Here is a 72,089-nt window from a genome sequence, read left to right as displayed (position 1 = left end):
CTGGTTTTACTACATGTCCTGTACTTGTGTGCACGTTTCATCAGCTCTGGGGCACTGGAGAAATCGCCCCAGGAAGGCGGGTCTGTGGAGCAGCTTAACCAATCGCTGATTTAAAAAATAAATGTTTGACATAAACTGTAGCCAATCAGCGAGCTCAAATCTAGTCAGCTATGGGCGATTCTTTTAGCGACCGGCCGCGCCCGCGCCCATGTGCACCACTACTAAAGTCACGAGTCCTTGGGCGGCATTTTTACTGCATGACAATGGCGAACAAAATGACGACGAACTCTAACTCGGTACAATCTCTCCTCCAAGATCCATTTGAGAGGCGAATTTTGGCGAATAAACTGATTGTGAAAGAGCTGGGCCCAGATCAACCTGATATCTCCATCAGACAACAGGCTAATGATAAAGGGAAGCACTACGTGCGAGGTTTCTCTCATTGCTGGTATACTAGAAAGGCCTGGCTGGCTGGGTGTGGTCATGCTAATGCTTCATTTTGTTTTCCGTGCTTACTCTTTAAAACTACGGGGACAGATCCAGCATGGACAGTTACCGGAGTGAAAGATATGAAGCACCTGTCTGAGAAGGTAACGAAACACGAGAACACTAAGGTACACATGGATAATTGCGTTAAGCTAGCTATACTGGGAAGAGTTAACATCGCTACGCAGCTTGACGAAGGCCACAGGGTTGCGGTGAGGAAACACAATGAGGAGGTGGATAAAAATCGGCACATCTTGTCCAAAATAATCGACTGTGTGAAGTTTTGTGGGGCTTTTGAGCTGGCCTTGCGTGGACATGATGAGACCGACACCTCGAACAATCCCGGCATTTTCAGGGGACTGGTGGACTTCGTTGCCTCACTCGACAGCGTGCTGGAGGAGCACCTTAAAACAGCCACCGTTTTTAAAGGTACGTCAAAGACCATACAAAATGAGTTATTAGACTGCATGCTGTCAGTGCCGAAGGATTACATTTTGGAGGAAGTTAAGCGCGCGGATTTCATCGCCATACAAGCTGATGAGACGACTGACATTTCCACTCACTGCCAGCTGGTGCTTGTGCTACGTTACATCGACGGCAACAACAACATCCAAGAGAGGTTTTTCGAGTTCATTACAATACAGAACGCCACGGCAGACACCATCGCTACAGCGCTTCTGGAGAGGCTAAGCAACATAATTCCAGATGGACAAAAAGCCAAACTTATCGGCCAAGCTTATGACGGAGCTAATGTAAGTTAATGAGGGGAGCCACCGGGGGAGTGCAGCGCAAGGTGATGGATGTCCATGAAAATGCTCACTACGTCCACTGGTATGTGCATCAGCTGAATCTCATCATGCAGCAGGCTACGTCACACATCCCCAAAATCGGCAGATCTTTTCAGATCTTGCAGGATTTTCTGCTTTCTTCTCCAGGTCACCCAAGCGAACCACCGTGCTTGACCAAGTGGTTGCCCATAGACTTCCCAGAGCCTCTACAACACGGTGGAACTTCCACAGTCGCGCTGTGAACACAGTGTACGAACACCGGGATGACCTCCTAAAGTGTTTTCAGACCATCAGAGACGATGGAAACTTTGATCCCCTAACTGTCCGAGAGGCTGGGGGCTTTGTGAGTATGCTTAAAGACGAGGCTTTCTGTTTTTTTCTGGCACTGTTCCACAAGATTATGCCACACATGGACATGCTGTTCAGCCAGCAGCAGAAAAGGAACATCGACCCTGTCTTCATTAAAGCACTTGTCCAGAGGTTCACAGACAGCATGCAAACGATCAGGTAAATAACTGTATTTACTATTGGCTTATAAAACTTTTGTTGTTAGAAATGTGATTTGCTTATTTCCAGCTGTGTGTCTAAATGTGCCTAGTCATCCAAGTGGATGATTATTATAGAGCCCATTACAATTATGTGTTTTAGTATTTTAAAAGCAAAGAGACCATTAAATTTGGATAATAATGCAGGTAAAGTAGTTTCTAACTACAGGCTTATTCAGGTGTCCACCAGGTCAATTTTTAGAAGAGGCCTAGTTGTTATTAAAGATTAACTTTATTGTCATTTAGACTATAATTTACACTGGAAAAATGCATATCAGAATGCATCCAGCTCATAAATATAATAGAACAATGATAGACATTTAATTATGTACCTTACAGGTTACTAGCTGCTAGACATAGTCCTTGTATAATACGAGTCACCCTTATGAAAAAGAAGTATACTTAAGTAATTTTCAAGTATATTTTTAAGTAAACTTTATAGTTGTATAACTTTAAGTACACAACTAGGTATATCATTTGTAATGCATCTGTACTACAAGTGAACTTATAAGTATACTAGTTTACTATTTCAATACAAGTAGTACCTTTTTTTAGTTTATGAAAGTACACACTGAAGTGTACTCAGTAAATACTAGTTTAGTAGTTTATACTGCAAGTATACTTGTAAGTTTTTCTTTAAGTGAACATAACATTATACTAGTTTACTATATATATATTATTTTTGCAGTATACTACTATGTTCAAATGTAGATATTTTTATACTTGAAAAATATCTTTAACTGTAATTTTAAAAACATTTTATTAGATTCATGCATCCTTTTTGAAACAGCACTTGAATGTCGGAAAGTTTCATAAAGAAAGGCAACATTTGAAACAAAAAAGATGAGAAAATCACATTTAGGTCAAAGACTACGCCTTGATCAGATTCAGAACGATTATCAAAACACAGATGGAGCAGATCGAGTCCAACACCCCCAAAGCTTCACAGTCGTTTTCTCTTCATGGTTACGCTTCATTTCATTTGGTAACATTAAGCAGATTTGATTTACATGCTGTTTAATGTTTGATTATCACGTTATTTTACATTTAAGTGAGCAATCTTCTATCCATAGACCAGAGGTGTCAAAAGTATTCACATTCATTACTCAGGTAGAAGTATAGATACTAGGGGTTAAAAAGACTTCTGTAGAAGTTGAAGTATCAACTCAAGCTTTTTACTCAAGTTAAAGTATAAAAGTACTTGTTTCAAAACTACTTAAAGTATAAAAGTAAAAGTAATGTAAGGAAAAAAAATGCAATTCATTCTCTCTCTCTCTTTCTCTCTCTCTCTCTCTCTCTCTCTCTGAATCATTTGACGCGATTTCTCCCTCGCTAGGTTTCCTTCGGAGGAGTTTTGGCGCTTCGCACAACCAAATGTGACTACAGCCTCTCACAAGTTAGAAAGACACCACAACGCCAATCAGTTTAGCGATGTGTATTCAGGAGGCGGGACTCAGATCTAAACCGTTTGTGTAATTGGCCAATTTTTTTAACGACGACAAGCCGAAATAAAAAATAAATAAAAAAATTTAATAAAAGTAACGAGGCTATTTTTAAAATGTAAGGAGTAGAAAGTACAGATAATTGTGTGAAAATGTAAGGAGTAGAAGTAAAAAGTCGTCTGAAAAATAATTACTCCAGTAAAGTGCAACACTGCTGCATGGAGAGCTGTTCCCACAACACTGTGTGATGTTCCATGACACAGCGCTTGATACAACAGTGGAGGCATACCCCATGCTGAACAAGGCCAAGTTCAAAACAGAACTGTCCCTCATCTATGAGAATGATGAGTTCAAGGCTTGCAGTGGTTCTGTACCAGTTTTTCATGGAGAACAACCTTCAGAGCACTTTTACAGAGACTGTCAGTCTTCTCAAGATCCTCATCACCACACCCATGTGTAACCCCTCTCACCCGGGTCCTTCACACCCCACTCCGTGCGGGTCTCGAACCCGGGTCTCCGGCATGAGAGTCAGGCGCTCTAACAAGGAGGCTAAAGACTGCGTCTGTTGCTAGAACGCCTATTGAGATCAGAGGAGTGAGGTTTACTCGCACAACAACTACCAGCTGGCCTCCGTTACACATGACAACAGCTGAGTCTGAGAGGTGCTTCTCTACTTTAAAGAGGATTAAGACTTTCCTGAGAAACACCATAACACAGGATCGCCTGAATGCTCTGGCGATGCTCTCCATGGAGAAGAAACTTATCAGGGACATTCCTGACTTCAACAATAGGGTCATTGAGAGGTTTGCAAAATTCCTGTACAAATGATCACACACACACACACACACACACACACACACACACACACACACACATACAGCAGCCCGACCACATGTTTCTTTGTATATAGTAATTTTGTAAATAGAAATTTTGTCTTAAAGGGATAATTCACCCAAAAATGCAAATTAGCTTGCAATAAGCTTGGAAGAACCAGGACATTTTTTTAATATAACTCCGATTGAATGTGTCCTATACTATGTCATATCCACCTAGGATGGCTTGAGGGTGAGTAAATCATAGGCTAATTTTAATTTTTGGGTGAACTATCCCTTTAATACTATGTTTGCTATTTACTGTACATGTTGTGGAATATTTGCTTGAAAAATATTTTATTTGATTTAATCAGCTAATTAATTAATCACTAAGTATATTGTTTGAGTTCAAATGCATTTGGAAAGTTTGTGCAATATGTTTGTTTTTGTGCAAGAATGCCTACAACCTTTTAATACTGGCATTAAATAATTACTTGTTCACAGAGCACTGGTATCCTGCAGTTTGTTTTAAATTGTGTTTGGGTGGTTATTAATTATAATAAGAATTTTTATTTATATAGATTTTCCAACACCCAAGGTCGCTTTACAATATAGGTTAAGGAATTGAACAAAATAAACCTCAACATCAAAGATAGACATACCAAGGGCAGAAAGTAATATACAGAGGTCACTTACAAAGTTAGGTTAAAGATTCAAGCAAATAACAAGGTAGAATTTAAAGATTGTGAGCTAAAGGGTAATATTTAGATAAATGTGTTTTTGAAGGGTGGATGCTTTACGGATGACTTGAGGAAGAGTATTCCACAACTTATTCCACAACAAGTCCAAAAATTATAGACTGAAAATAACCGAATATGACAGCCCCACCTAAGATATTTTTCACCAGCCGTCAATGGTTCCTAGAAATAATGGCAGAAGTACCCGCTTTTTGGCGTGTTCGCACCGCAGGAATGATTTTAGTTCCAGGATTGCCTTTTGGGAGAACTAAATTAGCTCCTATCCTCATGTTGTTCCAAACCCGTAATACTTTAATTCTTCTTTGGGAACACAAATGAAGATTTTTTTAATAATATCTGAACGATTTCTGTACCTCCATTGACAGCTACTTTAAAGCTTCAAAAAGATCATCAAAAACAGATCGTAAAACTAATCCATATGAATTGAGCAGTTTAGTAAAAAAAATTCTGAAGAGACTCAATTGATTTATAATATATGATGAACAGATTGAATTTAGGCTTTTATTGACACAGAAGTGAGCTCAAGCATGTTCGCTTAAAGCAGCACTCAGTAGCTTCGGGATTTCTTCGCTGTATTCTCGCTTTTTGCTCGCAGGTTTCTCTCTAGAGCTCCCCCCACAGCTTCAGAATAGATATTTGACAACACTGTTGTAAAAACTCTTTAGTGATTCTCAGACACCAGAGGCTAGCAGATCAACGACATCAAAGCAGATGGGACATTCTTTAAAACGTCTTCTTCCTTCGGGTTCGGACAGTGTGAGGGAGCGCAATAATGACAGTATTTGAGCAGATTTCTTTTGGCCATAAAGCAATTGTTTACATCGCGAGACCTGATATCACGCGAGACTTCCTGACGCGGCGGCCGGCGGCCCGCCGTCTCAAAGTTGCAAGTGCGTATTTTCCGCTCACGGGCACCAGGGGGGTGCGAAACGACCACCATTCAACCCGAAATAAGTATTATAACCATTCCAATGACTCCGAAGCTGTTCAGTTAAGGTAAAAAAGTTACTTAGTTCACCTTTAATGTGCGAGAGCCATTGAGGTTCATTCTCGTGTTACACAACACATTTGATCTTCCGCAAGAACCAATGAGGTTCATTCTCGCGTGACACAACACGTTTGATCTTCCGCAAGAACCAATGAGGTTCATTCTCGTGTCACACAACACGTTTGACCTACCGCAAGAACCAATAAGCGTGTCAAGCAGGTTCGGTTGAGCTTCTGCTTATGTGTCGCTGATCAATGTTTAATTGTGAATAAAAGACAAAATCTAAACTTCATCATATAAAGCGATCGAGTCTCTTCAGAAAATTTGGACTAACGTTAAACCACTAAACCACATTTGAATAAAAAACAATATCCAGTCGATAAAATGCATCAAAACTCCACGAAGTACAACAAGCATATCGGTAAGAACACACGTTTAAACAGCATGATATTAACCGGGCGGGATCAGACTGCTCATCAATTTTTTTGCCATTATAAAAGGCTTACAATCAAAATGCAACGGACCGGGTCTATGGGACAAAGTCTTTGAATAAAAGGGTTATTGAGCTGTTTACACTGTTATATACAATAAAAGAGCCTGCACAGCCTCAGGAAATAAAAATAAGCACCAAAAAAAAAACCTCCCTACCTCACACCTTACACCGAAGGTGCACTTGCGGTCACAAGATGACGTCACACTCTGCAAGTATGTTTTAAAAACTGTGCAGCACCCCTACTGCCCGCGCCATAGCCTCATATATGTAAACAAACTGGGTTAAATATTTCAAGAGGTTTTCCAACGGATGTGTTTGTGGTTAGGGGTTGCTTATTACAGTATAAAGGTAAATAATTAAACAACTAAATCATTCATGAAAATGAATAACACAAATACAGAATCGAATAGTAAGTGCTCTAAAATCCTACAAACTGCTAGTATATTAAATAAATAAATAAATAAACCGAGGTTCCTAGAAATGCGGTCCTGAAACGGCAGCCTCCTGTCTTGCAGGAACTCTTCTATTCACTGTCCGTAACCGCAGTAACCGCGTCTCCATGGAAAGGCAATAACAAACTACCACTGTGGAGAGTCGGTTTTATTGCTAGTAGGCTAGCTGTGGTTAACACACGTGTTATTCTCTATTTATTTTATTTTAGCGCCATTTTTTAACACATAAATTAGAAATACTTGTGTGGCATCCCTTTTCACTTTGTCGTGACTCTGTTTGTATCTGTGTCATAACGTCTATCCTATGAGCTTTTTCACGTCAGCTCGATAGAAATGGTAAGTAACGTTACTTTTACACACCATATACACTATTATGGGCATGCAAATGATAAAATGTTCTGTTTTCTGGCTGTCAAAAGTTTGGAATGAGTAAGATTTTTAAATGTTTAACGTTAAGTGTCGTATGCTCACCAAGAATGTATTTATTTGATGAAAAATACAATACATCCTTCAAAAATCATTCTAATATGCTGATTTGCTGCTCAAGAAACATTTTTTTTTTATTATCAACGTTGAAAACTGTTTTGCTGCTTAACTTTTATTTATTTATTTTTGAAAACGAGAAAGTAGAAAATAGAAATAATTATTTATTATTAAAAATAATAACCAGTTTAAATTGATTTAATATTTATATTTAAAATAAATGCTGTTCTTTTTAACTTGATACTTTATAATAAAGAACCCTGAAAAAAAAATTCCACAAAAATATCAGTAAATCTTTTTTTTTTCTTTTTTTTTTTTTACACTGACAGCAATAAAAAACATTATTAACAAATGAGCACCAATTATAACTGATAAATTGAGCACTAAATCAGCATATTATAATGATTTCTGAAGGACCATGTGACACTGAAGACTGGAGTAATGATGCTGAAAATTCAGCTTTGATCACAGGAATAAATTACATTTTCAAATATATTTACATTGGAAACACTTGCATTAAATTTTAATAATATTTTAAATTTTTTACTGTATATTTGATCAAATAAATTCAGCCTTGGTGAGCAGAAGATACTTTCTAAAACATGGAAATTAATAAATAAATACAATTATTCCAAACTTTTAACCACCCGTGTATATCCAGCAGGAAGTGTAGTCCAATTCCAGAACAAATTAATGTTATGAGTCGGTTCTTTTATAATGAATAAAAAAATAACCAGAGACTAACTGTTTTGTTGTTGTATCAAAGACTCCTGAGACTTAAATCACATAGCGACTCACTAGTTGGTAATTTGACATATTTTTCAGCCTCAAAGTGCTGAGTCATCATCTGGGAAACTGTCAGGCAGCAGCGGTTTGACTCGCCGCTATCGCACACGGGCCCTCACCTCTCATGTGGACGAGAGCCTTTTTGGGACCCCCAAACAGGTAGAAAAAAGCTTACTTTATAGTCTTGGACATTAAATAAAAAAAGTAAAGGAAGATCCAACAGTCTATTGAATCTTTCTCAGCATTCTGCTGCTGATATGAAAGATGATGCTGAAGGCAGAAGCGTGAGGTCAAGGTCACTGTCACGCTCTGCTCCTGCAACCAAAAAGCCAGAGACAGTCCGCATCATCACTAAAGACCTCATCAGAGACCTCAGGCAAGTAGAAGCAAAAGGTTTTTACACTGTGGAGACATGTAGTTATCCTTATTGAGATATTTACATTATTTGTTAGAAATAATGACTTGAATAAAACCAGTAAATCTGTGTATCCCTGAACTGCATATATTGGCCATTTGTGTTTTCACTGTTTTTAAAGGGGTCATGAATTGAGAAATTAAATTATCCTTAATCTTTTGACATCATTGCACTATAAAAACATCTCGTAAGTTTCAGAACGCAAAACTTCCTTGTTAGTCCAAAAACAGTTTTTATTGAAACCAAGCTCTGAAGACAACTAGTTTCAGATTTTGTCATATTATGACGCAATAGTGCGACGAAAGACCGTCTTCTACATCATTGCATCTTTGGCCCCGCCCACTGGCATGTTAGTGAGATGAGAAGAGAAGAGAGATACAGAATCACTAGACTAAAAGTAACATTACCTTCCATGCTAGGAATGTGCATTATTTGTTTGTTCGGAAAATTTCACTGTGAGTTATTTGGGAAATCAGTCGCAATTTCGGCGCAGGCTTTGCAAACAGACTTTAACTGCAAGATATGAACCCGACAGTAATGCAACAACATGTAAGTAACCGTGTTCATTCTAATGCTTAATCAGTGATTTCTGATATGTAATGATTCATGTACAGTCAGACGTTCATTGTTTATTGCTGTTTATGCATCAGTAAATCAATCCAGTGACTAAACAGTCAACTTCACATCGTTTCTCTTACTAGCAATCTGTTATTTAAACTGTGATTAAATTATATACTGACAGCGATCAAAGAACGCTCCCTTTATAATTACTGGAGCTGCCAATCAAACAGCGTCCATTATAATCAATGACGCTGTCTTCACTGCACGATGAATCTCTCATTCACATTGTGTTTGCACTGTTAGTTATGATGAAAGCGTTCGTGAGAGTGCAGAAATCGAGTTGCATTGACAAGATCACCGCATTCATGTGTGTCATCGGCTTACAAGCTCATCGCTGCAACCTTTCATGCAACGGGAGTAGATTTAAATATAATGCTATAATCAACACTTTTCACAATGAGTTTATCTCGACAGCTGTAATAGTAAAAACGTAGTGAAAGTTTTCGAGAGAGTTCCACGTATAATACTTATCTAATATGCAAGCCAATTATAGCAGTTGGCGTTTACACTGAAGTGTCACAGTAGACATGCCCCTTTTATTTCTAAATTGACCATTTTTGGTGTAAAAATCCTACTAACATTTTAAGTGCTCCTCAGGAAACATTAAAAATGAAAAAAAACAATAACCACTTTAAGCTTGCTCTTTGCTCTTGTTTTTGTTGAACCAGAATCCCAAGTGAGGACCCATCAGGACAGTCTGTCATTCTGTCATCGGCTCAGTTCAGGCAGATCATGGATGAGTCTCATGTTCCTAGTGAAGAGGAGAAGGCAGCTGTGCTGGAGGCCCAACGCCAAGCCCGCGAGGAAGCCCTGGTGAGTCAACCATATCAAACTTTTAAACTCTGTCTTAAATTGTTTTAATTTCACACACATGCAGGAGCGGATCTACCGGGGTTGCATGGGGTGGGCCACCCTAAGAAAAAGCATAAGCCACCCAGAATGATCCCAGTATAAAATATAAATGTTTCCTGTATTGCTTTTTTTTAGTGCTCCAGTGTCAATAACAGAATATTCACTCATTCAGTCATTTCCTTTGAATCGCTACATCATGAGAAATTATTTTAAAAAGACCACAACAACGTTTGTTCTTTGTTCATGAATGCACATTTTTACAAGAATGAATTAAACAAACAATTCTGCATGAATGGAATTTAAGGATGTATTAAACTCAATGAAACAACAATGCTAATCCACCACATCATCTCTGTTTTATTTCCCAGGTCATATTATATTATATATAGTGAAAATTAGAAAATGCAACAATACTTTAATAATAATTATAATAATGTGTATGATGTGCCCTAAGTACAACATCAGTATTATAGTGCACATTTACACAGATATAAGCGTCCAGGGTGCGAACGTTCCTGCTTCTCAGTGAAGCAGCAGAGCAGGTCTGAGACGGGAGCTGACAGTCAGCTATGATTTCCCCAGCACATCGCGAAATGCATTTCATTTTTCACATGGAGCGTGAAATGCACATCTTAATTAATGAATGCACAACTTCATTATAAGTGGCATCATTTAGAAATAAATGAACTAGCATTTGTGACAGCCAGAAGCTGACTCAAAAATGTAATATGTTGCTGGGTCTTCATGAAATGTTCGTGCTTTAATAGAGTAAGCTCAATCATTTTCATAATTTTAAATTTGTGTAAAGACTTTGATTCCTGTACTTGTTCTTGTTTGGCACTGTGTGTGTGTGTGTGTGTGTGTGTGTGTGTGTGTGTGTAAGCATAAGCATTAGCGAGAATAAGCGAGTAAGCATTTCACATGGAACTTCACATTGATTAGTTGATTTGTGTGTGCAGCTGAAAAAACAAATGTCTCATGATACACTTTAGCGGGTCGTTCAAACAGAACTCTTTGTATTCCACATTGTTTTTCTAGGTAAACATGGGCTAGACAGATGTCTCTGACCATTCCCCTGCCCACATGTGTTCTGTATGAATGGCCTCCTTCACAATATTCTTTGGTTGTCTTCCAAGCACTGCTATATGCTTCAGGAATTGTAAATCTAGTTCAGTGCTCTGAAACGAGGATACGCAGTAGTGCTCTGAAATGAGGAGGCAAAGTCCTAATAAATCAATTGTAAATTCATGTCCCAGTTACACTTAATGTTGTCACATTACTCTGCATTACATCAAAAAAGAAACCAAATACAAATCCATTTTGTATTTTAGCAATGTAATTGTTGTTCTATTTATTAAAACCAAACGTAAATCTCATTAGGTTAAGAATTTTTACATTTATTTCAAAATAATAACTAAAGGCAGTAAACTATTTAAACAATATATTTTATTTGTGACCTGATGTTCAGCTGTTCTTTTTAATAGTCAACTTATTTTCGGATCATCAGTCATCAAGCTCGGTAAACACTGGTCACAGACATGAAGATGTACCTTTAATTTCACTGAGCAGATTGCTCATTAAACCAGTGTCATCATGTTTCCAGGCCATTTCAAGTTTGAATTTTGAAGTGACATAAAGCGGTGTTATCCAAGTGGCAGAGCTGTTTAATGACTTTTTAATTAGTCTTCCCATTAACGCATTCATTTTGTTCATTCAGACTGATTAGCGAACGTGGAATACGCATGTAAACAGGAGGCGGGATTTATCACACGAACCAATCATAGCGCGATAGAAGGAGGCAGTACCTCCTCTCAAATGACTTCCCCCCATTCTTTCTTAATTACCCCCCACTAAACCCACCGCACACTTTAGGGGGTCTGTTAACATTTTGAGATATTTGATCCTATTTTTTGAGGAGGCACTGCCTCTCTTGCCTCCTCTGAGGAAACGCCCCTGATCTGGTTGTTGTCATATCAGGATTCTGCAGAGCAGAGAAAAGCACAGATGCGTCAGGCGGACCTCTCTCGGCAGAAGAACCAGAACCTCAGTGAGCTTGAGATAGAGGCGAGGGACCGCGCTCAGTACCTGTTGGAACGAGCCAACGTCATGAGAATGGAACAAGAAGACGAAGTCAAGAAGCTCAATGAGGTAGATAGGACCACACTAACAAGCCAAACCATGATGCACTGGTTATTTCCGACATGCAAATGTTGTCTTTGTACTCCTGCAGTTGATTCAGAAAGTGCAGTGCCATGTTGTCCGGGATGCGCAGATTGAGGAGAAGAAACAGAACCGCACAAAGTGGCTGGAGGAGGAGAAAAGGCTGGATGCCATCATGGAGGCGGAGCGTCGCCGAGCCGTCGAAACTCAGGAAAAAATCGAACAACTGCGCAAAGAGCAGATGATTCAGTAAGGATGTTTGCACTCTGTATTCCATATACTCTACATACAATGTATTGCTCCCTGGTTAATGGGTGGGTGTTATTAAAGCGGGAAGCTGCGCGTCCTCGACCAGATCCAGATGCGTCTGGAGGAGAAAATGCTTCAGGATGAGATGAAGGACCAGGAGGGTCAGCAGTTGCTGGAAAACATGGAAAAGATGCAGATGGAGGAGCTCAAAGTACATGCAATGAATATTCAGATCAATTTGAATCAAAAGTACCGGTAGTTTTCAAACTCACTCCTTGTGTAATGTTATTTCAGGTCATTGAAAGGAAGAAGGAGGAGCAGAGGAATTTGCTTCATGATATTCAGAGGATTAATGAGGAGAACCTGCTTGCTAAAGAGCAGAAAAAGGAAGAAGAGAGATTAGCAGATCTGCGTGCTGTAGAGTATACAACCAAGAAGTTGGTAAGAAAAGTCTTTTTAATGGGTTTCTCACTATCGCCCCTCTTGACATCCACCACCACTGTAGTCTTAAAACACCAGACGAACTGTCTTGTTGCTGTCTGTCTGCACAGTGTTAATTGGCCGTATAATGTGAGATACAATTTTTCCCTGATCCCTTTTTGTATTAAGTACTACAGACTACTTTAAAGGGATAGTTTACCCAAAAATGAAAATTCTGTCCTCATTTACTCACCCTCATGTCGTTCCAAATCCGTAAAACTTTTGTTCATCTTCAAAACACAAATGAAACACAGAAATCTGAGAGCTTTCTGTCCCTCCATTGACAGTCTTCGCAACTAACACTTTGACCACTTTCTCATAAAGAGTTCGTAAAAGGAACTGAGTGGTTTAGTCCAAATTTTCTGAAGAGACTCGATTGGTCAGTTTTTCTGTCATTTGGCCAAAATCTCAAGTAACAAACTCTGAAGTGCTTTGCACAGGCAATTGGGCTTGTACAGGATTGGCTATGACTCGACGACACATGCTAGACGAAGACACTCTTCTCCGCTCCTCAAATACATACATACATAATTATAACCACCCATTTTACAGAAAAAGTGTTTAAATATGAATATTTCAGTGCAAAAATACTGGTAATTCTTGTGCTCATTGTTTTCATTAAGATCTGGCCGTGTGGTCACATAATATATATGGACCATATTATGGTCCAGTTGCAAAATTTCAAATTGAATCAGAACATTTATGCATATAAGTCAGACCTCTATGCAACTGGACCGTAATATTCTTCATTGGAAATGAATTATTTCCAGTCTGTCATTTGTCTGTCCATTGATTTTGCACAATATTAGAAGTGGACCACAAGTGAAAAAACATCTTTTTAAGTCTGACCTACTTTACTGTGATCAAAGGAAGGATCACATAATGGTAGATTAATCATAGGAAAATGTTGAGACAAGCTAAACAAAAAACTTCAAGGGCCTGGCGACATCAGCAGCTGCAGTTGGCTTTCCCACCAAGCCACATTGAATAGCCACATCAATCACATATGTGTTTAATTAACTCTAGGAACGAGAGGCAGAGTATGAAGCTGAGCAGATAAGAATCAAAAAAGAAAAAGAGAAGGAAGTGGCGCAACTGAGAGCTCTTCAAGAACGGGACAGAGACCATAAAGCTGAGCAGGTAAAAAGTTACAGTATGTCTTTATAAAAAATGACTAAATTCCTTTGTATGAGATGTATACCCATGATGGCGTAATACATTTTACATGCTGGATTCTGGATTTCAAATAAATTCGTTTTTCTCTGAACTGTAAGGATGAGATCAGGGCACGGAGGAACCAGGAAGCGGCTGCGAGGGAATGGAGAAGAAAAGAGAAAGAGCAGACTATGAAAAAACTGGAAGAGGAAGAGAAGCTAAAGGCTGCTCGTTCGGTGCAAATGACTCATAAGGATCACTTGCTGTCCATTGAAGCCAGACGAGAGAGAGCAGAGTTTGAGAGGGTCCTGAGGTACAAACACCATCACATGTATCAAGTACTATTAGCATGGCCGTACACAAGGTTTTAGAAATACAGAGATCCAAAAACTAAGCTTGCTAACATTTTCGGGGGCATACGGGGACATGATCTACATTTGTGCATTTTAAAGGGGTCATATGATGCTATTTTAAAAGTTCATTATTTTGTTTATTGGGTGTAATAGAATAGGTTAACTTGCTTTTATGTTAAAAAAAACACAGCATTTGTTTACATACTGTATATTATTGCATAGCCTCTATTCCCAGTCTGTCTGAAGCACAGATTGCTCTGATTGGCCTGCTGACCCAGTGCATTGTGATTGGCCAAAATCCTCAATGCACTTTCCATAATTGGAAACTCCAAGGCTTCTAAAGCAAATGTAAACACACAGTTAATAATGGCATTGCTATAACCGAATCAGTTAGAGCCCGAAATTATCAAGCAGATAGACCAGAACCAATTTCTGCAAGCATGTCTAGAGCAGGGCTGCGTTTCCCGAAACCTTCTTAACGCTACGTCGTTCTTAAGTTACACCTTAAGCTGTACCTTATCAATAATACGTGTTTCCCGAAATGTTCTTAGTTAAGTATACCTTCTGTAAGTCATCGGAAGGTTGGTCTGGACCACTCTTAGCTTTACCTTATCACTGTTGCAGGTCTATACGAATATAACTCTGAAGTTTTAATACACCCAGACAGTGTTCAATTAGGCTCATTCAAGTGTTTTCATGCAAAGAATAAAATTGTCATTACACTGATTGTTGTTAGATTTTTTATTATATTATTATATATATTATATTATTAATTTAATTAAAGAGCGCTTTTAAAGGCCAGTGAAAGCATAGGCTACTGTCAGTTAAGTCCTAGGCCTATTCGGACGCTAATTGTTTCTCATGGGCTCGTATTTTAAACATTTACAGGGGTAAGTCGGCGATTTTAGTGCTGTCCAAATCCATAATATCAGTGTTTTTTCTCACCCAACCTGCGTAAAAATCCCTGGCCAAATTAGTACGTACTGTTTTTTGACAAACAGGTCTTGTGGTAATTTAATTGCCGTCTGAATGATCCACATCTCTGAGTTTACAAGAAGAGATTCAAAATTCACTGTTTAAATCCTTTTTGATCACTGCAGAGCACCGTACGTAAGATGTACACTTTTATTACTGAAATGCTGGAAAGTATTTACAAGAACAATATTTCATTGCAGCTCCGCCTCAGCGAACAAAAATGGGAAAGAGAAGAAAGCACTGTTGTAAAGTTTTTCTTTCTTCAAAGCAGACCAGGAGACGTTGGGATCACGTTCAAACAGAAGAGTTTCTTTATTTGAGCGCGGCTGCGGTTTCGTCCAACATAATCTAAAGTATATAAATTTACATGGTGTCTTATAGGCATTTTAGGAGGAGGGGCTTTTGAAGGTGGAGACAAATTCAAACAAAGCATGTAAATGAGTATACAGGTTAAGGAACCCGCCCCAGACCAGCAGTCTCAATTTAATCAGCATAAGGCTCCAAGAGCCATTTGGGTCCGAAAGCCATTTGCAGAACAAAAGGTGAGATTCTCAGTGAATCATTCGTGTGCTAATCCCATCAGTCTGAGTGAAACTGCGGCTTCAAGAGCCATTTACAGACAATAAGGAGAAAACAGGAAAGGCAACTTTGCGGAGCAGAATCATTATCTTACCCTTAAACACTAAATACAATATTCTTTACCGTGATGTTATGTAAGGAAGCATATTTGAAATAGATTCTTAAATTTGAATCCTTCAGCACGTAAAAATTTGAAATGGTTATCATGGCAGCAATATATGATACAATTTTAAAATATGTAGGCTAGGCTATTATATGCTATTATAGTTTGGATTATTTTTTATATTATCCCATGAGTCCTAATAAATGCAATTTCAACTATTTCTGAAGTGCTTCTTTTATAAAGAACACCGCTTTCTCACATAATGCAGTGAAACAAACAGCCCCTGCACGAGAGAATAATTGATTCTCGAGCCATTGATATCAACCAATTCAGCAGCATCGCCACGGACAGCACCGGGTAACGTCACACGTAAGAAGGTATATCTTAAGCAACTCCCTAAGGTATGGATCAGGGAACACGCTTAGTAATGGTATACCTTTAGTTAAGTTATACCTTAAGAGTCTTCGTAGCGCGCTGAGACAACGTTATCAGGAAACGCAGCCCAGAATGTTTCACAGCGGTCAGCTTTTATTGTTTATTATAATGCAGCATATTAAGCATTACAAAACCCAATGAGTCAACCTGAAAATTAAACAGCTACCTCTATAATCCACACACGTCAAAGAATTCACTGCACTTACTGCCTGAACATTTTATCCTATGAAAGTGGAGGACGGGAGAATGGACAAAGATAACATTGAAGATTATATGCTGTATACTCCTTTTCCAGGGCACAGCAGGATTTCATTGAGAAAGAACGAGAAAAAGAGGAGCAGCGGCATCAACAGATCCAAAGGCATGCTGAGGCTGTGAGGCAGCAGGTTCGGGAGAGAGAAGTGCAGGCCGTCAGCCAGCGCCGAGAGCTGTTTCGAGAGGGGGAACGACTGGAGGAGGAGGCGCGCAGTCGCAGAGCCCGACTGGACGAGATTAAAGAAAAGAAGCTAAGGGAACTCAGGTATGTCCTTAGAGTAAAGTAGACAGAAAAATGCATTTTTCTATATATATATATACTATTCTCTTTGCCACCGATATTGACTCATAAACACTAGTTTGTCAATAAATGATTAAAAGTAATTAAATTAATGTCATAAACGTGCGACTAGTCGACTAATGGCTTAAATGAACAACTACTAGTCAACCAGAAAAAATCTTTAGTCAGGGCAACCCTAAAAATTACATAAAATTGTAATGAAAATATGAGTTATGAATGAGCAATGAAATAAGGAATGATGGATTGCATACAGGAAAGAAGACACAGTGGCCTCAAAAAGTGTTTGGACACTTACGGCACAATTACAAATGTATGAATTTCATTGCATTAACTACAAAATATCACACCAAGGGCCCTATCTTGCACCCAGCGCAATTGACTTTGTACACCGACGCATGTATCATTCCTATTTTGCACCCGACGCACAGCGGACTTTTCCCTCCACAGACGCACGTCGGTAAATTAGGGAATGAACTTGCGCTCCCGGGGGCAGTTCAATGAAAAGAGTGTTTGTGTTCCGGCACAAACGTTCCCTGGTGCTATTTAGCAGTTCCAGAAAACAATTCCGCCACAGACCATGAAAAACCTAGTCTAAAGTCAGTGGTGCATTATTCAGATGCTATTTTAAGGGCGCATGCTTGGCCATAATGTAGCGTGTGCACAATGCGCATACACTTTGCTTCTCTCATCTACACGCAGCAGTTGCCATTTTTGCAAACCATACATAATTACAAGGAAAAATATTCCACATCAGGGAAATAATTGTGGTGTCCATGAAGATGTGACAAAATAGGCATAAATCTAGCTTACACATTTACCGCCATGGAACAAGCGCGCCTGCTCTTAAAAGGAATGTGAGATGGCGCTCTGATTGGTTTATTTCACATTACGCCCAAACCACACCTATGAGTAATGAAGCTACTTCAGACCAACCCATTTTAGATTTGCGAGATTTAGATTTAGATTCTGAGATCCGCCCACAAATTTACTTGCGTTTCGCGTTTGATACTTGTGTTTCAGATCGTTAAAATAGGGCCCATAGTGGCATTCAGGGTTTTTATTGGGAACAAGTCTAAGGCCCTAAAGATTGTCATAAATTCAGTGTTTTTTTAATGTAAAAAAATGTGTAAAAAAATATTTGAAACATAACTTTGTATAAAGCAAGTAATTTTAGTATTTCAATCATTTCTACCACTCCCCCCCAAAAAAAGGAAGATAGAGAGAAATCTGCTTGCTATACAAGAATGAAAGGGAAAAGCATTATAGAGAGTATGCACATGACGTCAAAGTAAGACATTACGGGTTCACCCACTGAGTGGCTGCATTAGTATTAAGCTAACACATTTTTGTATCCCCGCCATCGGATCGACAGAGGGTTATTAAAGGGGTCATGAGGGGTTTTATTATTATTATTTTAATATGTTCCCTGAGGTTCACTTATAATGTTAACAAAAAGTTTTTTTTTGTTTTTTTTTGAATATTATATTTTTATTTTTATTTTGACCAACACAGAACAATACAAAAAAGCAACAACAACTTATAAGGACAAAAAAAAAAAAAAAAAAAAAAAAAGGATTTTAAAACCATTGTTACATCAGTTCCTCCAGTTTTATACATAGGTTAACTATGTTACACATATATTTCTGGGCCAGTGGGCACAGGCAATATGATGATCTCACAAACAATGAAAAGGTCATAACTTCAAACTGTTATCCTTGACATTTGACAGGTAATTAAAAAAGGGTTCCCAGGTGGATTCGAAGCCAGCAATGCTATCAGAAAAATTGTGTCTAAGTCTCTCTAAATGCAAAGTGCTAGAGAGTTCAGAAAGCCAGGATTTAAAAAGTGGTTTTGATGCCTTTTTCCACAGACAAAGAATAATTTTTTTTAGCTATCACCATTCCATATTGGACTGCTTTTTTAATTTGATGACTGAACCCACGAAGTGAGTCAGACCAACCAAAAACAGCAATTGCTGGATCAGGGGCAAGGATACAAGAATAAGCCTTAGAGTAGAATCTGAAGATTTCGCTCCAAAACTCATAAAGTTTTGGGCATGACCAGAAAAGATGTCCCAAGGATCCCTCTTGCAGATTCACATTTGTTACAGTTAGAGGAGATGGAGGGGTAGAATTTGTTAAGCTTAACCCGAGAATAATGAAGCCGATGTACTACTTTAACAAAAAGTTTTTTGCACAAAATGTATAAATCTTTCTAAGATAAGCTCAAACTGATAAATGTTTAATCATCAATAAAGCTTGCATTTAATTTACAGGCCCACAACTACATTTTCCCCCTTTATATAGTATTGCAAAAAGACCTTAAATAAAACAAGACAATGAATAATAATAATTGACATCAAAACAATCATTTAAAGCAAAACAAGCTTATTATGTGAAAAGTTTTTCTTGAGAAGTGTGTTTGCACTGTATTTCTGCCATTTAGGTTTTTGATGTAATGCCATGACATTCATTTAAGTGTGGCGTAAGTGTCCAGATATAGAGGTTGTGGGAAAGAAAAAGAGAGTTCCATTCTTCTTACTTCGCAGAGATTATATGTTGTGCTCTATATGTCATGGTCACACACATCTTGCAATGATTTAGACAGACAATCACATATTTCCTCTTCTGACCACAGGGCAGCTGGGCTCTCAGAAAAGTACTGCAAGGAAGTGGAGCGCAAAGTTCAAGCGCTTCCATCTTTTTCAAACTGAGGAGCAAGAGAAATGGAGGCTACGTCAAATTAATAAAAGAAGAAAAACATGTGGTTTGTGACCTCAGCAGAATTAGTGTGTGAACATTTTTGTGGAAAAGATTCCATCATCATAAGTGGAAAAGAAATGTCCTTTTAAACAGAAAATACACAATGAGATGTTTGTTTCTTTTTCTCTTTTGCTCAGTCAATGTGACTTTGCTGATTTCAAACGTGTCAAAAGTCAGGGTTACTTTTTTGGGTTACACTTTATTTTAAGGTGTCATTGTTACAGTGTAATTATATATTTAAGTACTGAGTAATATTAAGCAATTACATGTACTAACTATAGGGTTAGGGTAGGATTAGGATTTGGTTGAGGGTTAGTTGCATGTAATTATGCATAATTTACTGTTAAGTACATGTTACATATGTAACAAGGACACTGTAAAATAAAGTGTTACCCTTTTTGAGTGCTGACTGTATTGTGGAAATAATATACAGGGTGGGCCATTTATATGGATACACCATAATAACATGGGAATGGTTGGTGATATTAAAGTCCTGTTTGTGGCACATTAGTATATGTGAGGGGGCAAACTCCTCAAGATGGGTGGTGACCATGGTGGCCATTTAGAAGTCGGCCATCTTGGATACAACTTTTGTTTTTTCAATAGGAAGAGGGCCATGTGACACATCAAACTTATTGGTAATGGCACCCATAATGGGGTGGTGCACCATCTTGCTGGAAAAACTCAGGGAACATGCCAGCTTCATCAATGGAAACCTCAAGGCCACTGGATATTTGAAATTGCTACATGATGATGTGTTTCCCTCTTTATGCACTGAAGCTGGCACATTCCCTGAGTTTTTCCAGCAAGATGGTGCACCACCCCATTATGGGTGCCAGGTCCGAGCATTCCTAGATGAACAGTTTCCTGGAAAGTGGATTGGTCGTCGTGGGCCAGTTGAATGGTACTGGATGCCTGTGCTGGCATTTCTCCTGCGGTGTTGCTATCAGTGTGTGAAGAGTGGGAGAACAGGGTTGCATTGACAATCCAACACAATGGGCAGCACATTGAACACATTTTATAAGTGGTCAGAAACTTGTAAATAACTCATGAACGAATAAAGTTACGTTGAAACCAAGCACACCATTGTTTTTCTTGTGACATTACCAATAAGTTTGAGGAGGAGGTGTTTGCCCCCTCACATATACTAATGTGCCACAAACAGGACTTTAATATCACCAACCATTCCCATGTTATTACGGTGTATCCATATAAATGGCCCACCCTGTACTTTAAAATAATATATTTTAGTATAAACTGATTGTAATATTTTTGGACAGTTAAATGCAATTAAATTAAGAATGTATTATAATTTAAATGCAGTTAGCTGAAATACAGTATAGTGCTTTTTTGACACACGTAAGTAGGACATAGTGTAATTTTATAATTACTTTGTCTTTTGTCTTTGAAATATGGTTAAAGTGTGTTGAATGTACTGACAAAAGCATTTATGTTGAACTAAAATATAATGTCATTAATGCCATTTTTTTTGATTGTCATGTATTTTAAATGTAGGCCTATCTGTAATTACACATTTGCAATTTTGAACATTTAAAATACATTAACTCTAAATGTATTGGCAAAGAACACACTACAGTTAAAATTATAATCAAGTACTTTAAATGCGCTTTAATATGTTAGTAGATTAAAAGATTATAAAGATGAATCAAAAGATTTTTAAAAACAAAATTATTTCAAATGCAACCTTTAATTTGAAACTACAAAGTGCACTTTTTTAAAAGTGTAATTAAGTGTGTTAAGAAACAGTCATAAAAGGAAGTGGCCTTTATTTCACTGATATATTATCTACAAGTACAGTTTTTAAAAAATGTACTTTTAACACTCCTCCTTGGAACAAACATCACTCAATGGCACCAGTTTTTTAAGCAAGGGAAACTTTAATCAGACTGGATTGGAAACTAGCTTTCGAGATCGCAAATCAAACATGACAGAAGTGGCCATTTGTTTGCTTTTTTGGGGGGGTCTTTACATAAAGACTTTAAGCCCACACCAAGAACGATAACTATATTAGCGTCATACCAGCAGACAATATTGTTCTGTTTATTGTAAGCATGCTGCAGTTTACGTCATCTGTCAACATAAGCTTGATTGCTTTAAAGCAGGATGGATTCTGATTGGCTGTCAATCATTTTATTGTTCATTAGCTGGAAAAAAATCGTTTTGAAAGTGATTCCAACGATATCTATTTTATCATTATAGTTATCGTCCTTGGTGTGAACGGGCCTTTAAAACTCAGGACAGCATCAATATTTCACCAATAATTTACGATAATTGTTTTTACATTTATTATTAGTTATAGTTATATATTAGTATTTATTGATTATTAGTTAATTCAATTTACCCCACCTGCCATCCCTAGCTGCTGTGTTTGAAATCGTCCCCTATACCCTCATTCACTATTCCCTGCATTAGTCCACTAATAAGTCCATTTGAGGGAGGGAATGAAAACAAGTGAGCAGATTCAGATACTTCACACTGTCAGTCAAAAGTCGATTATTTGTGTATCCGTTTGGAATTTGATCTAAATTATTGACTGTCCATACTCTGTATAGTAAATGTTCGGATCTGATTTGCGTGTCATGTGCTCTTTTGTGTTCCAGAACATCTGCATTGGTTTCTATGCTAATGACGTTTTGTTAGTAGGCATACGCCAAAAACAACAACGACAACAAGAGCAACATAAAGGGTTTTCAATGCAGATGTTTTTGCCTTTATTGAGACTAGTGCAAAGTGCCCGTGCAAAATCAGTTTTTGTGTGTGTGTTTTTTTAGTAATTGTTGGTTTGGTGTGTTTGAGTGCTCATTGTTACAATTACACAGCAAAGGTTCAGTGACATTTTTATTCGTGCATGGTAGAAAGCAAATACTGATACTGACATATTATATGACATTATGTCAGTGATTCTTTGATGCATGTGAAGTTCAAAAGAACATTCATTTGAAATAGAAATCTTTTGTAAAATTATGAAAAATTCATAATGTGGAAAATATGCTTAAAAAATAAGCAAAAAAAAGATATCTTTATTGAAAAAATATCAGTAAATATGGAAAATTGAACTACACGATTGAGGGAGCAGGCTACACAGTGAACTCTGAGAAAACGCTACGCTTGAGCAAACAGTTTGTGTATATAGGCTACTACACATGATGGCCGTGAAAGAGACTGTGAACGCATTGAATAGGATATGTTTAGTTGGTGAATAGCATAGGCTACTATTACACAGTAGCGATAACGTTAAGCGCACCAGAATAAAATATAATATTCAGAAGTAAACAGTAGCTGACTTACAGATTCAGTTAACATCCACAAATGAATAAGTGTGACGATTCAGGGAGCAGGCTACACAGTGAACTAACTACACAGTGAAAAACGCTACTTAAGCTCCGCTGCTTTCTTCGACCCTCTCTGTCTCTGGTCCTGGGCTGTGCTCACTCAGTGTGTGTGTGAGAGGGGGAGTGGCCAGCGGCTAGAGCGGCAAAAGCCGATGTGTGCTTCTTTTACCGATATATTTAACAATATCTTTTGCATTTCTAATCCAAACCATGCCAAACTTGGCACTGCACTTACTCGTGCCCGTAGCAAGACACCTGTCAAGGACTAACTGTTCAAGAGATATGCGAATATCAGACATACAGACAGACGTTTCTGTAATTTATAAATAGATAATATGCTGAAGACAAGCCAAGTGGGAGAGAGAGGAGTTGCGGGCTCACAAAAGTCACTTAAATCTCTTAATCACTTAAAGGTCACAAAGTGCTGCCCACGAGGCTGTTGGCGCCAATATATCCCTGAGTTTGCTGTAATTTACATCCTGAAAAGCTGAGCAACTTTTTCGGAAATTAAGAAAAAAAAACATGATCCATCCATTCAACTTCCTGAGTATGATGAATCCAGCATCCCACATTCTCCTGGAAAGACATGAATTTCACCATAAAAGTCAATATCAAAAAGAGCAGTATCTGGTGTTGCCAGCGGCTGCTGGTCTGGTCTTTCGGTGAGATGTTACTCCACTCTTCCTCTAAGACTGCTTTCGACACTTGCAACTTCTTTAAACACATTTCTGGGGAAACATTTGGTTAGATGTGGTTTGGCACTGCAAGGTCGATCAGCTTATGTGTGTACACACAGTGATATATGTATGTATTCACCGTAAAAAAAAATCTAACCTCCCCAACTCAAAATTTTCTAGTGACTGGTCACATCTGAATTTTTCAATTGGCCCAAGTGAAATTCTGTAAATTATCAAATTAAATTTACAGAATTTCACTTGGGCCAATTGAAAAATTTAGATGTGACCAGTCACTAGAGAATTTTGAGTTAGGGAGGTTAGAATTTTTTTTACAGTGCATAGTTACCCTGGACGACAAAACCAGTCAAATATATGTACATTTTATGAAATTGAGATTTATACATAACCTGAAAACTGAATAAATAAGCTTTGCATTGACGTATGGTTTGTTATGATAGGACAATATTTGATCGAGATACAACTATTTGTAAATCTGGAATCTGAGTGTGCAAAAAAATCGAAACATTGAGAAAATCTCCTTTAAAGTTGTCCATTTATGTTCGCGACTGCTGCATTCACTCACAAAAATAAATGTACAAAATATCTTCATGGAACATGATCTTTACTTAATATCCTAATGATTTTTGGCATAAAAGAAAAATCGATAATTTTGACCCACACAATGTATTGTTGGCTATTGCCACAAATATACCCGTGCGACTTATGACTGGTTTTGTGATTCAGAGTCACAAATAGTTTTTTTTACACACTTAACCAGTGTGTGACATGCAGCTATGAATCTTCAAACACTGTTGATACTGGAGTATGCGGTCAACATGCAGGTATGAAGGCGCTGTTGTGGTGGGAAATTCAGTCATGTTTGACTCAGATGAATTGATAAGTTTGTTTTGTTTTCATTTTTCATAGCTGCACATGCATATTACGTGTTTAGTCTAAAGGTATGCGCGTTTGAATATATACGTGCGCAGGCGTGTAGTCTTTCTTTACAAATTGACCTCAACAAATTACTTGTCTGGCCTTAAAAATGTCTAATACAGAATTTTTTTTTTGGGGGGGGGGGGGGGGGGGGGGGCTTCCGCATAGCCATATGAACCGGAATCATTCTGACAACGTGTTCACTACTCACTGCTCCTAATGTGTGTGCACTAACTTGGATGGGTTATATGCAGAGGACAAATTCCGAGTATGGGTGGATACTTGGCCTTCACTTCACTTTAAGAGCATACCATGTTTGTTTCCTACATTTCCAGTTGATCAGGAGATGGTGGTCTGCTCTTATATTGGACAACTTCACTCTGCAAATGTGTGTAGCTGTTTGCATGTTCTTCCTACATTACACATTACCTTGCACTCTACTATGCACCTGCTTCTTGTCATTTGTTCTTTTATCATTCAGCCATGTGGCCAGTTTATTTATTTATTTATTTTTTAGCTGTTAGCTGACATTGTTGGTGGGTGTTCTTTTACCAGATGTGTCATTAAAAAAATAGTACTGTTATTGGCCACCCACTGTGTTGGAGATACATGTTGAATTAATATAAATGTGTTTCCACTGGCAGAGCATGCAGCAATGACAGATATATCAGGTTTGTCTGAGCCAAACTTGTCTGTATAGGCAGTAAAACTTTACTAAAAGAAAGCGGACGTCCACGAAATGATTACACTTTTTAAGATACCAGAATGTTTTTGTTTTTTTCCCCAAGAAATCCTCTAAATAGATCTTCATGAGATTCTACATACAGTATGTGGCCACTGGTATGCAAAGCATGTTGTTTATGTAAGTGGTGGATAAGATTTTTCCAGTAAGATTTTGCTTTTTACGGTTTTCAAGGCATGTTTTTCCAGTCGAAGTGTCTGGTATGTGAGCAGGCTTCTGCCCCAAAACATTGCCATTACACAGAGAATGGTATCAAAACAAACAAGAGCAACTTCTCCCAATGATTCAGGAGCGGTTTGGTGATGATCCGTGCATTTTCCAGCATGATGAAGCTTCATGTCACAAGGTAGCAGTGATACTGAAGTGGCTCGGAGATCATTAGCCTACATGGAAGTTTTGTATCCGTGGCCAGGCAACTCTCTGTGTCTTAATCCCATCGAGAACCTGTTGTCAATACTCAAAAGGCAAGTGGACAAGCAGAAGTCCACAAAATGTCAACTCTGAGCACTAATAAGAAAATCATGGATCACCATCAGTCAGGTTTTGTCCCAGAAGCTGATATCCAGTATATCCAACATGTGTGTAGTACACAAACACACACACACACAATACAGCTCTGTACTCTCATGGTAAAAACATACATTCACATTGTGTAATCCTGGAGAGATCACACTAGAGCTGTTTTGTCAGATCAATCAATTCTTGGACTGATGTCAGCAACTTTTAAACATTCAGCACACAATTGACGCTGTTCTCAGTCACGCCATTTTCTCAAGCAGTGGAAAAGAAAACGGCAGAGGACACAGACAACGCGCTGACAATGACAGATAAGGACAGAGGCTACTTTATTAAAACAAGGTCTGGCATGCCAAAAAAAAAAACCGCGCATTTGAAGAAAGTCGCCTTAAAACGGAAAACAACCTACACTAATTAGCATCCTCATTCTACATCACATTTTGTACTCATTAAAGTCCAGATATAATTAGAAATGTATCCGCATAATATGACACATTTTGTATTATGTATGCGTAAAATGTCAAATAAAATGTAGGCTACTGATTGTAGATGTAGGATCTATTTCAAATAAATGGAACCAATATAATGGAGCGAACTACTCAACCTATATTGTCACGGTTGTTAGATTCGCTGTCTCGTCTTGAGTGTGTGTGTGTGTAGTGTGCGTACTGATTGTTTCGTGTGGGCGTTACCGCTGATCATCTGATTCTCTCATCAGCGCCTCTGCGTTACATCAGCCAGCCTAAAAATTCCTTGTCTTTCGTCTTGTGTTTGCCAGATCGTTGTTGGAGTTTCCCTGTGTCCTTTCCTGTTCCTGTTCTCCTCGTGTGTTCTCTTTTCCCATTTTGAGTTCATCGTGTTGTGCTGATTCCTGTTTCCAGTCTCGTTGTGGACTCTACACTTTGATCATCACTCCGGGGAATTCTTCACTCTTATCATCACTCATCATTCCGGGTTGTCCATCGAAGTCCCTGCATCACTCTCCTGCTGTCTGCAGCGTGTTGGACGTATTGTTGTCATTCCCAATAAAGAGATCGTTTACTTGCAACTTGCATCCTCGTATACTTTACGTAACACCTATAACCTGCCAAATCTGGTTAAAAGGACAGGTGTAGTAATACCAAAGTCCCTTAAAGACTATAATTTTATAGTCTTTAGTAATACTAATTTTTGCATTAGATGTAGTATATTAGTATAGTATAGGTGCTTTTCACAGCAAGCCAATCTTCCAGGAAATACACGCCCTCATATTTCTCACTATGAAAGTGTCATATCCATGAAACTTGCCCCCACTTAACCACATCAGCCCTACTTTTAAGCCAAGTGGTTAAACTTATTCACCTGAACTAAACTTATTGGGAGCATACACAAAATGTATTGTAATTAAGTGCTGAACACCATTACAAGCACCAACAAAACTATAATAAAATAAATATATCAATAATAAAATAAATATTCAAGCAATAATATAAATATAACTAATAAAATAGGTAAAACTTTACAATAAGATCTCATTTAACATTAATGTATTAATTAACATGATCTAACAGCAATACAATACTTATTAATCTTTGTTCATGGTAGTTCACAACTAATGTTAACAAATACAACTTTTGATTTTAATAATGTATTAGTAAATATCAAGAAATGGAGATTAACTAAGATTAATAAATGCTGTAGAAGTATTGTTCATTCTTAATAAATAATGAGTAAATAATAAATCAAATACTGTCAAAACTACAGCACATATTTCCAACAAGGCTTGCAATGTTAGAAAAGTGAAAGAAAGAAAAACTCCAGGATACGCTCCTTTTTAAAAAAATCCTTCTGACAGACAAACAAACAAATCAATAAACGCAAGCGGACTAAAACATAAGTACAGGTAATAAATCAAATGTTACAGCGAGGGACACTACTTGCATACATAAGTACTCCTCATTCACAGGAGGGCTCTGTACACATTCATGGTGTTCCACCTTTGACAGCCGTCTCAGCAAACCCGGGAAAACAGGATATAAACAGGAATTATAGGATATCTCTAGGTGATCTCTGCTAATATTCTTACTGTTCCTTTGATTTTTGGAAGTTCTCACCAACATAATATTGTGTTCTGACTACAGTTAGAATTTTCTACATCACGTGTTGTACAATGGAAGGTAAGAAATCAAACATTATTAATCATGCCTTTATTAGTAGATGCTGATGATGCACAAAATTGTTGTAATTACAACTGCAACCCCAAACAAACAAACAAACCAAAAAAAAAGTATCAGAAAAAAAATCCTTTTCATTTTTTTTCATTTTGCAAGGTAAATAAATTGCCCATTGTGCTTCATCCTGTTCCTGCATCCCACAATAAAAGCACAGGCGGCTTAGATCATCTGTTAAAACAAACAGTAAGCCTATTCAACAAATATGTTCAGACTAATACAACTTGCATTGCACAGTAGGCTACTAATCTTACAGTTGCATATTTATGATATAAAACCAACAACACTAAGTGACTGACAATGGTGGTGAGCAAAAAGGAAACAGGCCAGATTCTCTGACTGGGAAGTGACTCATCTTGTGCACTGCTTCTGTGAAGTGGGCGGATTTATTACCTTCACTGTAAAATGTTCCCGGCTAACGGAAGAGAGCTTATTTTATTTTATTTGGTTAACCAGGAAGGTCCCATTGAGATACAATATCTCTTCTACCAGGGAGTCCTGGTCAAGATAGTCAGCACACACAAAAAAATACAAAGTTGTACTTAACACAAAAAACATACAAAGAATTTCCATATCTGAAAGACAACACAACCCACAATCAATTACTAAAACATTTACACCGTTCTATAAAAACAGACTTTAAAGTGTTTTTTAAAAGAAGTGAGAGATGGTACATATTTCATGTGTAATACCTTGGAGCTCATTCCATGCATAAGGAGCATAATTAGAGAAGGCTGATCTACCTATAGTTCTGTATGGAAAATTGAGTTCTTGAGTAAAAGTTTAACTGTTGATCTAGTATTATAGATACTAGTAGCCTACAGTATGTCAATAGATTAGATACATTCTGTGGTAATTTACCCAGTAAAGCTTTTAAAATAAAGATCAACATATGATGTTTCCTCCTCAAGCACAGGGAAGTCCAATTTGTCAACTCATATAAATTACAGTGATGCTTAAGCAGAACGGCACAATGATTGCATGGTCTATGATTTCTCTCTCTCTCTAATTGATTACAAACGATTCAAACATTAAATTTAAAGTATTACATAAAGTGTACGTGTAGTTTTGCACATTTAATAAAACCTCCATCAGGATGTATAAAAGCAGTTCAAGATCTTTACTAATTTTGTTTATTGATGGTAACCGCATTACACCTAAATGTAAACCTAATGATATTCCGTTCAGTTACCAAATGTTTTGACAATCACAATATAGTTCTTATTATGCATGTTTTATGTATTTGTGTATTTTTAAACACCACTCCCCCCTCCCTTTCTTTGATTTAAATAGTTTTTATGTAAATCATAAAATATACAGTAGATGGCAATCAAGCGGTTATGATGTGTGCTCCTTAAACATGCCCCCCGGAAACACGAATGATTCACTCAATCGATCAGTGGTTCCCATGAGCACTGAACACAAATGCTAAATCAAACAGGTCAGCAAATTGAAGATCAGAAGCATTTTTATTCTTTCCTGCACAGCATGGGTACTGTAATAAATATCGAGTGAGATTACAGGTGAACTTGCATCGACATGTATTCTGAATTTCTGCACGGCTGGATCGTGTTGTTTTGTTTTTAGCCTAGTTAGCACTACTAGTAACGTTACAGCTAATGATGTGTGTTATTTCACCCCAGGCGTGGATGTAAAGCACAAATCGGGCAGGGATGGATTCGCTAAACTTTGAGTCAGAGATGGAGGCTGATGGGCAGGGCAGTTATTCTCTGTTTCCAGCGCTGGACAGCATGAACAGCCTGACTAGCCTGACTGGAGCCGCCGAGAGTCTCGACGCGTGAGTTTAGGCGGAGGAACAGTCATTTAATCAATGTGTTCATCATTAAATATTGCCTTCACTTCTTACGCAATGAAGCCACACAGCTGTTTTACATTATTGCACAAAATGCTGCAATCATGTTTAAGACGCTGTACCACGAACAGGTTTGAAGTACTGTGGTGTTGTTCTTAAATATATGGCACTACTGAAGTACATATCCAAACACATGGTAGTAATATACTATTTTGCCCCAAACATAAAATTCTTTGTCTTACCGAAAACAGGGTTAAAGGCTAAGAAACATCTGTTTTTCAGTACTCCCACTGTGAATGACTGTCCTGAGTAAGGAAAAAACAAGTAATAAAAACTCAGTGAGTGTTTTAGCGCAATTTTCTGACCTCATGGGATCACAACACTAAGAGATAGTAAATCTTTTCCTGGATTTTTTTTGTGCGTTCCCGAGATAAGACCTTCCTTAACATAATGCCGAAAACCCGAAGTCTCTAGGTGGTCTGGTTGAGGAGTAGATAGAAGTGCAAGATTGGTGCGCACAGACAGAACAGAAATCATGAGTTAACAATCGCAATTTTGTCTGAATGGAACCCATTTAGGCTACCCATGAGCATTAATACATTAGAGGCAGGAAGAAGTACTTTAGAAACCAGCCTTTATTCATTATTATTGCAGAGATGGGGTTTGGGGCTGCTCACGGACCGTGGGACTGTTTCTGAGGGACGAACAGGAGACAATGGTAAGGAGAATGCAGGAGACAAAAGATAGGTCAAATAAAAAGTGAATCCCCAGAAACAGTCCCACGGACCCAGCCCCAAACCCCATCTCTGCAATAATAATGAATAAAGGCTGGTTTCTAAAGTACTTCTTCCTGCCTCTATGTATTAATGCTCATGGGTAGCCTAAATGGGTTCCATTCAGACCTTAACATTAAGTGTTTTACTGTTATATGTCAACAAGACATTTTCACCTGGCTATACCCAATGTTTAGATCTGTTGTGGTATTTAAGCAAATTAGCACATACGCAATTAGATTATGCATCGTTTGTCCATGTTAACAAACAATTAAAAAAAACTTGTAATACATTTTTTGTTTGTCTTGATGCAAGTAATCAACTCAGTAATTTTCATGGTGATATCTAAAGGTTAAAATTTTTACTCTATTCACGTAAGAAGAAGAATGAACAGGCGTATGAATAGGCTATATTTGGGTCTTTTTCGAAACTTTCCCCTAATGGGATTCTTCTGGACTTTTTTTCCTTATTCAGGACATATTGAGGATACAAAATCCAGTTAAGTTTGCTTCTGTTGCAATTTGTTCAAGGTTGACCCCCATTTTGGCTTAAAATGACTGGACTTCTAAGAAACGTGTGTTTTTCAGCACTCCCATTGTGAATGACCGCAGAAAAATATACTTGAACATTGATGGAGCAACAGATTTTGTGTGAAAATAAATTCTAAAAGAGATTTGTTTTGTTTAAAAATCTTATACGGTGGGTAAAACCAGCACGGGGAAAAGGCACGTGTTATTTTATAGACGAATAACTCAAACACTTTTAACTAGTGTTTTTTTAAATTACATTTAAAGTGCTCGATGTGCTCTTGTATGTTAGTCAACACATCGCAATTGTTAGTTAGTAACCGCATGACAAAAGATTATCAAAACATATTGGCTTGGTTTCACAGACAGGGCTCAGGTTAGGTCTTAGTTCAATTAGGACATTGAAGTATCTTTTATACATACTTTATATGTGTGCATTCTTTATACATTATTTTTTCAGTGTGAAAGCCCACTAAACCTACTCAGAAACTCTGAGTTTGTTCAGCTGAGCTCGCGTCATGCAACAGGCCATACATGAGCACATTCAGTACAACTTTTTCACAAGGGCTGTGCGTCTCAGTGGGATTTAGTATGAAGTTGTATTATTTTGTTACTATAGTAGTATTATAAATAATAGCTAAACTGATAACTGAGATTACTGCATTAATATGAGAACACTGCTTCCTATGGTGGATGTGTGTGAAAGCTTTACATGGTCATACTGTACTTCTGCTCTTTTTCAGTGAAACCCCCAGTGAGGTTGCAGATAAACCGAACCTCACATGGCTCGATGCTGCTCAGGTGAACATCTCTCTTAAACCGTGCTGTTTCACATACATTTCATGTGATCAAATCAATGAGTTTTGTGATTTTTAAGATTGTTCTGGAGGAGGCTGGGCGGCCCATGCACATCAAGGAGATCAAGCAGCGGATCATTGATCGTGGACTGGTGCAGTCAAAGTACAGAAATATTCCTCAAGTTCAAATATTTACTTCACAACGCACAGATGTCAAGACAAACGCTGTATCTTTTACCCTATTCACAGTGCAAAGTCGAGCCTTGAGGCGGTCATGTATCGAGAGGTGAGACACGGCACGATTTATGACGCTCATGCTGTTCACTGTCAGTCATGTACCATATTTACTTTGTTTTCCATTCAGTGCCAGCAATGTGTTTAATTTAGTGCATGATTTCACTCGTTTGTCTTTCATTTTAACATTGATTAAAGTTTCAGAATGACTGGTTTAGGAAACAGGGTAAAGTCAGAGCAGTCTGTCACAGAGAGAGTCTTCAGCATTTGCTTTAGTTTCACAGTTTGTTACAGACACAGAAAGGCAGCAGACGCTTCAAGAGGATTGAGAGCAGAAATGGAGTTTTTGCCCTGTTGGTAAGTCCATAAGCACGTGTCAGTTAGCCGTTACACCTATTTTAACTTAGAAATAGTTATCACATGACGCTTACTAAGTGCCACGTTGTTTTGTTGTTGCTTTTTGTTTTTTTGTGGCGTCCAACTGTCCAATCATCAAATTCTTATTTTTATATGTTTTTCGAGTCTGCATAAACACATATGTTGAGTTTGCATCAACACATTAAACAACCACATAATTGATGGTCTCCGTTTATATTTTGTGTGGTCTACTTCAAAGGTGAATTTAGTTTTTTTTGCAAACCCATAGGTTTGCACATTTTTTTACAAAAGGAAATACTGTCTACACAGTGGTGTGGTTTGTCCACATTGGTCGAACCCGCTACAGTGTCATTTGGACCTCTAAATCAAACAGAGCTGCTGTATTTCTATTCTTTATGAAGTCCATCTAATCTTACTTACACTCACCTAAAGGATTATTAGGAACACCGTACTAATACTGTGTTTGACCCCCTTTCGCCTTCAGAACTGCCTTAATTCTACGTGGCATTGATTCAACAAGGTGCTGAAAGCATTCTTTAGAAATGTTGGCCCATATTGATAGGATAGCATCTTGCGGTTGATGGAGATTTGTGGGATGCACATCCAGGGCACGAAGCTCCCGTTCCACCACATCCCAAAGATGCTCTATTGGGTTGAGATCTGGTGACTGGGGGGGCCATTTTAGTACAGTGAACTCATTGTCATGTTCAAGAAACCAATTTGAAATTATTCAAGCTTTGTGACATGGTGCATTATCCTGCTGGAAGTAGCCATCAGAGGATGGGTACATGGTGGTCATAAAGGGATGGACATGGTCAGAAACAATGCTCAGGTAGGCCGTGGCATTTAAACGATGCCCAATTGGCACTAAGGGGCCTAAAGTGTGCCAAGAAAACATCCCCCACACCATTACACCACCACCACCAGCCTGCACAGTGGTAACAAGGCATGATGGATCATGTTCTCATTCTGTTTACGCCAAATTCTGACTCTACCATCTGAATGTCTCAACAGAAATCGAGACTCATCAGACCAGGCAACATTTTTCCAGTCTTCAACTGTCCAATTTTGGTGAGCTCGTGCAAATTGTAGCCTCTTTTTCCTATTTGTAGTGGAGATGAGTGGTACCCGGTGGGGTCTTCTGCTGTTGTAGCCCATCCGCCTCAAGGTTGTGCGTGTTGTGGCGTTGCTGCATACCTCGGTTGTAACGAGTGGTTATTTCAGTCAAAGTTGCTCTTCTATCAGCTTGAATCAGTCGACCCATTCTCCTCTGACCTCTAGCATCAACAAGGCATTTTCGCCCACAGGACTGCCGCATACTGGATGTTTTTTCCTTTTCACACCATTCTTTGTAAACCCTAGAAATGGTTGTGCGTGAAAATCCCAGTAACTGAGCAGATTGTGAAATACTCAGACCGGCCCGTCTGGCACCAACGACCATGCCACACTCAAAATTGCTTAAATCACCTTTCTTTCCCATTCTGACATTCAGGCCCCGTTTACACGTACATGGTTATTTTGAAAAACGGAGACATTTCCCTTCGTTTGCGCCCTTCGTTTACACGCAAACGGAGAATTCACCTCTAAAACCAATTCTTTTTAAAAACTCCGGCCAGAGTGGAGATTTAGAAAATCTTCGTTTGCACGTTTGCATGTAAACTGAGACAAACGGGTGTTTAGGCAGCCAACTTCACAGTATGCACCAGAGCTCGCACCTACGTCAAAAGTGCGACCTATGTTTACATGTGATCATGGAAGCGTTCAGAGTAGCAGTCGGATTTATGTTGGTGAGAACTCTTTTCGTGTGTTTGCATTTGCAAATACAGCTGCTCCATTATGTCGAGGAGCAGAGACGAATGAGTGCTCGGAGGTCAGCAATTTGCAACAACTTCTCCTCCTTCCAACATGAAGAACCAGTCCGCGTCACCGCCAGCGCCGCCGGTTTTGGGTCCGACCTGGGCAAACTGCTGTCTGGTGGGAGAACTTAGAAAATGAAGTGGTTGTCCCGGATGAATGGCGTGAAAATTTTAGGATGTCGAGGTCATCGCTACTGTCACTCTCCGAATTGCTGCGTCCCTACATCGAGTCTGAGACGACAGTCATGCGGTCCCCTGTCGGTGTCATAAAGAAAGTTGCCTGCACCTTATATTACCTGTCCGACGAGGGTAGACTGCGCAAGACAGCCAACGCTTTCGGTCTTTCGCAATCAACCATGTCAATCATAGTAAGGCAAGTGTGTGAGGCAATAGCTGTCCACTTAGGTCCTATGTACATACAACTGCCCACATCCGAAAATTCTGTGCAGAAACTAGTGCAGAAATTTGAAGTGCATGGCCTCCCTCAATGCATAGGTGCTGTGGATGGCACACATGTGGAAATAAAGCAGCCATCTGTAAATTCCACAGGCTATGTCAATAGAAAAGGGAGGTTCAGTTTGAACGTGCAGGCTACCTGCGACTATAAATATTGTTTCATTGATGTGGTAGTTAAATGGCCTTAAACGGCCATCTGAAACATGGGAAAATCCCACCATGTCCCAAGCAAATACTTGAGGATGAAGAGGCCATACCAGTGTACTTACTTGGAGATCCTGCATATCCTCTGCTCCCATACCTAATGAAAGAGTATGCGAATGGGGGGACCACTGCTCAGGAGCAGTACTTTGGACTGTCTTTGTGCCGTGCACGGATGGTTATCGAGTGCGCGTTTGGGAGGCTGAAAGGCCGGTTTGGAGCCCTGAGAAGAGCAATGGATATTAACCTTAATGACCTTCCCTTCGTCGTATATGCATGCTTCGTCCTGCATAATTACTGCGAGGCTACTATGGACACTGTGGATGACACCAGGGTTACAGAGGCTATTCAATATGACCGGGACAACCAACCTGATAATCCACCAACTGTCAGAGAGGGAATGTCTGCTGAAGGGAAGAGGGTCAGGAGAGTCCTGACACAGTTTCTTGACCCATTAAGGGACCTCAAGTGTGTGTGTGTGTGTTACACTGGTTTAACACACATGTTGAAGTAGCCTACTCTGTTTAAATTTATACATTTTAGTTCAGGCTAATGTTTGTGTTTAAAGGGATAGTTCACTTTGAAATAAAATTTTGGTATGTTTTAGCTTACCTCAAGGGCATCCAAGATGTAGGTGTCTTTTTTTCCGCAGTAGTTTCAATTGTGATATTTTTAGGTCAAACCGTTCTCGTCTGTCAGTCATATAATGCAGGTCTGTGGTCACCACCTCAAAGAGCATGCACAGAGTCCAAATTAAAACAATTCCCCATCGTAAGTACACATTGATGGCCTAAGACACGAAACGAGCGTTTTGTGTGAGAAAACGAACAGTATTTATATCGTTTTTACCTTTTGTACACAGCCACGTCCAAGTGATCTGACGGCGCGGGCGCTTCCTAGTGTGTGACGTGTAGGCATACTGGTGCATAGATATATACACTAGATGTATATAGATAAATAAAGACACCTACATCTTGGATGCCCTTGATGTAAGCTAAAACATACCACAATTTTATTTCAAAGTGAACTATCCCTTTAAGCATTTTTCGTTACAATTTTGTTCTTTGTATTTGATACTCAACAGTTTTGTGGACCAGGTTTACAGTAACAAATGGTCAGTGGTTTTATAGTTGCCCCAGCATACTTCACTGTGTGAATCTTACACAATTACAGACACAAGTCTGAATGCTTTTCAACCAGTTTAATTCTGATCAGACACAACAATTGTTTGTCATTACGGCATTAAAGAGAACACTGTACAAATAAAATGCCTCTGTACTGCTTAGGCTACTGCTTGTAACTAACATATTACAAAACAATAAATGAAACCGCATTCAAGTGACATTTCCAAGAGGCTTCAAGAGGTGTGTTTGAGCTTATTTTTATTTGATTAGGACGATGCACATTACATTTCTTTTAGGGTTGTGCCGTCCATCGTGATGGCTGACCGACATCACGATGGTGAGCCACCATCGTGATGCCTCGCCCACCACCCTGTCAGACCAGCCCAGTCTCACAGCAGTTTGTGTTCGTGTGTACACCAGTGGTTGGGAACCTGGCTCGCGAGCCACATCTGGCTCTTAGGCAAAAATCATGCGGCTCGCAAGGTCTCTCACCCTTTACCAACAAACGATAAATTAAGACGTGCGTGTTCAGTGCTGTTCTCGAGTGTCACGAGTCACCACAGCAATCAACTAACCGCTTCCATTTCTGTGGTAACCTAACAGTTACAGCTCCTGCACTGGGATTCAGGCAGCTGCTGCTTGTTTAAGGTGATGGCGAAAATAATTTTAGAACAGCAGCGAAAATGTAAAAGTAGGCTATATAAACTTTAATATATCCTTTTATTGAAATGGGTGCTTTGCTGTTCAAAGAGACATTTCGAAACATTTCACCCGCTGGTACTTTCACTTTTGCCGCAGAGACCCTTTATGTCCTATAAATGTGTCGTATTTTTGATGATCCGCGCAGATTTCAGTTGACGATTCTGTTTAAAATTATTAATAATAAATTATGAATGAATGAGAAAGGAAAAGAAGAGCAGGATGTGCTTTATATTGAAAAGAAATATTAAAAGCGCGATAAGTCGTGAAAGAGAACTGAATTCTACTGACAGGGTGCTGTGCGCGCGCTCCGAGTGCAACACGGCGGACAAGCATAGTAGTCTTTGTCTTCGGTTGCGAGCCTAAACGGCTATCATCGTCCATCGCAATGTTTTACTGTAAACATCGTCAACTGCCAATTTAGGGGACATCGCCCAAGTCTAATTTCTGTAAATGCGCCAGTGTTCAACTGTAGTTCTAGTTACCTAGCACATTACAATAAACAAATTGTATAACTGTTCAAAAATAGGGCATACGAACAGTGTTCAACTGACCTCAATGTTATAAAAAACATTCCAAAGGTACATTTAACACTAAACAACCAAAAAAAGTGCAATTTCTGTAAACACTTACTGCAGCTGCCAAAGACATCAGACAAGGTACATTTAACACTAAACAACCAAAAAGTGAAATATCTGTAAACTCTTATTACTGCTGAAACATTAGACAAGCTATAATACTTGCCTTTTTACAATCAAAAAGTAGCGGGAAAAAAAACAGGTATGACGGACAAATCTGCAGTGTTAATAGTCATTGGCATTACATTGTGTGTGTGTGTGTTCTATTTCCTGAGGAGTTTTGTGGGAATACCTGATGTATTTGATTTGGCAGATATGACTGTTGTGATGGCATATGACCTTGCTGGGCTACTGTAGTGGGGTAGTGTGGTGGTGGCACCTGTGCTAGTGGTGTTGTATGGAGTGTTTCCCGCAGGAAAGAAAACCCATCAACAATTGAGGTTGTAAGCCTATCCAGTGTATTGGAAACTTTAGAAAAGTTGTCAGCAGCTCTTTTTTCTGATGCCTCAATGATGTTAAGGAGTTGTCTTTTAATATGCTGGTCTTCTTCAACAGCATGTTGTTGCAGAGCCTCTGCTGAAAGCCGTTTATTCAGATGCTCATGGCGGTGTCCTCTTAGTTTGGCCTTTACAAAGAAGATCGGAACAAAATTAATTGCAACAGCATAATTTGCTGTAAAAAAAATACAGTGTTACAAACATTACTTTTCCATTCTATATTATATATAGTATAAAAAAAAAAAAAAAAAAAAGTGTCAGCAATTGCCATAAGAGTAGCAGCTCTTAGTAGTAGGAGCTTAGTATTAGGACTAGGAGCTGTAGAATTTCTCTAGAATGTTTCGTGTGGTGCCATGGCAATGGTTGAGTTCTAAATTCTAGCTTTCATTGACATAAACCTCTGCCTAAGGGCAAGCCAAGATAGGCTTGTACGTGTAAATGAACACTTTTCTGAAAACTGACATGTGTGCACGATGTTATTTTTGAAACCGGAGAGATTGAAATGTCCGTTTATGAAAATAGCTGCCCACGTGTAAACGTAGCCTCAGTTTGGAGTTCAGGAGATTGTCTTGACCAGGACCACACCCCTAAATGCATTGAAGCAACTGTGTTTGGTCAACATGTGATTGGTTGATTAGATAATTGCATTAATGAGAAATTTAACAGGTGTTCCTAATAATTCTTTAAGTGAGTGTATATGTCGATTATAATGAGATGACACACTTCACCTTTAAATAGTTCCCAACAATTTAATGGAATATCCCATGTGACGCTTTTGTCAATCTGACAAAAAAGCTCTGCTGATTTTTTTGTGTCTGTTAAACTCTTGTCTGTAACTCGCATACGCAGACTGATGAGGAGAGACAGCATGCATTGCAGGCGTTTTCTGCTCAGTCGACCTTCTCAAGTTCAGGGTCCGCTTCGTCGCTGGGACACCTTCCTTCTCCCACGAGCCACACTGAGTCCAGGCCTAAGGTCAGGAAAGGTCCTCGCAAGAACCAAAATGAGAAGTACCGGCTGAAGTACATCCGTCTGCGCAAGGCTGCCCGTTCCATGATATTTGTGAGTGAAAGTTTTTATACCAATAACACAATGAGTTTAAAGCTGTTCACACTGCCAGCGTCAAAGTGACATGATCCCATTCACTTTAATGACATGAGGAACAGTGACCTTTGGCGATACAAGTTGAATATGTTTAACTTCATGCAAATTAAGGGGCGACCAGAGTTTCCGCTAGAAAAAAATTGTGGTTTCGTTTTCCGGACATTTTGATGATATGCCGGTCAAGTGTCGCCTCTTAATTAGTCAAGTTGAGGAAAACTGGAGGCAGGCTATGTAACTTAAAAAATGACATAATCAGGATCGGATCTATTTGCGATCCATTCCATTCTAAACAAACAACGCAGTTTATATGCTTCGTCCTTGTTTCATTATTCATTAAGATAATAATTAATAAATGCACGCATAATTATCAGTGAACTTGATAAATGTTGCAGATATGTTTTACATGCATGCACAAACATGCCTTTCAACTTATGTGTGCAAAATTCTGAATAAAATTTATGTGCAGCAATTTGTACAAATAGAGAGTCTAGGTCTACTATACGTGTTGTAGCCATTAAATACGTTTATTTAGTTTAATATTTGTTAAAATATTATAATGTTATTTTTTAATTTATGTTGATTATGAAAAGTGAACCGCACGTGTAAGATAGGATGCGCAATATCGAGAGACATGGAGCGGGTCAGACATGATTTTGACCACTTAATTAAGTTTTGTTTTGTAGAAAGACTTTTCTGAAGTGAATTTCGTTTTGTATAAATTGAATCTTAATTAAAAAAAAAAATGTATCAACCAATTGCCTGGATTTAATAAATAAGAAGCAAATACAGCAGACGATAGGCCTAATCATGCAGGCGCCCGAGCGGTCATTTGCATTGCTTGTGAACTGGAGGCCCATCTCATCCTAATTTAACGAAACTCAGCGTAGGCCTCACAGACATGAAATATATCTTAAGAAAGCTTGAAATGTCTTTTTAACAATTTAAAATGAAAAGAAATAGGCTACTCTCTGATTATGTAATACATGATGTGCATTTCTCTCTATAGGCGCGTTCACTATGGAGATGGCGATCGTCAACTTCATCTTTACAGCTGTTGTTGCTGTTAATAAACTAAAAATAATAGGCCTATAATTTTATTAAACAATAAATTAAATGAAATTGTAATTGTATTAAAAAAGCAACAAAAAAATCCTGTTTAATTATTATTTTTTTTACCTATGCTAATTACGCATTAAATTCAGGTAGGCTACTGAGTCGCTGTCCTCAGTGCCCAGAAAAGCGCTGAAACGGAGATGAAGGGGAACCCGTTTTTATTTATCTATTTTTTTTTTTGGCTTATTTTAACTGGCCCATCCAGTTTTCTGGAGGCCCACCTACAAACAAAATCCTGGTGCCGCTAGTGTTTCGCAGCGGTCTGATATCAAGAAATAACAGACCGCATTCCACATTGGAATTCAACCAAGCCATGTAATAGCCTAATGTTAAATGACTTTCAAACAGTAGAGCCTGTTCCTTTATAACATAACCAAAGGTCGGTGTATTTTGCTCTATACATTTTAGGCTTATTCTCAAATTCAGATTGTGTTAGGGGGGCGGGATTATTAGGCCATTTTAATTGGACAATTTGACCGGAGAGACTTAATTTTGTCGGACATTTAATTTTTTTTTCGGCCAATGTCAGGCAATTACCGGACAACGGAAACCCTGGGGGCGACTTCCAATAGGAGTGAAGTTAGTGGAGTGCACATGATCCGTCACTATATCCTGTAGTGGAGAGTGTTGGCAGGAAGATTAAGTTATTTTAGAGGTCAGTAACTTTCCTGTAATTTATGATATATCTCTATGTACATACAGTGGTACTCGCCATGCTGATGCCGAGCCTGAATGGTCTCGTGGAACCAGATAGACTGGCATTTTGCACTTTCGTCAAAGATAAATATCCGGTGACTTGACTGACGATGCTGGCAGTGTGAACACCGCTTAAATATGTAATTGCCTAGTTATCGGTGTAACCATGCTTGAATTGGTGCCCTCACAGGAAAACGCAGCACTATATGATGAGATTGCTCACCTGGAAGAGAAGTTTGTCCGGGCAAAAGAAGAAAGGAGGTTTGTCCACATTCACTTATCTTCATTACAAAATATTCTTGATTGAAATTGAATTTGTATTTGAAACACTTTTTTTTTTTTCTTCAAACTCTTCATAAAGTCATTCAAAAGTTTGTGGTCAATATTTTGATTAAAAGCTACAGTAGACATTAATAAATGTTACAAAAGATTTCTATGACAAATAAAAGCTGTTCTTTTAAACTTTCCATTCATCAAATAATCCTGTTTTTATTTTTATTTTTATTTTTTATAAAAAAATGTATTCCCTCAAAACTATCAAGCAGCACATTTTGCAATATATGACAAATATTTTAAAATAGAAACATCACATTACTTTAAAGAGGGAGGAGTATATGTATTTGTAGTATATGTGAGCTGATGCCTATTATATTTGTAAAATGTTCTGGTTGATCCCCTGAGAAAATATAAAAAAAATTCAGTTTTTAGAAACATCATTAGATCACTAAGCCATGATGACATATTAGGTGGATTTTGTGATTTCCACTCTAGGAGAATTCTTCTTCTAGCTATTAATGTGGCAAAAGCCAGGGCATTCTCTTTATTTTGATCTATTTGGAAGTCGTCACTTCTGACTCCAAAAAGAGCCATTATTGGGTTAGGGTGAATTCTCAATTTAAAAGCTGAGTTTAAAATTTCAAAGACTGAAAACCAAAATTGTCTCAGTTTAGGACATGACAAAAACATATGGGTTAGATCTCCCTTTGCAGCGGTCACACGTTTCATCTATATTTGGGTACATTTTAGCCAACTTTGTTTTACTATAATGAATACGGTAGAGAACTTTCATCTGAATCAGATTGAGTCTTGCACAAGTCCCATTTACTCGATCAGCAGCTCTATCCCAGGTGTCTTCAGATATGGCGATTCCTAACTCTCCTATCCATTCTGTTTTGATCTTTTCTATTGATACATTTTGGAACGATATGATCAGGTTGTATATTTTTTAAATAAATCCTTTAAGGTGTGAAGGGACCCTCAGAACTAAACCTAAACGTGACTCAGAGTTTATTTTTTATTTTTTATTTTTATGAAATTTGCCAAACTACCCATAAAAAAGAATACATGAAGATAGAATAAAACAGTTTTTTTTGTTTAAAAGCAGAGGGTCTGTTCTTTCTTTTGACATATTGGATGTTCAGATATTCATACAACAAAATCTTCTGGGGCCCAAAATCTTTTGGAAATTATCAAAAATGCTGGCAGTGGCTGGCAAAAAAAAAAAAAAAAAAACGTCGGCAGAGAAAGAGTTAACTGTAGTGTGTAATTATGTATATACACACACACCAAAAAGTGAGATGCAGTCCACTTAATCTCATCCTGTATCTCCAGATTCCTGCTGAAGTCTTTGTTGCAGTTTCAGTCTCTGTCTGAAGGAGAGGCTGTCCCGACTCCCAGCTGCAGCACACACACACACACACACACCCCCGGCACTATGAGCTCCAGCACACCAGGGGGCGCTGCTCTACCTGCGAGCCACAGCCAGACCCCCGGACTCTCAGCATCTGAAGACAGCCTTTTGAAGAAACCCAAAAAAGAACGAAAAGAGAGAGGAAGAGAGAACGGCAGGGAAGAATGTGAGTGTTTCTCGCTGCTGTGTTCTCTCTTATATGCGTCTGTATTTTGATTTAATAGTTACTTAGCATTTGTTTGCTCAACTTTCAGTCATGAAGAGGATTTGTAAGAGGAGGAAGGTTGCCGAGGGAGGAGTGCGTAAGCTTGTTCAGCCCATCTCGCTGGACTCGTCCGGGAGACCGCTCTTTCCCATCGTCCTCGGCGGACTGACCGTGTACAGCCTAGGAGAGGTCAGACAATCATCCTGTCCTCAAACTCAGTTCTTTTAGTCAAGTCACCTTCATTTATATAGCGCTTTTACCAATATAGACTGATTCAAAGCAGCTTTGCAGTGATAATAGGAAATTAAAGTAACAGAGATTTAGGCTTTACAGCAGTTATTGTCCAGCTAAAGTTAGTTTTGAGTGATTCACTTCCGTTGCAAAGATCATTAGTTATTAACTTAGGGGCCGCTTACACGACACCGTTTTAACTGAAAACAGAACACTTTTAATGTGTTCTGGCCGTTCATTTGCACGACAGCAATGTTTGGTGGCTCGAGAATGCAAACCTTGAAGGGCAATTTCTGCAGAATACATCTCCAACCCTAATAAAACACACATAAACCAGCTTGTGGCCAGTGCGGGGCCAAGAGCCTTGGGAGCGGAGCGACACACCAGTCTCGAGTCCACAGAGGAGCTCCGGAAGGATAAAATGAGGAGTGACGGCAGAGAGAGGACCAGGCCTGGTGCTGCGTTCACGCTATATTGTAATTACCGTAAATAAAGCTCTTAATCCTTCCAAATCGCTCTCGCTGTACTTTGATATCATACATTTATTGGGCTGTGCAGCGTTGCTTAAATCTGCAGTGGTCAGGTGGTACAAGTCTTAGCTCTCAAAAAAATTATGAGTTTACATGTTGTAATTACAAGTTCAACAAGCACATAAAGGCTTTTTGGTTACACTTTATTTTAAGGTGTCATTGTTACAGTAGCCGCGTTTCCACTGTCGGGCCAGAAGCTCCACAGTGCTTCACTAAAACACACCTCTCTGGAACAACGTCACACTGATCCATCTTTTCGCCAACACCTGGAAGTTTTATCAGAAAACTAATCAGAAAGAAATCTCTGGAAACAACGTGATTGCAAAACAAGCATGATAAAAGTGACCGTTTGCTGGCATTTTCGTTGTTTACTGGAATATTTAAAACCCTAGAATCAATGTTTTACCACATATTCACAATTAAAAGTGATACATTGACCATAATGATTTCATTTGCGTCAGAATTGCACATTAGTCACACAGAAATAAATTGGTTTACCGTTAGGTCTATTTCACAAAAGAAAGAGGACACGCTTACTTATTCAGTCGAGGCTGTTTCTGTTTATTTGGAAGTTACAGGACATATTTACATCACATTTAGAAAGAATGATAATTTCGACAAATATGCGACCCGAGGAGCTTTAGCGCTCTCTTCCAGTAGGCTATAGAGTTATATTTTCATTCAGAGAAACAGAGGAAGCTCCCGAAAAGAAAGTTGCTTTATTTTATGATAGTCCGGTATAAAGAGACGAGACGTAGGCTACTGACAGATAAAATAAAAACAGGATTGTGATAGCCTTTATGATTTGTCTGATTTCTTCAAGCGTTCATATTTACCATGTTTACTATGGGAATGGTTAGCGTGCCGTGCGTAGTCTTTTGCATCGCGTATAAAAATTTCGACCTTATACGGTGATCAGAATCCATATCGTATCACAAACAGAAGGCATTCAAACATGAAAGTGAGTTTTGAGGGAAATTATTTAAAAAATCTTTAATACTGACAGAATCATCCGGCAGTGATGATCATTTAATGCTACAGAATAGTGTAATATACGCTTTTAACAAGTTGAAATCTCATAATTACGGTAATTATGGCACGAACGCACTGACAGGTCTTCGGGATTACTATCTTCAAGAGCGGAGTTTGACACGTGTGATATAATAAGGTCATAAATATTGTTTTCTTGGCAGTAAGAAGTAGCAGTTTTTTAAGAGTGAAATATTTTAAGAGTGAAATTTGAACCCATGGTTTCTCTATTTCAAATATAGAAATCTGTAGTGCGTGCTTCTCTGACCACGGGCCTGTACTCTTTACTGTCTCTCTCACTGGCCGTATCCTCAGGAGTCCATTGCTGGCACGCTCAACGTTCAAGTGAAGAACTTTTCCTACTTAAAAACCCTTTTTATTCCAGAGCAACTTTCAAACAATAATGCATGCTTTGGTTGACAACTCGTCTAGACCAGGGGTTTTCAAACTTTTTGTGTATGTGGACCACTATTTGTAATCAAGAATTTTCGCGGACATAATGGTTGGTCTAGACTATTAAAATTCACTTTATATTGATGTCTCTCAGTCTTCCCTCTTCCATCTACAGCTAGTGCAAAACGCAGACTCCGCACTGGGACACGCGAGTATGAGTCGATGAGTCACCTAGCCTGGCAAGACAGACCTACATCAAGATGTTAGATCTGATGTGATTGGCCTGACTACTTTGTTTTTTCCAGCTCGAAAGTCAACGGAGAGTTGCTATACTACACTGGCTGCAAAATTAATTTTATCCACACTGCACTGGCTGCCTGTCAAAGTTAGAATTGATTTTAAAATGTTATTGTTATTTGTCTATAAAGCTCTCAACAAATTGGCCCCTCCATCTCCCTGATCCGGGTTGATGTGAAAATATTAGCTAAAATCCTCACTAAACGTTTAGAGCCCATTTTATCAATCATTATTTCTCCAGGTCAAACTGGATTTATTAAGAATAAACTCTCCTTTGACAACATCAGGCGTTTCCTTGATATTCTGTACTTGCCTTCTCTGTCAAGAGCCCCTGAACTGGTTATCTCTATGGATGTAGAAAAGCGTTTGATCGAGTTAAGTGGCAGTACTTATTTTATACTTTGAGTAGCTTTGGGTTTGGCCAAGCTTCTATATAATTTAGGCTTCTATATAATTCCCCTTTAGCTAGTGTACGGACAAATAAGTGCCATTCTAAGTATTTCCTGTTAGGTCGAGGGACGAGACACAAGGGTGCCCGATCTCACCTCAATTGTTCGCCATAGCAATTGAACTCTTGGCGGTGGCTCTTATCGTTTAGTATGACTGGCATTGTTAGGGGAGAGGTTGAACACAGGCTATTCTTATATGCGGATGACATATTGTTATTTGTTTCTGACCCGGAGAGCTCAATGCCCTCTGTGTTAAACCTATTTTTGCAATTTGGCCTCATATCTGGCTATAAATTGAATCTGCACAAGAGTGAGCTGATGCCTATTAACTCTGCTGTCTTAGAGTATCCACTGCAAACAATAGCCGCTTTCCGACCAAGTAGTTACAGGAACTTAGTTCTAGCAACTGTCCATTTCTAAACAGTTCTAAGAACTACTCTCCCCCAAACTACTCTTCCACAATGCTCGCATTCTCTGTGTTAGTTAGCGATCTGTCTAACAGTACTGTTTAATATGTCATTAGATAGAACTGTTATAGAAAGTAGACAGTATATGAAAAAAGGTTATTAGCCTATGCCGTGTGGTTGATGTCCAGTGTTGCTAGCTGGGCAGATAAACATAATCATGTTTGGCTTGGTCCCCTCAAAGTTGCGTTGGATTTTCTCTTCAGCATAAAGGTTTAGAGATCACTGTTTTCCATGTTTGTATAGTTAGTTTCTGGAGTAAATATATAGGCTATAATCTGTGTGTTTACATTCTAGCTGTTTTAAAAATGGCGGGTGCTGGTGTTCCGCGTGCGTTCGGTCAATCAGCGTACACTAACGTCACGGGTAGTTAGTGCTGGTTTAGACCCTACTCTGAAGTAGGACCTAAATTAGTTCCTCCAAATGGAGTTCCTAGAACTAAAATCGTTCCTAGTTCCTACGGTGCGAACACGCCGACATCCGGGTACTTTAGCCAATAGTTCTAGGAACTGTGAAAAGGTTCCTCCGGTCGGAAAGCGGCTATTGCCCTTTAAAGCTTCTCAGCACAACTTTAAGTATCTAGGCTTTTGTGTGACACATTGTGATAGCCTTTATGATTTGTCTGATTTCTTCAAGCGTCCATATTTACCATGTTTACTATGGTAATGGTTAGCGTGCCGTGCGTAGTCTTTTGCATTGCGTATAAAAATTTCGACCTTATACGGTGATCAGAATCCATATCGTATCACAAACAGAAGGCATTCAAACATGAAAGTGAGTTTTGAGGGAAATTATTTAAAAAATCTTTAATACTGACAGAATCATCCGGCAGTGATGATCATTTAATGCTACAGAATAGTGTAATATACGCTTTTTACAAGTTGAAATCTCATAATTACGGTAATTATGGCACGAACGCACTGACAGGTCTTCGGGATTACTATCTTCAAGAGCGGAGTTTGACACGTGTGATATAATAAGGTCATAAATATTGTTTTCTTGGCAGTAAGAAGTAGCAGTTTTTTAAGAGTGAAATATTTTAAGAGTGAAATTTGAACCCATGGTTTCTCTATTTCAAATATAGAAATCTGTAGTGCGTGCTTCTCTGACCACGGGCCTGTACTCTTTACTGTCTCTCTCACTGGCCGTATCCTCAGGAGTCCATTGCTGGCACGCTCAACGTTCAAGTGAAGAACTTTTCCTACTTAAAAACCCTTTTTATTCCAGAGCAACTTTCAAACAATAATGCATGCTTTGGTTGACAACTCGTCAAGACTATTATAATTCACTTTATATTGATGTCTCTCAGTCTTCCCTCTTCCATCTACAGCTAGTGCAAAACGCAGACTCCGCACTGGGACACGCGAGTATGAGTCGATGAGTCACCTAGCCTGGCAAGACAGACCTACATCAAGATGTTAGGTCTGATTGGATTGGCCTGACTAGTTTGTTTTTTCCAGCTCGAAAGTCAACAGAGAGTTGCTAGACTACACTGGCTGCAAAATCAATTTTGTCACCCCTATTTTATCCACACTGCACTGGCTGCCTGTCAAAGTTAGAATTGATTTTAAAATGTTATTGTTATTTGTTTATAAAGCTCTCAACAAATTGGCCCCTCCATCTCCCTGATCGGGGTTGATGTGAAAATATTAGCTAAAAATCCTCACTAAACGTTTAGAGCCCATTTTATCAATCATTATTTCTCCAGGTCAAACTGGATTTATTAAGAATAAACTCTCCTTTGACAACATCAGGCGTTTCCTTGATATTCTGTACTTGCCTTCTCTATCAAGAGCCCCTGAACTGGTTATCTCTATGGATGTAGAAAAGCGTTTGATCGAGTTGAGTGGCAGTACTTATTTTATACTTTGAGTAGCTTTGGGTTTGGTTCCAAATGTATCTCATGGATTAGGCTTCTATATAATTCCCCTTTAGCTAGTGTACGGACAAATAAGTGCCATTCTAAGTATTTCCTGTTAGGTCGAGGGATGAGACACAAGGGTGCCTGATCTCACCTCAATTGTTCGCCATAGCAATTGAACTCTTGGCGGTGGCTCTTAGATCGTTTAGTATGACTGGCATTGTTAGGGGAGAGGTTGAACACAGGCTATTCTTATATGCGGATGACATATTGTTATTTGTTTCTGACCCGGAGAGCTCAATGCCCTCTGTGTTAAACCTATTTTTGCAATTTGGCCTCATATCTGGCTATAAATTGAATCTGCGCAAGAGTGAGCTGATGCCTATTAACTCTGCTGTCTTAGAGTATCCACTGCAAACAATAGCCGCTTTCCGACCAAGTAGTTACAGGAACTTAGTTCTAGCAACTGTCCACTTCTAAACAGTTCTAAGAACTACTCTCCCCCAAACTACTCTTCCACAATGCTCGCATTCTCTGTGTTAGTTAGCGATCTGTCTAACAGTACTGTTTAATATGTTATTAGATAGAAATGTTATAGAAAGTAGACAGTATATGAAAAAAAAAGGTTATTAGCCTATGCCGTGTGGTTGATGTCCAGTGTTGCTAGCTGGGCAGATAAACATAATCATGTTTGGCTTGGTCCCCTCAAAGTTGCGTTGGATTTTCTCTTCAGCATAAAGGTTTAGAGATCACTGTTTTCCATGTTTGTATAGTTAGTTTCTGGAGTAAATATATAGGCTATAATCTGTGTGTTTACATTCTAGCTGTTTTAAAAATGGCGGGTGCTGGTGTTCCGCGTGCGTTCGGTCAATCAGCGTACACTAACGTCACGGGTAGTTCCTATAGTGCTGGTTTAGACCCTACTCTGAAGTAGGACCTAAATTAGGTCCTCCAAATGGAGTTCCTAGAACTAAAATCGTTCCTAGTTCCTGCGGTGCGAACACGCCGACATCCGGGTACTTTAGCCAATAGTTCTAGGAACTGTGAAAAGGTTCCTCCGGTCGGAAAGCGGCTATTGCCCTTTAAAGCTTCTCAGCACAACTTTAAGTATCTAGGCTTTTGTGTGACACACAATTTTTCAGATTTACTTGATAATAACTTTACTCTTCTGATTAAGAAGTTAGCTCAAGACTTTAAGCGTTGGTCTATATGTCTATATCTCTTCCAGTGTCTCCCAATTTTCATCCCCAAATCTTTTTTTCACACTCTTGATAGTTCGACCTCTCAGTTTATTTGGAATAGTGAAGTTCCAAGGATTCGTCAAAGTATCCTGCAAAAACCTAAACATTTGGGTGTCCTTGGACTGCCCAACTTTTTATTTTATTACTGGGCAGCAAATAGTGGGTCTGTGACTGTCCTACCTTGGACAGCTCCGCATTGAAAACGCCTCTTGTAAGCTCTCCTCCTTGTCTGCACGTCTGTGTGTCCCGAACACATCATCTGTGGTCAAATAGTCCAATAATGTGTCAGTGACTAATAGCCTGAAGGTCTAGACCCAGTTTTTACGCTATTCTGGGATTCAGGCCATTCCCTTGTCATCTCCCATCTACTCCAACCCTCTATTTCCCCCCTCCATGGGGGGATGGGGCATTTGCTTCTTGGAAAGAATGCGGTCTTTTCTCCTTTGCTGACTTGTACACTGATTATATTTTTGCATAATTTTAACAGTTAACTCATTCTTTTAATGTTCCTAAGTCACTTTTCTTTTGTTGATATTTACAGATTCGAGACTTCATGCGCAAACAATATCCCAATTTTCCAAACAAACCTTCACTCTCCGAGATAGACATGACTCCAAGTGTTAGCCCATGTCAAAGGGGGTCTATTTCAGAGTTATACAGTGCTATCTTCTCTTTTCAATCTAAATCTACCGACTCACTTCCTATCACTTGGTCCCAAGACATTAGTAAAGAAATAGATGAAGAAACCTGGGCAGAAGCTCTCAGTCGGGTTCATTCCTCTTCTATTTGAGCTCGTCATGGAGTGATACAATGTAAAGTTGTCCATAGAGCGCATTGGTCTAAGACTAGACTGGCCGGATAAATTCTGCGATTGACCCCGAATGCGAGAGATGCCACTCTAGTCCTGCCACTCTAACACACATGTTTTGGTCAATCCTCATTCTGGTTGTCTGTTTTTAATTCCCTTTCACTCATTACCTCTCTCATTATTCAACCCTCTGCTATCATTGGCCAGTTTGGTGTCCTGCCTGCTGATTATTTGGTACCCCACTATTTTGCTGATTTTGTTGCTTTTCTCACATTGTTGGCCAGACGACAGATGTTGCTTAACTGGAAGCACTCCCATCCTCCTCCACACGCTGGGTGGATTTTCTCTTCGCCGGCCCAGTACATGCTTTTCATATGTACAAACTGCATTTAGAATTAATATTTAATATAATATTTAGAATTAAGTTTTAAGTGCACTTATTACTTCATCTGTCTGTCTGTCTTAGTATTTTTCAGTTTTCCATTATCTGCTGATGAGAATGTATTTGTATTTATATATTTATTTTACCACCTTTATTTTTACTCTTTGTCATGTCTTTTATTTTTATTATTACTTATTTATGTTTATTAACTTTTTTTCACCCTGAATGTATAATAATAATAAAAAAATCTACTCTGTCTGTACACTCCTAGAACTCTGAGATCCAGTGATCACTGTCGACTCATTGTGCCTAGATCCAGACTTAAAGAACGAAGTGATCAGATTAGCTCCCTCTGTTTCCACCTTCAAATCTTCTTTAAAAACCTATTTATTCTCTTTGGCTTTTAATACTCCTTGATTTAGGCACGATTATTGTTTATCTATTGTTGTGTGTTCCTTTATTGGTTGTTTCATTTTTATTTGGTCAGCCTTGGTTGTTTCTAAATGTGCTTTATAAATAAATATTGTATTGTATCTTTCCTTCCTGAGCTCCTATGTTTGTGTGTTCATGGTAGATCATCACAGACAGGGCTCTGTTTCATGACGACACTGCGATCTATCCTGTGGGCTTCTGCAGCACCAGAGTTTTCGCCAGCATGAAGAATTCTGATCAGAAGTGTCTCTACACCTGCCAAATCAAAGATGGAGGCCAAGGACCACAGGTGCTCTCTTGTGCAGACGCGTGCTTCTGTATAGCTGACCTGTCGTTGATGATCTCACTGAACGTTCTTGTCATTCTTGTAATATTTAGTTTGAGATCGCACCAGAGGATGACCCACAGAATGCAATCGTTGCTTCATCTGCGCTCACCTGCCACACAAACCTGCTCAAAGCCATCGCTGCCCGCAGGTGAGGTGTTGAACATGTGATCAGTTTCATCTGGAGCTCGTACTCGTTACTGAATGGAATTAAAGTAGTCTACATATTGCAAACCAGCATTTATCAGTGTAAATCGTACATATTTTCATCACGTTAAAGCACTTTGTCCCCCAACATCCTCAGAACTGTAATGCAAAAAAAAAAAGATTATTAAATTGTAAAATATATTTATATATCATTGTTATATACCGTTTTTTGTTGTTGTTTTTTTTAAGAATTTAATACTTTTATTCAGCAAGGGTGCATTAAATTAATCAAAAGGGGCAGTAAAGACATTTATAATGTTACAAAAGATTTCTATTTCAAATAAATGCTTTTCTTTTAAGCTTTCTATTCATCAACGAATCCTGAAAAATATTTCCAAAAAAATATTGTTTTCAACATTGATAATAATCAGAAATGTTTCTTGAGCATCAAATCATCATATTAGAATGATTTCTGAAGGATCATGTGACACTGAAGACTGGAGTAATGATGCTGAAAATTCAGCTTTTATCACAGGAATAAATGACATTTTAAAATATTACAATAGAGAACAGTTATTTTAAATAGTTATAACAGTAATTGTAAATGACTTTTTTTATCAAATAAATGCAGCCTTGTTGAGCAGAAGAGACTTCTTTCAAAAATATTTAAAATATCGTACCAACCCCAAACTATTCAACGGTAATGTGTATAATTTTTTTTATAAAATGAATAAAAACATTTAAAAATAAAATCTTAATGATCTTGCTTGTGTGACCCAGAAATGTTTGATTCACCCTATAACCGGTTTACTCTTTGTACTACACAGAATATCGTTAGCCTCATAGCATAATTGCCTAAGTCATTTTTTGTTTTTTCTTGTTTTACAAAGACATTGAAATATGACTTAGGCAATTATGCTATGAGGCTAAAATGATCATGATTTTTTTTTTTTTTTCTTCTTTTTTGATCTAGTGCCAAACCCTTGATCAACGTTGTCCCGTCTGGAGCAGATTTTTTTGGTTTCTCTCACCCCACCATTCAGAACCTGATCCAGAGCTGTCCTGGGGCCCGCAAGTGCAGCAAGTGAGTCACATTCGGTTTTATTCTACACAGCAAAATTAATTTTATTGCAAGCTTTAAAAATGTCTAAGAAGCCACAATAAAACATAAAAATGTATTTATTAATGGCATACTAGTGGCCTCATATCTGCTTGTCTCAATGCTTCAGTTATCAGTGGGTGCGTTTCGAGGTTTGTCGGCCTGGTGACGGACAGGTGGCACATGGCCTTTCAGAAGATGATGCGTCTGTGAACTTTGAGTCGTTTCAGCGAGTGCAAAGCAGTGAGGAGAGCCTGACCAATCAGAACCTCACGGCAGAACACAGCAGCTCAGGTCAGACAGTTCCCACAAACCACAGCAAATCATCTATGCAGGTCAAGTCACATCTATACAGACAGTTCCCACAAACCACAGCAAATCATCTATGCAGGTCAAGTCACATCTATACAGACAGTTCCTACAAACCACAGCAAATCATCTATGCAGGTCAAGTCACATCTATACAATATAAGATCATTTCAAAGCAGCTTCACATGAATAAAAAAGGAAAATAAAAGTTGTAAATAACGGAAAAAAAACAATGTTGTAAAATTGATCAATTATGAAACCCAATTTTAGCCATCTCTACAGACGACAATAGCATTATTCAGCTCAAGTCAATTCAATGTTAGTTTTAATTCAGTTCAATAAACGTGTTAATATTGCAAAGTTCATTCAGACATTTCTCCAGCTCAATTCATTCACACTTCATCTTGTTCTCATCCAATAGTGTCAGTGCAGTTAAAGGTACATGATGTAACTTTTGGCCCTCTAGTGGTTAAAAAACAAAACTGCATTGATTTTGCGGAAGAATTATTATTATTTTTTGGTTATACTTCGACTTTCTCATAACTAAAAAAAGACATTGTTTTGGAAGGATTGATGACTCATTTAAATTAATGATACTTGTCTTATAAACCCCAGGTTGTAGACATAATAAATGAAAATGATTGAGTTTATGAAGGAAATAAATGGTGTGTTTCTTCGACAGGTCGACCCCTTCAGGCCATCTCCTCGTCTCTCCTGCTGAGCTCGGCAGCGCTGCAGAACACATCCGTCACCGCTCTCTCCAACACTTGAGCTTCACTTTCATATTGAGGATCACTTCATACATCCAGATGGGTCCTGTGTACAGACGTACAACTAAATCATGGTTTCGTCATTTGGCACTCAGATGGAAAAATAATGACTGGATGCATCTCTGTATGCCACAGTATTGAGTTATATTAGTCAGACTTTTTTTTTTTTTACGTGATAAAAAGCAAAGTCCTTGTCATGTCTGCTTTATCTGTTGTACTCTTAAAGTGTGATGATCATTGTCCTTAACTGTGAGATGTTTAAGATAAAACAGGACTAAATCAAACATTAAGCTTTTATTGTTAAGGCCTGTTCACAACAGGAACAATGACTATAACATATATTACTATGAAACACCAAAGCATGATATTGTTCTGGTTATTATAAACGTGCACTGCAGTTTTCTTTTTTTATCATCTGCTGCTTTAAATGCTCAAGCTCTGTTTTTACCATTCATGTTTAAAAAAAAAAAAGATTCCTTGAAAGTGGTTCCAACAATACAGTTCCTCTGAGCAATTATCATTATAGTTATGGTGTGAAGAGCTCGACGGCTCCTTCAGAAGCCACAGGACACCCTTCAGGCTTTATCTTTCATTATGTAGGTCATTCCATGTGTTTGATGAGAAATTCATTAAGAAATATTTTGATATTATACCCAACTCATCATGTGTAATGCTATGTGATTATGTGGTAAATGTGAGTCTTCAGAACATATTAAACTTGAAGTTTCATGCCGTGACAAACGTGGTTATCTGATGATGTTATAGTGTGTGGAGGATGAAATGCCTCAGACAACCACCAGATGTCGCTGTGTGACTGAAATAAATACAGACTCGCTAACAGAAACTAACGTTACACCTTCACGGGTTTGGCTGTTGCATCGCATCTTGCTTTGAACGACAGTCATGAAATCATCAGAATTGATCCTCTTAATGTTTTTAATTCGTTTTCCTGGTCTTACTGTCAATTATTCAACAGAAAAACGTGTTAAGCCTCTGAGGACAGTTTCCTTTTCAGTTGACATCAACCTCCTCTTTTCCTCACTGATTTTAACTTTAAACGATTCAATCAGTTATCGATGGATGGCTTTACTTAAAACCATGTCACAGTATAATGAGAAAGTATATTATATTACCCCATTATACTATTATACTATATAAGAATAGATTTAGAATACATTTGCATGATATTATTGTAATATTCTTATGCATTTCAATGTTTTTATTCATTTTGAGGAATATTGAATCTGTGTTTGTGTAAGTGAGATGAGTAAATTAGTGTAGATCCATAATCACAATCATGATGTTCACACACACACACCTCTGCTCTCACTCCTGATTTCTCTACATCGGGACAGCAGTCAACACAAAACAACGTAACTTGCGTTACTTATTTGAAAAGGTAACTTTGCAACTAATACATTACTTTAGTTACTTTACAAAAGTAATACATTTATAAATTGGCATTTTCGTCTACACTAGAGCATTTTGGAAAAAGATTGTACAAAGAATACATCATTCCAATAAAATGTCCCTTTCTCTGTGTGGGCGAGGCAGAGAGGGTGATAGACAAGCTTTATTTGCCACAGTAGATTGACAATAATAGCGTAGTTCTCAGAGTAGTTCGAGAACTAGTTGCGCTCTGTCTCAATTGATCCACTTCTATGTCCTGAAACAACCGTTTTTGGGGGTCGACAGCTTATAAAAATGTATTCTTGGGTTATTTAGCTTGTTTGCTGTACACCTTGTCACATAGCAGCTTTTAGACATTTTTTGTCTTTTGTTATAAGTCATAAATGACAAGGAGGCAGTTTCTCGCAATGCAAAGTCAATAGAGGCGGTTGGATTGTTTTCCCACCCGGTGTGGGCGTGGCCTAAATACGCTCTGTACGTAACCGCAGTAACTGCGTCTCCATGGAAATTGGAAAGACAATAACAAACTTCCGGAAGGCTCACTTAGGTTGAACTTTAGCTTAACTAAAAAAAAAAAAAAAAAAAAAAAACCAAAAAAAACAGCAAAAAAACCAAAAAAAAAAACAAAAAAACCCCACTCGATAGAAATGGTAAGTAACGTTACTTTTACACACCATATACACTATATTATGGGCATTAAAATTACAAAATGTTATGTTTTCTGGCTGGCAAAAGTTTGTAATGAGTAAGATTTTAAAATGTTTAACGTTAAGTGTCTTATGCTCACCAAGGATGCATTTATTTGATGAAAAATACAATACATCCTCCAGAAATCATTCTAATATGCTGATTTGCTGCTCAAGAAACTTTTTTTTTAAAATTATTATTATCAACGTTGAAAACTGTTTTGCTGCTTAACTTTTAGGCTATTTATTTATTTTTGGAAACGAGATAGAACCAGTTTAAATTGATTCAATATTTATATTTAAATGCTGTTCTTTTTAACTTTATACTTTATAATAAAGAACCCTGAAAAAAAGAATCACATTTTCCACAAAAATATCAGTATTATTATTTAATTTTTTTACATTGACAGCAATATAAACCATTATTAATAAATGAGCACCAATTATAAGTGATAAATTGAGCACTAAATCAGCATATTAGAATGATTTCTGAAGGACTTATGTGACACTGAAGACTGGAGTAATGATGCTGAAATTTCAGCTTTGATCACAGGAATAAATTACATTTTAAAATATATTCACACTGGAAACACTTGTATTACATTTTAATAATTTTTTACCATTTTTACTGTATACTTGATCAAATACATGCAGCCTTGGTGAGCAGAAGATACTTTCAAAAACATGAAAATTAATAAATAAATACAATTATTCCAAACTTTTAACCACCCGTGTATATTCAGCAGGAAGTGTAGTCCAATTCTAGAAGGAATGAATGTTATGAGTCGGTACTTTATAATGAATAAAAAAAGAACCAGAAACTGACTGATTTGTTGTTGTATTAAAGACTCCTGATTCTTAAATCACATAGCGACTCACTAGTTGGTAATTTGACATGCTTTTCAGCCTCAATGCTCTGGGCCATCATCTGGGAAACTGTCGGGCCGCTATCGCACACGGGCCCTCACCTCTCATGTGGACGAGACCCTTTTTGGGACCCGCAAACAGGTAGAAAAAAGCTTACTTTATAGTCTTGGACATTAAATGAAAAGTAAAGGAAGATCCAACAGTCTATTGAATCTTTCTCAGCATTCTGCTGCTGATATGAAAGATGATGCTGAAGGCAGAAGCGTGAGGTCAAGGACACTGTCACGCACTGCTCCTGCAACCAAAAAGCCAGAGACAATCCGCATCATCACTAAAGACCTCATCAGAGACCTCAGGCAAGTAGAAGCAAAAGGTTTTTACACTGTGGAGTCATTGCACTATAAAAACATCCTGTAAGTTTCAGAACTCAAAACGTCCTTGTTAGTCCAAAAACAGCTTTTATTGAAACCAAGCTCTGAAGACATCTAGTTTCGGATTTTGTCATATTATGACGCAATAGTGCGACGAAAGACCGTCTTCTACATCATGGCATCTTTGGCCCCGCCCACTGGCATGTTAGTGAGATTATAAGAAAAGAGAGATACAGAATCACTGGACTAAATGTAACATTACCTTCCATGCTAGGAAAGTGCATTATTTGTTTGTTCGGGAAATTTCACTGTGAATTCTTTGGTAAATCAGTCGCAATTTCGGCACAGGCTTTGCAAACAGACTTTTACTGCAAGATATGAACCCGACAGTAATGCAACAACATGCAAGTAACCGTGTTCATTTTAATGCTTAATCTGTGATCAGTGATTTCTGATATGTAATGATTCATGTAAGACGTTCATTGGATTGATTTACTGATGCATAAACGGCAATAAACAGTGACTAAACAGTCAACTTCACATCGTTTCTCTTAGTAGCAATCTGTTATTTAAACTGTGATTAAATTATATACTGACAGCGATCAAAGAACGCTCCCTTTATAATCGCTGGAGCTGCCAATCAAACAGCGCAAGTTTATCAGAGTCCATTATAATCAATGACGCTGTCTTCACTGCACAATGAATCTCTTATTCACATTGTGTTTGCACTGTTAGTTATGATGAAAGCATTCGTGAGAGTGCAGAAATCGAGTTGCATTGACAAGATCACCGCATTCATGTGTGTCATCGGCTACAAGCTCATCGCTGCAACCTTTCATGCGACGGGAGTAGATCTAAATATAATGCTATAATCAACACTTTTCACAATTAGTTTATCTCGACAGCTGTAATAGTAAAAATGTAGTTAAAGTTTTCGAGAGAGTTCCACGTATAATACTTATCTAATATGTAAGCCAATTATAGCAGTCTGCGTTCATAACCCCTTTAAGCCTGCTCTTTGCTCTTGTTTTTTTTTTTAACCAGAATCCGAAGAGAGGACCCACCTGAACAGTCTTTAATCCTGTCCTCGGATCAGTTCAGGCAGAACATGGCTAGGTGTCATGTTCCTAGTGAAGAGGAGAAGGCAGCTGTGCTGGAGGCCCAACGCCAAGCCCGCAAGGAAGCCCTGGTGAGTCAACCATATCAAACTCAATCTGCAATTTGTCTTAAATACTTTTTGATCACACACATGCAGGAGCGGATCTACTGGGGTTGCATGGGGTGGGCCACCCTAAGAAAAAGCATTCCCAGAACATAAGCCACCCAGAATTATCCCAGTATAAAATATAAATGTTTCCTGTATTGCTTTTTACTAGCAGTGCTCCAGTGTCAATAACAAAATATTTACTCATTCAGTCATTTCCTTTGAATCGCTACATCGTGAGAAATTATTTTAAAAAGACCACAACAACGTTTATTCTTTGTTCATGAATGCACATTTTTACAAGAATGAATTAAACAAACAATTCTGTATGAATGGAATTTAAGAATGTATTAAACTCAATGAAACAACAATGCTAATCTAATATCAATAGAATAAAATAATGAAACCACATCAGCTTAATTAATTAATGCACGACTTAATTATAAGTGCCATCATTTAGAAATAAATGAACTAGCATTTGTGACAGCCAGAAGCTGACTCAAAAATGTAATATGCTGCTGGGTCTTCATGAAATGTTCGTGCTTTATAGAGTAAGCATCGGCAGCTCAATCATTTTCATAATATTTAATTTGTGTAAAGACTTTGATTCCTGAACTTATTCTTGTTTGGCAAGATTCTTGTTTGTGTGTGTGTGTGTGTGTGTGTGTGTGTGTGTGTGTGTGTGTGACCATTCCCCCCATTCCCATTCCCCTGCCCACATCTCGCATTTTTCAGTGCAAAAATGTGTTCTGTATGAATGGCCTCCACAATATTCTTTGGTTGTCTTCCAAGCACTGCTATATGCTTCAGGAATTGTAAATCTAGTTCAGTGCTCTGAAATAAGGAGGCAAAGTCCTTACCGTTTATTTCTTTTAATAAATCAATTGTAAATTCATGTCCCAGTTACACTTAATGTTGTCACATTACTCTACATTACATCAAAAAAGAAACCAAATACAAATCCATTTAGTATTTTAACAATGTAATTGTTGTTCTATTTATTACAACCAAATATAAATCTCATAGGTTAAGAATTTTTACATTTATTTCAAAATAATAACTAAAGGCTGTAAACTATTTAAACAATATTTTTTTTGTGACCTGATGTTCAGCTGTTCTTTTTAATAGTCAACTTATTTTCGGGTCATCAGTCATCAAGCTCGGTAAACACTGGTCACAGACATGAAGATGTACCTTTAATTTCACTGAGCAGATTGCTCACTAAACCAGTGTCATCATGTTTTCAGGCCATTTCAAGTTTGAATTTTGAAGTGACATAAAGCGGTGTTATCCAAGTTGCAGAGCTGTTTAATGACTTTTTAATTCGGCTGGATTTATCACACGAACCAATCATAGCGCGATAGAAGGAGGCAGTACCTCCTCTCACATGACTTTCCCCCATTCATTCTTAATTACCCCCCACTAAACCCACCGCACACTTTAGGGGGTCTGTTAACATTTTGGAATATTTGATCCAATTTTTTGAGGCGGCACTGCCTCCCTTGCCTCCTCTGAGGAAACGCCCCTGATCTGGTTGTTGTCATGTCAGGATTCTGCAGAGCAGAGAAAAGCACGGATGCGTCAGGCGGACCTCTCTCGGCAGAAGAACCAGAAACTCAGTGAGCTCGAGATAGAGGCGAGGGACCGCGCTCAGTACCTGTTGGAACGAGCCAACGCCATGAGAATGGAGCAAGAAGACGAAGTCAAGAAGCTCAATGAGGTAGATAGGACCACACTAACAAGCAAAACCATGATGCACTGGTTATTTCCTACATGCAAATGTTGTCTTTGTACTCCTGCAGTTGATTCGGAAAGCGCAGTGCCATGTTGTCCGGGATGCGCAGATTAAGGAGAAGAAACAGAACCGCGCAAAGTGGCTGGAGGAGGAGAAAAGGCTGGATGCCATCATGGAGGCGGAGCGTTGCCGAGCCGTAGAAACTCAGGAAAAAATCGAACAACTACGCAAAGAGCAGATGATTCAGTAAGGATGTTTACACTCTGTATTCCATATACTCTACATACAATGTATTGCTCCCTGGTTAATGGGTGGGTGTTATTAAAGGGGGAAGCTGTGCATCCTCGACCAGATCCAGATGCGTCTGGAGGAGAAAATGCTTCAGGATGAGATGAAGGACCAGGAGGGTCAGCAGTTGCTGGAAAACATGGAAAAGATGCAGATGGAGGAGCTCAAAGTACATGCAATATCCAGAAAATTTTATCTCCAGATTAATTTGAATCAAAAGTACCGGTAGTTTTCAAACTCACTCTTTGTGTAATGTTATCTCAGGTCATTGAAAGGAAGAAGGAGGAGCAGAGGAAATTGCTTCAGGATATTCACAGGATAAATGAGGAGAACCTGCTTGCTAAAAAGCAGAAAAAGGAAGAAGAGAGATTAGCAGATTTGCGTGCTGTAGAGTATACAACCAAGAAGTTGGTAAGAAAAGTCTTTTTAATGGGTTTAATCGCCTCTCTTGACATCCACCACCACTGTAATCTTAAACTTTAAAATCAGGGGCAGACTGTTCTTGCAGTTCTTACCTTGTTAATCAAATACAATAAATAAGATCAATTAAGCATTCATATAGGCCAATTCACACTGCATCGACAGACAGCGACCAACGTGGACAAACACCAGATTACAGTATGTCACTTCTCAGACATTCCACAATCCGACAAACATGATTCAGCATAAAAAGCCCTATAAGCCCATGCAAACACCAGACGAACTGTCTTGTTGCTGTCTGTCTGCGCAGTGTGATTCGGCCTTATAATGTGAGATAAAATTTTCCCTGATCCCTTTTTGTATTAAGTACTACAGATTACTTTAAAGGGATAGCTCACCCAAAAATGAAAATTCTGTCCTCATTTACTCACCCTCATGTCGTTCCAAATCCGTAAAACGTTTGTTCATCTTCAAAACAGAAATGAAGATCTTTTTGCTGAAATCTGAAAGCTTTCTGTCCCTCCATCGACAGTCTTCGCAACTAACACTTTGACCACTTTCTCATAAAGAGTTCGTAAAAGGAACTGAGTGGTTTAGTCCAAATTTTCTGAAGAGACTCGATTGGTCAGTTTTTCTGTCATTTGGCCAAAATCTCAAGTAATAAACTGTGAAGTGGTTTGCACAGGCAATTGGGCTTGTACAGGATTGGCTATGACTCGACAACACATGCTAGACGAAGACGCTCTTCTCCGCTCCTCAAATACATACATATATACATACATAATTATAACCACCCATTTTTTGCAAAAATGCTGGTTATTCTTGTGCTCATTGTTTTCATTAAGATCTGGCCGTGTGGTCACATAATATATATGGACCATATTATGGTCTAGTTGCAAAAGTTCAAATTGAATCAGAACATTTATGCATACAAGTCAGACCTCCATGCAACTGGACCGTAATATTCTTCATTGGAAATTAATTATTTCCAGTCTGTCATTTGTCTGTCCATTGATTTTGCACAATATTAGAAGTGGACCACAAGTGAAAAAACATCTTTTTAAGTCTGACCTACTGTACTGTGATCAAAGGAAGGATCATATAATGGTAGATTAATCATAGGAAAATGTTGAGACAAGCTAAACAAAAAACTTAAAGGGCCTGGCGACATCAGCAGCTGCAGTTGGCTTTCCCACCAAGCCACATTGAATAGCCACATCAATCCCAGATGTGTTTAATTAACTCTAGGAACGAGAGGCAGAGTATGAAGCTGAGCAGGTACAAATAAAAAAAGAAAAAGAGAAGGAAGTGGCGCGAATGAGAGCTCTTCAAGAACGGGACAGAGACCATAAAGCCGAGCAGGTAAAATGTTACAGTATGTCTTTATAAAAAAGTACTAAATTCCTTTGTATGAGATGTATACCCATGATGGCGTAATACATTTTGCATGCTGGATTCTGGATTTCAAATAAATTAGTTTTTCTCTGAACTGTGAGGATGAGATCAGGGCACGGAGGAACCAGGAAGCGGCTGCGAGGGAATGGAGAAGAAAAGAGAAAGAGCAGACTATGAAAAAGCAGGAAGAGGAAGAGAAGCTAAAGGCTGCTCGTTTAGAGCAAATGACTCATAAGAATCACTTGCTTTCCATTGAAGCCAGACGAGAGAGAGCAGAGTTTGAGAGGGTCCTGAGGTACAAACACCATCACATGTATCAAGTACTATTAGCATGGCCGTACACAAGGTTTTAGAAATATAGAGGTACAAAAACTAAGCTTGCTAACATTTATCGACTTATCGATAATACGTGTTTCCCGAAATGTTCTTAGTTAAGTATACCTTCTGTAAGTCATCGGAAGGTTGGTCTGGACCACTCTTAGCTTTACCTTATCACTGTTGCAGGTCTATACGAATATAACTCTGAAGTTTTAATACACCCAGACAGTGTTCAATTAGGCTAATTGAGGTGTTTTCATACAAAGAATAAAATTGTCATTATACTGATTGTTGTTAGATTTTTATTATATTATTATATATATTATATTATTAATTAAATTAAAGAGCGCTTTTAAAGGCCAGTGAAAGCATAGGCTACTGTCAGTTAAGTCCTAGGCCTATTCTCATGGGCTCGTATTTTAAACATTTACAGGAGTAAGTCGGCGATTTTAGTGCCGTCCGAATCCATAATATCAGTGTTTTTTCTCACCCAACCTGCGTAAAAATCCCTGGCCAAATTAGTACGTACTGTTTTTTGGCAAACAGGTCGTGTGTTAATTTAATTGCCGTCTGAATCATCCACATCTCTGAGTTTACAAGAAGAGATTCAAAATTCACTGTTTAAATCCTTTTTGATCACTGCAGAGCACCGTACGTAAGATGTACACTTTTATTACTGAAATGCTGGAAAGTATTTACAAGAACAATATTTCATCGCAGATCTGCCTCAGCGAACAAAAAATGGGAAAGAGAAGAAAGCACTTAAAAATGTGAAATGGTTATCATGGCAGCAATATATGATACAATTTTAAAATATGTAGGCTAGGCTATTATAGGCTATTATAGTTTGGATTATTTTTTATATTATCCCATGAGTCCTAATAAATGCAATTTAGAGGGGAGAATGGACAAAGATAACATTGAAGATTGTATGCTGTATACTCCTTTTCCAGGGCACAGCAGGATTTAATTGAGAAAGAACAAGATAAAGAGGAGCAGCGGCATCAACACATCCAGAGGCATGCTGAGGCTGTGAGGCAGCAGATACGGGAGAGAGAAGTGCAGGCCGTCAGCCAGCGCCGAGAGCTGTGTCGAGAGGGGGAACGACTGGAGGAGGAGGCGCGCAGTCGCAGAGCCCGACTGGACGAGATTAAAGATAAGAAACTAAGGGAACTCAGGTATGTCCTTAGAGTAAAGTAGACAGCAAAATGCATTTTCTCTATATATACACTATTCTCTTTGCCACCGACATTGACTCATAAACACTAGTTTATCAATAAATGATTAAAAGTAATTCAATTAATGTCATAAACGTGCGACTAGTCGACTAATGGCTTAAATGAACAACTACTAGTCAACCAGAAAAAATCTTTAGTCAGGGCAGTTCTAAAAATTACATAAGACTGTAATGAAAATATGAGTTATGAATGAGCAATGAAATAAGGAATGATGGATTGCATACAGGAAAGAAGACACAGTGGCCTCAAAAAGTGTTTGGACACTTACGGCACAATTAAAAATTTATGAATTTCATCTATCTATAAATTACAGAAACGTCTGTCTGTCTGTGTGTGTGTGTGTGTGTGTGTGTGTATGTCTGTTAACCACATATCTCTCAAACCGTTAGTCCGATGGCTTTCAAACTCGACAGGTGTCTTGCTACGGGCATGAGTAAGTGCAGTGCCAAGTTTGACGTTGTTTGGATGATAAATGCTAAAGATCATTTTTAGAAGGTTGTGGTTTAAAAATAAACATTCTGACATTAGAGGGGTTGTATCGGTCAAAGAAGCCCCAAGAAGGATGTGGTTTAAAAATAAACATTCTGACATAAACACTCTGTCAGCTACACTGTTTACTTCTGAATTATTTTATTCATGGCCATCATTTGTAGTAACCTAGCCTGCTCCCTGAATTCAATGCGTTCACAGTCTCTTTCACGGGCACCAAACCAACAATTACTAAAAACACACAAAAACTGATTTTGCACGGGCATTTTGCACTAATTGCATTAACTACAAAATATCACACCAAGGGCCCTATCTTGCACCCAGCGCAATTGACTTTGTACACCGACGCATGTATCATTCCTATTTTGTACCCGACACACAGCGGACTTTTCCCTCCACAGACGCACGTCGGTAAATTAGGGAATGAACTTGCGCTCTCGGGGTGGTTCAGCGAAAAGAGGAGGCGTGTTCCGGCGCAAACGTTCCCTGGTGCTGGTCCCTGGTTCCCAAACGTAATGTAGCGTGTGCACAGCGCGCATACACTTTGCTTCTCTCATCTGCACACAGCAGTTGCCATTTTTGCAAACCATACATAATTACAAGGAAAAATATTCCACATCAGGGAAATCATTGTGGTGTCCATGAAGATGTGCCAAAATAGGCATAAATCTAGCTTACACATTTACCAAAATTATTATACGCCTGTTTAACCGAACAATGTCACTTCTCTGTCTTTTATGGCCCTGACGAGAACGTCGGTCTCTTTGGCTGTGAACTGCTCCTGGCAAATCCGCCATTATAATAGCAATCCGCCATGGAGCAAGCGCGCCTGCTCTTAAAGGGAATGTGAGATGACGCTCTGATTGGTTTATGGCACGTTACGCCCAAACCACACCTATGAGTAATGAAGCTACTTCAGACCTACCCATTTTAAATTTGCGTCGGGCGCAAGAGTCATTTATCCCGTCGGTATAATAGCAACAGCGCCTTAGATCCGCCCACAAAGTTACTTGCATTTCGCGTTTGATACTTGCGTTTCAGATCGTTAAAATAGGGCCCATAGTGGCATTCAGGGTTTTTATTGGGAACAAGTCTAAGGCCCAAAAGATTGTCATAAATTCAGTGTTTTTTTATGTAAAAAATGTGTAAAAAAAATATTTGAAACATAACTTTGTATGAAGCAAGTAATTTTAGTATTTTAATCATTTCTACCACTCCAAAAAAAAAGGAAGATAGAGAGAAATCTGCTTGCTATACAAGAATGAAAGGGAAAAGCATTATAGAGAGTATGCACATGACGTCAAAGTAAGACATTGCGGGTTCACCCACTGAGTGGCTGCATTAGTATTAAGCTAACACTAACGCAGCCACTCAGTGGGTGAAACCGCAGTGAATGACAAAAATCTAAAATGTGAAAGAGCTGCTGTGTTATTGACTATATTTCACAGTTAGGTTAGGAAGGAGGAGAGTTGAGGATCTATGTGTAAACTGAACTTCAGTTAATCAAAACAAAAGAAAAAGGCACTAGGAGAGCTAGGGAAAAAACATGAAATTCTTAATTTCTACAATATTTCCAGTGTTAGAAATTGCTTCCATTTGTCAGCAAAAGTCTGCCAGATGACACAAAACTCTCCGAGACTTTTGTGAAAACTGCAGATTCTACTTCCACATTTTTGTATCCCCGCCACCTTTCTTGAGAAGCGTGTTTGCACTGTATTTCTGCCATTTAGGTTTATGATGTAATGCCATGACATTCATTTAAGTGTAGCGTAAGTGTCCAGATATAGAGGTTGTGGGAAAGAAAAAGAGAGTTCCAATCTTCTTACTTTGCAGAGATTATATGTTGGGCTCTATATGTCATGGTCACACACATCTTGCAATGATTTAGACAGACAATCACATATTTCCTCTTCTGACCACAGGGCAGCTGGGCTCTCAGAAAAGTACTGCAAGGAAGTGGAGCGCAAAGTTTAAGCTCTTCCATCTTTTTCAAACCGAGGAGCAAGAGAAATGGAGGCTACGTCAAAATGGGGCAGACCTGACCTGTTGAAAAGAGATAGTATTCATCCCTCCCAGACTGGCTAAACTGACCGTCTGCCAGCTGTCTCACGTCACCAAGGTCAGATAAATCCCATCACATAGAGCCTCTTTCACCTAGATATCATCATATAGAGACTGTGTCTGTTCCCCGAATTAGGACATAGAAAAAACTCCTAAACCCATTCAAGGGTAAAAATTTAATTGATGTTCAACAAATAAAACACAGATATAACAACAGAACAAATGATAAAGCTCGGGTTGCTGAATATTCGATCCCTGACTTCAAAAGCACTCATTGTTAATGATATTATTACAGATTATAACCTAGATGGGCTGTGTTTGACAGAAACCTGGCTAAAACCAAACAATTATATGACTTTAAATGAGTCCACCCCTTAAGATTATTGTTATAAACATGGACCTTGTCTCAAAGGCAAAGGGGGAGGAGTTGCTGTAATTAAAATCACCAACAATTAGGACTTTATCTGCAGCCAGTACTAACTCTGATAGAAAATCAGCAAATTCTTTGATAAAGTCTTTATGGTGGCCTGTATACAGTAGCCAGCACAAATGTTAAACGTGATTTGTCATTTACACTAGATAGTGTTATATTTAGCAACAACACTTCAAAAGAATTATATTTAAAACAAGACTTCTCAGTAATTCTGAAGATATTACTAATATTATCACATGGAATCAATGTTGATGCCGTTGAAATTCTGCAGCAGAGCGATGACATCTCAGATCATTATCTAGTCTCGTGTAAACTTAATTTAGCCTGGCTGCAAAGTCGACTCCGTGTTACAAATATGTTAGACCTATCACTTCTGCCACTAAAGATTGCTTTATTAATAATCTTCCTGATCAGCTTCATCATCTCAGCATCCCAGGTAGCTTAGAAGAACTCGATATTGCGACAGAAACTTTTAACTCTCTCTTTTCCAGCACTTTAGACACAGTTGCTCCTTTGCGCTTAAAGAAGGTTAAAGAAAATAGTCTAACGCCGTTGTAACAATATTAGCTCAAAGGGGTAATATTAATAATAATCCATAATTACCAATTATGATTAATTATTAATATTTGGGTCAGTTAATTAGATTAACTTTGAGGTAAGCCAAATTAATATTACAATCAATTAATCAGTTCCAATGAACTCTTCGATTATTCATTTATTCCAGGAAAAATGTATCTTTCAGGGTCACTGAAAAATTATTATTTCTTATCGTGTACAGCAATTAGAGCATGTAACAGGATCTTTTAACTCTCTCTTTTCCAGCACTTTAGACACAGTTGCTCCTTTGCGCTTAAAGAAGGTTAAAGAAAATAGTCTAACGCCGTGGTACAATGAGCACACTCAGGCCCTTAAGAGAGCAGCCAGAAAAATGGAGCGCAACTGGAAGAAAACAAAACTAGAGGTATTTGCTTTTCATGGAAAGAGAGCTCGATTGCATACAGAGAGGCCTTAAAAGCTGCTAGATCTGTTTATTTTTCAACCCTATTAGAAGAAAATAAACAAAACCCAAGGTATTTATTTTAAATAGTGGCTAAACTAATGAAAAAATAAATCCTCAACCCCAGACGTTTCCAAGCAGCACAGCAGTAATGACTTTATGAACTTCTTTACTAACAAGATTGATAATATCAGGGAGAAAATTATAATTATGCAACCGTCTACTACAGTATCGCATCAGGCAGTGCATTGTAGTCTCCTTGAAGAACATTTTTATTCATTCATTGCTATAGGAGAGGAAGAATTTACTAAACTCGTTAAATCATCTAAATTGACAACATGTATGTTAGACCCTATACCGACTAAGCTACTGAAAGAGATGCTTCCAGAGGTCACAGATCCTCTACTTAATATCATTAATTCATCTTTGTCACTAGGATATGCACCGAAAACTTTTAAGCTGGCTATGATTAAACCGCTTGTTAAAAAAACACAACTTGATCCTACAGAATTATTCAATTACAGGCCGATCTCGAATCTACCTTTTCTGTCAAAGATACTAGAAAAGGCAGTATCCTCACAACTATGTTCCTTTTTAGAAAGAAATTATATCTGCGAGGATTTTCAGTCAGGATTTAGACCGTACCATAGTACGGAGACAGCTCTCATTAGAGTCACAAATGATTTGCTCCTATCATCTGATCGTGGTTGTATCTCGCTATTAGTGTTACTCGATCTCAGTGCTGCATTTGATACTATTGACCACAACATTCTTTTAAATAGACTCGAAAATTATGTTGGCATTAGTGGAATTGCATTAGCATGATTTAAATCATACTTATCTGACCGTTATCAGTTTGTAGCAGTAAATGAAGAGATGTCTTATCGATCACAAGTTCAGTATGGCGTACCACAAGGCTCAGTACTAGGAACGTTGCTTTTCACTCTGTACATGCTACCCTTAGGAGATATCATTAGGAAGCATGGCATTAATTCTCTTTCGTTCGGTCACTCCTACATCACGTCGGTAGGAGTTACTAACGAATTGGGATCCCACTAGGGAGACCAATTGCCTTCGAGTGAAACTAAAACTAAAACACTATCCAAACGCTCATTCACTCAGAGGACACAACTGGTCGGCTCCGAAGCAAAAAGCGATTTGTGTATGCTCTCGCTTCCTCCTTTTATACCCGCACTGGCAGGCGGGGCGCGGAATGCAAGTCTTGCATGCCAATGTTCATTGGCTCGTTTTAGTTTCACTCGAAGGCAATTGGTCTCCCTAGCGTGATCCCAATTCGTTGGTAACTCCTACCGACGTGACGTCTCCGCTCCCTCACTCAGGGAACGAGGGTTACCATACGTAACCGAGACGTTTTCACTGTAATGCTGATGATACTCAGCTCTATATTTCTTCACGCCCAGACGATAGTGGCTAAACTAACGAAAAATAAATCCTCAACCCCAGACGTTTCCAAGCAGCACAGCAGTAATGACTTTATGAACTTCTTTACTAACAAGATTGATAATATCAGGGAGAAAATTATAATTATGCAACCGTCTACTACAGTATCGCATCAGGCAGTGCATTGTAGTCTCCTTGAAGAACATTTTTATTCATTCATTGCTATAGGAGAGGAAGAATTTACTAAACTCGTTAAATCATCTAAATTGACAACATGTATGTTAGACCCTATACCGACTAAGCTACTGAAAGAGATGCTTCCAGAGGTCACAGATCCTCTACTTAATATCATTAATTCATCTTTGTCACTAGGATATGCACCGAAAACTTTTAAGCTGGCTATGATTAAACCGCTTGTTAAAAAAACACAACTTGATCCTACAGAATTATTCAATTACAGGCCGATCTCGAATCTACCTTTTCTGTCAAAGATACTAGAAAAGGCAGTATCCTCACAACTATGTTCCTTTTTAGAAAGAAATTATATCTGCGAGGATTTTCAGTCAGGATTTAGACCGTACCATAGTACGGAGACAGCTCTCATTAGAGTCACAAATGATTTGCTCCTATCATCTGATCGTGGTTGTATCTCGCTATTAGTGTTACTCGATCTCAGTGCTGCATTTGATACTATTGACCACAACATTCTTTTAAATAGACTCGAAAATTATGTTGGCATTAGTGGAATTGCATTAGCATGATTTAAATCATACTTATCTGACCGTTATCAGTTTGTAGCAGTAAATGAAGAGATGTCTTATCGATCACAAGTTCAGTATGGCGTACCACAAGGCTCAGTACTAGGAATGTTGCTTTTCACTCTGTACATGCTACCCTTAGGAGATATCATTAGGAAGCATGGCATTAATTCTCTTTCGTTCGGTCACTCCTACATCACGTCGGTAGGAGTTACTAACGAATTGGGATCCCACTAGGGAGACCAATTGCCTTCGAGTGAAACTAGAACTAAAACACTATCCAAACGCTCATTCACTCAGAGGACACAACTGGTCGGCTCCGAAGCAAAAAGCGATTTGTGTATGCTCTCGCTTCCTCCTTTTATACCCGCACTGGCAGGCGGGGCGCGGAATGCAAGTCTTGCATGCCAATGTTCATTGGCTCGTTTTAGTTTCACTCGAAGGCAATTGGTCTCCCTAGCGTGATCCCAATTCGTTGGTAACTCCTACCGACGTGACGTCTCCGCTCCCTCACTCAGGGAACGAGGGTTACCATACGTAACCGAGACGTTTTCACTGTAATGCTGATGATACTCAGCTCTATATTTCTTCACGCCCAGACGAAACTTACCAATTCACAAAATTAACGGAATGCATAGCTGATATAAAAAATTGGATGACTAGTAATTTCCTAATACTTAACTCTGAAAAAACAGAGATTCTAATTATTGGACAAAAAACTTCCTCACGTAATAAATTAGAATACTGTCTAACACTTGATGGTTGCTCTGTTAAGTTTTCGTCGTCGGTTAGGAACCTGGGTGTGCTCTTTGATACCAATCTTTCATTTGAAAGTCACGTGTATAGTATCTGTAAAACCGCATTTTTCCATCTTAAAAATATATCTGAATTACATCATATGCTTTCATTGACAAATGCGGAACAATTAGTTCATGCGTTCATGACATCAAGGCTAGATTATTGTAATGCTCTATTGGGTGATTGCCCTGCACGCTTAATAAACAAATTACAACTGGTCCAAAACGCAGCAGCTCGAATTCTTACCAGAACCAGGAAGTATGACCATATTAGCCCAGTTCTGTCAACACTGCACTGGCTCCCTATTAAACATTGTATAAATTTTAAAATATTGCTGATTACTTACAAAGCACTAAATGGTTTTGCTCCGCAGTACTTGAGCGAGCTCTTAACGCATTATAGTCCTTCACGTCTATTGCGATCTCAAAATTCCATATAATAACAAAGTTGATAATACCTAGAATATAAAAATCGACTGCTGGCGGTAGATCCTTCTCCTATTTAGCACCAAAACTTTGGAACAGTCTTCGTAACATTGTCCGGGAAGCAGACACACTCTGTCAGTTCAAAGCCAGACTAAAAACACATCTCTTTGACCTAGCATACACATAACACATTATAGACTTCTATAATTCCATATTAGGCTGCATAGATCAGGCCAGCCGGAACCGGGAACACTTCCCATAAATCCTGATGTACTCGTTACATCATAAGAAGAATGGCGTCTACGCTAATATTAGTCTCTCTGTTTGTACCGAGGTTTACCGCAGTCCGCCGGATCCAGGCCGTATCCAGATTAGATGGTGGACCTGCACCTGGACCCAACCATGACGCATCCCCCCGATCTACATTTGTACATTTTAAAGAGGTCATATGATTCTATTTTAAAAGTTCATTATTTTGTTTATTGGGTGTAATAGAATAGGTTAACTTGCTTTTATGTTAAAAAAACACAGCATTTTGTTTACATACTGTATATTATTGCATAGCCTCTATTCCCAGTCTGTCTGAAGCACAGATTGCTCTGACTGGCCAGCTGACCCAGTGCATTGTGATTGGCCAAAATCCTCAATGCACTTCCCATAATTGGAAACTCCAAGGCTTCTAAAGCAAATGTAAACACACAGTTAATAATGGCATTGGTATAACCGAATCAGTTAGAGCCCGAAATAATCAAGCAGATAGACCAGAACCAATTTCTGCAAGCACGTCTAGAGCAGGGCTGCGTTTCCCGAAACCTTCTTAACGCTACGTCATTTTTAAGTTACACCTTAAGCTGTACCTTAAGTTACACCTTAAGCTGTACCTAAAAATAAATTAATAAAAAACAGATATAACAACAGAACAAATGATAAAGCTCGGGTTGCTGAATATTCGATCCCTTACTTCAGATTATAACCTAGATGTGCTGTGTTTGACAGAAACCTGGCTCAAACCACACAATTATATTACTTTAAATGAGTCCACCCCGCAAGATTATTGTTATAAACATGGACCTTGTCTCAAAGGCAAAGGGGGAGGAGTTGCTGTAATTTATAGATCTAGAGTAT

General features: G+C 38.5%; 3 protein-coding genes across 5 annotated transcripts; all 3 read left to right on the top strand.

The window, feature by feature from the left end:
• The first annotated feature begins 6,854 nt into the window (after positions 1–6,854).
• Positions 6,855–20,126, top strand: LOC311290634 (cilia- and flagella-associated protein 45-like). The gene is made up of 12 exons (XM_084409239.1): positions 6,855–7,100; positions 8,073–8,192; positions 8,276–8,409; positions 9,738–9,882; positions 11,899–12,069; positions 12,152–12,330; positions 12,412–12,541; positions 12,625–12,771; positions 13,837–13,950; positions 14,085–14,278; positions 16,706–16,930; positions 19,604–20,126. Exons 1-12 carry the CDS (start codon positions 7,098–7,100, stop codon positions 19,677–19,679), a joined length of 1,638 nt encoding a protein of 545 aa, XP_084265365.1. The 5' UTR covers positions 6,855–7,097; the 3' UTR covers positions 19,680–20,126.
• Positions 20,127–29,531: 9,405 nt separating this feature from the next.
• Positions 29,532–54,515, top strand: LOC311290633 (transforming growth factor beta regulator 1-like). Of its 3 annotated transcripts, none has more exons than XM_084409236.1 (15): positions 29,532–29,685; positions 29,806–29,960; positions 32,019–32,076; positions 32,153–32,235; positions 32,322–32,358; positions 32,601–32,663; positions 38,945–39,157; positions 41,199–41,269; positions 42,620–42,864; positions 42,953–43,092; positions 51,163–51,309; positions 51,399–51,496; positions 52,466–52,576; positions 52,722–52,885; positions 53,583–54,515. In XM_084409236.1, exons 2-15 carry the CDS (start codon positions 29,836–29,838, stop codon positions 53,669–53,671), a joined length of 1,644 nt encoding a protein of 547 aa, XP_084265362.1. In that variant the 5' UTR covers positions 29,532–29,685; positions 29,806–29,835; the 3' UTR covers positions 53,672–54,515. The 3 variants fall into 3 exon arrangements, with proteins under 3 accessions (XP_084265362.1, XP_084265364.1, XP_084265363.1); XM_084409238.1 differs by having other exon boundaries at positions 32,591–32,663; XM_084409237.1 differs by lacking the exon at positions 32,601–32,663.
• Positions 54,516–54,998: 483 nt separating this feature from the next.
• On the top strand, positions 54,999–66,065 carry LOC311290635 (cilia- and flagella-associated protein 45-like; the record flags this gene model as incomplete). The annotated part of the gene is made up of 12 exons (XM_084409240.1): positions 54,999–55,730; positions 56,673–56,774; positions 56,856–56,989; positions 58,049–58,193; positions 59,758–59,928; positions 60,011–60,189; positions 60,271–60,400; positions 60,496–60,642; positions 61,900–62,013; positions 62,148–62,341; positions 63,318–63,542; positions 66,014–66,065. The coding sequence occupies exons 1-12, from the start codon at positions 55,728–55,730 to the stop codon at positions 66,063–66,065; spliced, it is 1,596 nt and encodes a 531-aa protein (XP_084265366.1). The 5' UTR covers positions 54,999–55,727.
• Positions 66,066–72,089: the final 6,024 nt, after the last annotated feature.

Source organism: Rutilus rutilus (genome assembly GCF_951802725.1).
Source record: "Rutilus rutilus genome assembly, chromosome: 5".
NCBI lineage: Eukaryota > Metazoa > Chordata > Actinopteri > Cypriniformes > Leuciscidae > Rutilus > Rutilus rutilus.
Note: the sequence above shows the minus strand (reverse complement) of the source record. Positions and strands in the feature narration are given on the sequence as shown.

Excerpts from the sequence above, each read along its gene's own strand:
- LOC311290634 (XM_084409239.1), top strand. Across the intron at positions 12,070-12,151 it reads AAGTCAAGAAGCTCAATGAG|TTGATTCAGAAAGTGCAGTG; the intron begins GTAGATAGGACC and ends GTACTCCTGCAG. Across the intron at positions 12,331-12,411 it reads CGCAAAGAGCAGATGATTCA|CGGGAAGCTGCGCGTCCTCG; the intron begins GTAAGGATGTTT and ends GTGTTATTAAAG.
- LOC311290633 (XM_084409236.1), top strand. The coding sequence starts at position 29,836 with ATGGATTCGCTAAACTTTGAGTCAGAGATGGAGGCTGATGGGCAGGGC. Across the intron at positions 39,158-41,198 it reads CTGCCCGTTCCATGATATTT|GAAAACGCAGCACTATATGA; the intron begins GTGAGTGAAAGT and ends GTGCCCTCACAG. Across the intron at positions 52,886-53,582 it reads GGCAGAACACAGCAGCTCAG|GTCGACCCCTTCAGGCCATC; the intron begins GTCAGACAGTTC and ends TTTCTTCGACAG.